At 35.1% G+C, this 61,302-nt stretch overlaps 3 protein-coding genes across 3 annotated transcripts in view; all 3 read right to left on the bottom strand.

Moving 5' to 3' along the window:
- Positions 1-17, bottom strand: part of egf (epidermal growth factor) — a 44,472-nt gene extending 44,455 nt beyond the window's left edge. Inside the window, 1 exon segment of the mRNA XM_056472176.1 lies at positions 1-17. This exon segment is cut by the window's left edge and continues 465 nt beyond it. The gene's annotated coding sequence lies outside the window, so the exon portion shown is untranslated.
- Positions 18-2,886: 2,869 nt separating this feature from the next.
- On the bottom strand, positions 2,887-19,683 carry lrit3a (info leucine-rich repeat, immunoglobulin-like and transmembrane domains 3a). Its single transcript, XM_056472308.1, has 4 exons — positions 19,227-19,683; positions 15,243-15,709; positions 7,218-7,523; positions 2,887-4,212 (listed from the first exon to the last, which is right to left on the bottom strand). The coding sequence occupies exons 1-4, from the start codon at positions 19,340-19,342 to the stop codon at positions 3,194-3,196; spliced, it is 1,908 nt and encodes a 635-aa protein (XP_056328283.1). The 5' UTR covers positions 19,343-19,683; the 3' UTR covers positions 2,887-3,193.
- A 1,641-nt stretch (positions 19,684-21,324) lies between these two features.
- On the bottom strand, positions 21,325-51,793 carry gpm6aa (glycoprotein M6Aa). The gene is made up of 7 exons (XM_056472070.1): positions 51,429-51,793; positions 38,771-38,963; positions 36,911-37,067; positions 33,652-33,805; positions 33,413-33,489; positions 31,063-31,128; positions 21,325-24,675 (listed from the first exon to the last, which is right to left on the bottom strand). The coding sequence occupies exons 1-7, from the start codon at positions 51,463-51,465 to the stop codon at positions 24,523-24,525; spliced, it is 837 nt and encodes a 278-aa protein (XP_056328045.1). The 5' UTR covers positions 51,466-51,793; the 3' UTR covers positions 21,325-24,522.
- Between the last annotated feature and the right edge of the window lie 9,509 nt (positions 51,794-61,302).

Genomic DNA, 61,302 nt, shown 5'->3' on the forward strand with positions numbered 1-61,302 from the left:
CCGGTGTAGGACTTTGAGGCTGAACAAAAACGAGACTTTTACAATTTAAAAAGTCACCCTGAGTTCAACCTCCTGGTCTTTCTCTGTCTCTTTAGGTTTTTTTGTCTGTGTGTGTGCACGCTGTTCATGAGTAATGGGACGTTCCCTCACATAGAAGCTATTAAACTAGCGTTGTTGTGTCTGCATAGTCTCTGTGAGTGAATGGGGTTGGCGACGAAGGTGGGGCTTGTAATGTTTGCTATTAACCCCGCAGAACGCCGAATCTTATTATGCCAATGACTGTCATATTGTGGCAAGAATTAGAGGTATTGGTCTGGGAAAAATGCAGCAGTACAGAGACAATTGATTCAGTGTTGGTGGAGGAAATGCAGCACAATGTCAACTCTGATACACACTCACAGGATACGAAGCCACGCTCCACTAAGTGAATGAGCTGATATTTAAAGTTGATATACATGTTGAAATATATAAGAAAGCTGTTCCTTTATGGGATGGCTTTTATAGCAACTTTTTTTGCTCTGAGTTTGGGGTTTGTATCTCAGAATTCTGAATTTGTTATCAGAGTTAGCATGTTGAAATGTTGACTTGTACATTAACAGTTTAGAATTAGTGAGTTTAGAAGTCATGATTGCATTTTTGCTCAGAATTGCAAGATATAAACTCTGACTTTTTCATTTCAGTTTAAAGTTTGCATTTCACAATTTTGATTTATAAACTCATAATTGTAAGTTTATATCTTGTAATTCTGAGAAAGAATGAACTGTATGATATAAACTTAAAGATTTTTTAAAGAAATTAAGTCAGACTTGTCAGGAAAATATATATAAATATAGAAAAAAATCAGAGGGGAAAATAAATGCAACATGTACACTCAGAATAGATATAAACTTTTTTTCTTTACAATTCCAAGTTGATATCACCCAATTAGTTTTTTAAAAAGAGTTTATATCTTACAATTCAAATTTATTTTTCATTATATATTATATCATTTTATTAATTCATTTATTTTTCCATCCTGAGACAGAAACGGCCTTCCACAGAATAAAAAAAAAGATGCTTTATTGCATTTCTGACCTTAAGATCTACATAATCTTCATAATAATTAATTTACACTAGGTTTAAATGTTTAGGGTCATGTTTGGTATTACAAATGGTATTAAAGTGAGAATGTCATCATTTCAGTTATAAGCAAGGCACAGACAAGAGTATAATACAGAAAACACACTGTCACACTAACAAGTGCACAGAAATATTACATTAAACATGTTAAGATAGAGAGCTAGAAAGATAGAAATATATACAATTTGAGAAGTGAAAAGAAAACACCTGTTGCATTTAATATATAGTCAATGAGGGCTTGTTGCAAAGATGTCATCAAATTGAACACAAACGACCCACAAATTCAAATTAACTACAATATTACCACACTGAACTGAACTAAACTGAAGTTAAACCCTGAAAACGGAACTGATACTGTTTCAATTCACTATAATCTTCTATGTGAAGCTGCCTTGACACAATCTACATTGTAAAAGCGCTATGGAAATAAGGACGGATTTAACTGAATTTCATTAATGCTGTCACAATTTTTACAGTCCTTCACCAGTGTTTTATATGCATTCCGTTAATCAACATTAAGATTAACATTAAAATATTAAGAGCAATGATGTCGTAAATTGCATCCCTGAAAACACTAAGGGCCCCATCATACACCCATAATGTGTATCATAAAATGCAAGTTGCTGTGATTTGTTGCTTTTATCAGACCAACGCAAACCTAACTTTTCATTTTGTTCCACGTTGTTTAAACAGTAAAACCATTTGCACCACTTTGTGGACCCATGGGTGTTCCAGTCTAGAAAGGAGGTGTGTTAAGGTCCATTGTTGGTGCAATGCTATTTTGAGAAACTGAAAAAGACTGCGCAATTGACCAGCTTGAAAGTAGGACTAAAGTCCAGCGAAGCACGTTAGTTGTGCACCTTAAATGTGTACACATTGCTTAATACACACATGATGTACAACAATACACAAATATCTTTACGTATGAAAAAGAATAAAAGATTACAAAAATTACTATTTTCTACATAAAATAAAAACCACTACCACCATGCCTCTTCTCGGGGGGCTTTTTTCAGTTTATTCACGACAATTTGCTTTTGTATATTATTATTATTATTATTATTAATATTATTAACAGTATTATTTATTATACAGGTATGTATATTCATATTTGTTTTAATTAAATCAAGTTTAGATTTGTCCACCTGACCGTTTTTTTATTACTGTTCATTTATTCGTTTGCTGGAAATTAGAACTGAATTTTGAAATGGTTTTGAAGCAAATATGTGTGATTAAACTAAATTAAATATGTAGGCTAATGGATGTCTTCAGTGGAGTGTACAACACCTTTTCCTTATCCACGAAAGTAAAGGAGTAAAGTAAAAAGTAAAAGTAAAGTAAAGACAAAGTAAAGAGGCTGAATGGAGGAGGCTCATTCTTTATCCTCCTGTTGTAGATGGTCTGTTTAACTGTTTTCTCGCTAGTGAAGCGTTCAGTTTTCATGTAAATAGCAAATGCACCATAGCGTGATGCAACTGACTCTTAAAGGGAATTGGAGATGAGACTCTAAATGGTTTAATGCATGTTATACTCAAAACACACCCATAACTCATTAAGAGAATAAGCACAACCCTGTTAGACCATGCGCCGTGTCACAAGCTGTATTTTTCCGTCCTTAATATGGCAAAGGGGGATTCGGAAACATCCTTAATGCTTTTGCACCCTGCGCTATAGACTTTGCGCCTAGATCGTTAAAATAGAGCCCTAAATGTTAGACCTTTTACTAATGAGAAAAAAAACCATTTTAGGTAATAAAAATGTTTAATAACATTTATCATAACTCTAACTAATACTATTTCATCATACATTGGCATACACAAAAACATTTCATTTTTGTACAGTGCATTTCACAAAAAAAAAAAAAAAAATAGAGAACTGTGTTAGATTGGGTGAAGAATATGGCTTTTAAAAAATAAATCAATAAAAAGATAATAGAATGTGGGCTCAAGATGAGTCTTTGTAAGGCAATGAGTTTGATTGCACACCAAGTGCTAATCTTTTATAACTGATTTTACCACAGCCTGACTAACACCAAGTGTGGAAAGGATAACACACAAAGCCGATGGTCAATACATTAGCACAGATACTCAGATCTAGAGCTGTCACTTTTGTACGTCATCTGCGAGTCGATGCTTGAACGCGAACACAGTAACATCCTCTCCGACTCTTGAGTCTGTCTTCGTGCCCACAGATCATTGGCCTGCCCATTTAGAGTCCTCTGCTTCATGGTGAGCGTCTCAAACTTCACGTACGTCTCTTTGGAAAGGTCTTCATCTGGTCCGTTATTCCTGCTACTGTTTCCTTTGCAATAGAGACACAAAATTTTGTAAAGCAACACCACAATGAGCGGCACCGCGATAGCGCATGCAATCCCGCTAGCGATCATCAAGACTTTATTCTGCCCTTCTTCTCCACCAACTTCCAAAGTACTAAAATCCACACACTGCTCTTTCCCTGAACTCTTAGTAACCAAACACACAGTGTAGACCTGGTTAGGCATCAAATACTCCAAAAGCAGCTTCCCTTGACCGACTTCTGTATCCACAGTCTCCTTATCGTCTTTGGCGTCATATGGGAAGTAAACCACTGTTAGTGGCGTGTCGCTTGGCAAACCTTCAGTGCTCCACAATAAGACCGCCGTTTCAGTGGTCTCCTCTACTACCTCGATGTCTCTGATGTCCGATTTCTTTATTGCGCCCTTCCCGTTCTTGCTTTGCTGGACTTTAGCAGGTTTGTCTCCGGCAGGTGGAGATCTCTGGACTCCTCCACCCGGGATCGGACTCTTTCTGGTTGTTAGCGGTGGCATTGTGGTCATGACGGGCCTGGTTGTTATTGTGGGGCTTAATGAGGTAAACAATGGCATCTTAGTGGGTGTGAAAGTGGTCGTGGGCTGGTCGTCGGGCTGCTTGGTGATGTTTATGGGTGGGGATGGTGTCGTGGGCTGAACCCCGTCCACAGACAGGGTGATGTAGGCCTCCGCGTTGCCTGCAACGTTCTTGGCTTTGCAACGGTAGTCGCCTGCATCTTTAAACACGATGCTGTGCAAGCTGAGGATGGACCAGCGAACGCCTTCGCCTGGAGATTCCTGTACAACTATACAGAGACATGAAATGGGGAGAAAATAAATAATAATAAAATCCTAAAAGTCAGTGTGATATCAAAATTTATAATGTTTATTTTGCTAGCGCACATTCTTATTCTTTCGGTGAGCAAGTTAATAAACACACACATACACAAAAAGATTGTTTTGGTAATAAAAACTGATCATTCCCTACTCCCTACTCTCACATGGTCACCCACTGAAGCTAAGCAGGGCTACGCCTGGTCAGTACCTGGATGGGAGACCACATGGAAAAGCTAGGTTCCTGACAGTAGTAGTGTTAGTGAGACCAGCAGGGGGCGCTCAACCTGCGGTCTGTGTGGGTCCAAACGCCCCACTATATTAATGGGGACTCTATACTGCTCAGTGAACGCTGTCTTTTGGATGAGACGTTAAACAGAGGTCCTGACTCTCTGTGGTCATTAAAAATCCAAGGATGAGCTTTAAAAAAAAAAAAAAAAAAGAGTAGGGGTTTAACTCCGGCATCCTGGACAAATTTTCCCACTGGCCTCTGTCCATTATGGCCTCCTAACCATGATCATATCATAATTGGCGTCATGACCTCTTCTCCACCAACCAGCTGGTGTGGTGTGGTGTGGTGTGTCACATCATGCAGGTGGATGCTGCACACTGGTGGTGGATGAGAAGTCCCCCCCCCCCAGTGTCCAGAAAAGTGTCCATTTATATGTGTGGAATTATTATTATAATTATTATCATTATCATTTGGTTCCATGTTTGGAGTGATGGTCCTTCTCTGGTGACATAAGCTTGAAAGCTTCAGCCACAGTATTTTTAACCATACCGCTCTCACCGTTTCTACTAGGCAATGATTTGCAAAAAGAAAGCCCCGCCCCCTACTCAATATTCTTTTTTAATTGGAAGTACTATAAGACTAGGGATGAACCAATATTACAGCCTGTGTGAACTGGAAGTTGCTGCACATTTTTATTCCAGTATGACGAAGTATTTACAACTGAAAGGAAAATTATTATGTACGGGGCAGGGTTTTATTTTTGCACTCCTGCTCCGATCTTTCAATCACAATACAGTAACGGTTTGAGGGGCGTGGCTAAGCATATCTAGCCCAAGCTGTCAAACTGACATCATCAGTGAAGGTCTACCATTCCAGAGCAGATGGAAAGCAAATAGTTAGATTTTGATTAAAGATTACCAAATCAAACATTTATGCTTGTTTGTTTGTATTTCTTCAGTGGATTAACTTGCATTGATTCATTGATCATTTTAAAAATAGTTCACCCAAACATAAAGAAAAGAAAAAAAGACAGAAAAGTCTGTCATCAATTACCCACTCTTGACATGTTACAAAACAGTTTTTTTGTTCTGTTGTAGGCTACACAAAAGTAGATAAGTTGGAGAATGTTGGAAACCAGTAACCATTGACTTCCTTAGAATTTGTTACTACGGTTGTCAGTGGTTACTAGTTTTCTAACATTCTTCAAAATATCTTCTTTGCGTTCAACAGAAGAAAGTAACACAAACTGGTTTGAAATAACTGAACGGTTAGTAAATGATGACAGAATCTTTGGATGAATTACCCCCTTAAGACTAAAAATGTGAGCTAGTAAAATAAATATCGCAAACAATTTGAATGCAGATTTTAAATACTAATTTCTGAATATTGCTGAATAGTCATGATATATACTGCAATATTTTACATGCAGCAGATTAACACTTTAGAAGAGTTTATTGTACCCGAACTGCAATTTGTAAATGATTTTGGTTAAAGAAAGATTCAAGTTTCTATCATTCAGGTTAGAAAAGAAAAGAAATTCCCAGCTGTATTTGTTTGTGTTTTGTTTTTGTCATCAGGATCCAAAAAATTCGAGATTTGTATTTATATCAACTTTTAAATATATTGAGATATCTGTAACAAATTTTGGGAGATGCACTTGAACAATTCAATATCAACTATGAATACCACAGTAAAAAAGACTTTTAAAATGTGTTGTATGCTTATAATTATTAACAGTAAAAAATTCACCAGTCTGAGTTTGCCAGCTTACTGGCCACTTTATTAGGTACACCTTACTAGTACTGGGTTGGACCCCCTTTGGCCTTCAGAACTGCCTTAATCCTTTGTGGCACAGATTCAACAAGGTACTGTTGGTACATACCACCACCACCAGCCTGAATCATTAATACAAGGCAGAATAGATCCATGCTTTTTATGTTGTTGATGCCAAATTCTGACCCTACCATCCGAAAGTCACTTAAATCACCTTTCTTCCCCATTCTGATGCTTGGTTAGAACTGCAGCAGATCGTCTTGGCCATGTCTGCATGCCTAAATGCATTGAGTTGCTGCCATGTGATCGGCGGATTAGAAATGTGCATTAACAAGCAGTTGAACGGGTGTACCTAATAAAGTGGCCAGTGAGTGTACGTGTTAAAGTTTATGCCAAAATAAAAATGTAATGTTCATTTTTTCACTCTCAGATAACTCAAGTTGTAAGTGACTTTTTCCTTCAGTGCTGTCAAAACAAAATACAGTTCAGTTTGTTGCACAGACTGATCAAGCTTATAAAACCTCAATGAATCATGAGGAGCCACAGATATTATTTTGTTTTACCTGTAAGTGCCTGTATCTGTTGACATGCTTTTACTGTATTACCAAGGACCACAGTTTCATCCTAAACATGCTCTACTTACAAAAAAAGCCCCCCACTGTGAATGTATGTCTTGAGGCGGAGTACCATTAACAGGAAATAACTGCCTCATTTTTATTTACTAAAATCAAAAACTGCCCCTTTAATTGGTCCCCAACAACCACAAACACAGATGTGAAAGAATATTTCAACATTTTAAATATCATATTAATTTTCCCTCAAACAACTGAAAGCTGTAACTCAAATTAAAAAAATATATACACGTTCTAAGTAAAATTTAATACATTAGGATACTTAATGAATGAATGTTGTTATATTGTGCTTTTACTGTTTTTTGACAAACACCCAAAGACCTCCACTAATGGCCCATACCTGTGTTGTTGACTGCAGATCCATCAGCTCTGGTCCACAGCAGGGTTGGCGTAGGGAAACCATTGACATCACAGCGCAGAAGCACATTACTTCCCAGTGGTGAAGTGATCTTTGTGGCTGAAGTCATGACTGTCGGCTTCACGCACTGATCCAGTTCGGCCCGCTGGAACAGAACTCCAGATAAATGCTCTGGACCGCTGCATGTCAAGACCTGATCCATCAGCACCACCGGTATGCTGGACATCTTCGACAGCTCGATCAGCTTGGAAATCCGGCAGTCACAGTACCAGGGATTGTCCTGCAGACCTGCAAATGTCAAGATATTTCATTAGAATTTGTTTTTCAAAGCAGTATGTTAAATACAGAATATAGAAAAATAGTTTATATACTAATTTTTTTGAGCAAAAATAATATCTATCATAAGTTTTGATCATGATTTACAGAGACTCCTACTAAAATGTCATTCATTTAACATCTTTATACTTTTCCACTATCGCTTATAACAGGCCTTTGCATTGTTTTAGATCAGGGGTGCACAAACTGGAGGTTTTGTTCCAACCCCAATTAGGCACACCTGAACTAGCTAGTCAAGCTCTTTCTAGGTATACTAGGTATACTTCCAAGCAGGTGTGTTGAAAGAAGTTGGAGCTAAACTATGCAGAACACTGGTCACTAAGTTTTGGGCACCCCTGTTTTAGATGCTAACCCAAAATATGATCATCCATGTGTAAAAGGCATCGGTTTCTGACGGTATGACAACCTTGGGTAAAATATGTTCTTTTTTAATGTCTGGGTAAAAAAAAACTTTTTTTCCCCATAGAACAGAATACATTTTATTCTAGGAAACATTTAATATTTGGAACAGTAAACATTCATTCAATGATTTTCTTTTCGGCTTAGTCTTTTTATTAATCTGGGGTCGTCACAGAGGAATGAACCGCCAACTTATCCAGCATATGTTTTATGCAGTGGATGCTTACCCAATTCACCTATACCGCATGTCTTTGGACTGTGGGGGAAACCGAAACACCCGGAGAAAACCTTACACATACCTTAGGAACGGTATAACAGAAAATTTCAGCAGTTTTAAAACCTTGACTTTTCCAAACCGCGATAAACCTTGAAAATGGTTATTGTCCCATGCCTAATGTGTAATCTATTTTATTTTTGCAAAAAGACCCAATTTATACTTTGAAAAAACTAAATCATCCAAAATATTCATTTGAATTATTTTTTAATAAAATAATTCAACCCCCCCCCCCAGACTCTATGGTGTGGTATGTATGTTTTATTTGTTTATTTGCTTAGTTAAACACAATTGTATTATTTGTTACATTTATTTTATTTGATAAAATTTGTATGTGTTTGCTTAAAGTTGAATTAACTTTAATCATCTATTTAATCAAATTGTCATTTATTTTAATCAAATAATACAAATAATAATAGATTTTTTGTAGATACAAATAATACAATTTTGAATCAATCTTGTATAATTATTACAATTATATTATCTTAATTCAAAATTTATTTATTTGTCTGCTTCTTCAAAACTGTTTTAATAAAATGTGGTTATTTATTTTTATGTTATTTTTAATAATAATAATAATAATAATAATAATAATAATAATAATAATAATAATAATAATAATAATAATATTTTAAGTTTTTTTTTTCAAAAATTAAAATAGACCCCAATTTATGTGTCCCAATTTATCAGTAAAAATGCTTTAATCATTTAAAATATATAAGAATTTTGTATGATCATTCATTCTTTTCTATATTTTAAGAATTATTTTAGTTTTTACAGAAATACATACAGATGAAGTGAGAATTATTAGACATCCCCCACCCCCCACATAATTAGCCCACCTGTTTACTTTTTCACCCAATTTCTGTTTCATTGACAGAAGATTTTTTTCAACACATTTTTAATCATAATAGTTTTAAAAACTAATTTTTAATAACTGATTTATTTTATCTTTGTCATGATGACAGTAAATAATATTTTACTAGATATTTTTAAGACACTTCTATACAGCTTAGAGTGACATTTAATGGCTTAACTATGTTAATTGGGTTAACTAGGCAAGTTAGGGTAATTAGGCAAGTTATTGTATAAAGATTGTTTGTTCTGTAGACTATCAAAAAATATATAGCTTAAAGGGGCTAATAGTTCTGACCTTACAATGTTTTAAAAAAAATAATTACTGCTTTTATTCTAGCCGAAATAAAACAAATGAGACTTTCTCCAGAAGAAAAAATATCATCACATACTGTGAAAATTCCCTTGCTCTGTTAAACAGTATTTGGGAAATATTTTAAAAAGAAAAAATAATTCAAAGGGGGCTAATAATCCGACTTCAACTGTATGTTGCACTAAATGATGATTAGTATGCTTTTGTGTATACTGTATGAAATCAATTTTGTTCATTTAATTCAATGTGGACACCAAAACTGAATGCCTCGTCTTTGACCCATTCATTTATCCACTGTAAGGCCTACAAACATTTAAATCCATGCCTTTAACCCTTTCCCACCAAACTTTCAACCAAGGCTATAAAGTAAACACAATCACATGTTTGATTCCTCAGAAAAGCATAATAACCTGCAAACCTTCAATGTAATACAAGTCACTTTAAATAAAAACATCTGCCAAATTCATTAATGTACATGCACTTCACTCAATGAACGCCTCAAACTGAAATAAAGACACCAGGATTTCATATTCAGCTCTATCCTGTAAACCAGTTTACTCCCATCAAATCAGTAAGTTGTAAATCTTGACATAAATCCTAAAGCCAGGATGTCAAGACTGTATTGCATGCAACGGTGTTGGACATTAACACCACAGTCCAGCCATAATTCTGTCTACGGCAGGATGAAGATCAGTTGACTGTAAACTAGGAATTAAACGCTCTACTGATGCAACTCAACAGCTGGATGGAGGAAACTGTTAATATCCTGATGATACTGGCTCAGATTCTGCATTTGGGCTCATCTTTACACTTGTATAGCACCTGGTGAAAGTATATATCAAGCAGTTCAATTTCTGCAATATCATGAGCAGAAGCAGTTCATTCCACTGTAGCAACCCCAGACTAAGCCGAACAGAAAATGAATGAATGAATGAATGAATGAATCATGAACAGAAGCGCTGTTGCATTGAATGAAACTGAAAAACTATAGCAACAAATGAAAACGATTAATATACGCACATATGCACACACACTCAGTTACTCAGCTTGTCTGTAACCTTCTTTATAGTTGAAAGTAGAATTATCCAGCAAAATATTTGTGTATAATAAAAATTATATATATATATATATATATATATATATATATATATATATATATATATATATATATATATATATATATATATATTATATATAAATTCAGCTTCTCTGAATTTATTTACACAGAACTGTCGAATTTATACACAGTGTTTAAGGCAAGTATATTATTAGTAACTTTAATTAAATGACCTAAAAATTAAAAGTAATCCTTTAATTTAATTAATTAATTACACCCAACTATTTGTGTGTGTCCAAGGGCTGCACAATATATAATTTCGGCATCAATTTTGCAGTGTGATCATTTGCAGTAGTCACATCACAGGATATGCAATGTTGAAATGATACCATCTGTAACTTTAATAAAGATGAATTTTATTGAATTATTTTTACAACAAAGACTACGCAGCATTATTTCGCATTTGATTATTTAATTACTCTTCCTGAATACTGTTAAACTCCTCTGAAAACAACAAAACATTGTGTATTAAATGTGTATCTTTTTCTTTATTGTATTTATATATGCTTGTAGATCGTTAATTATCCGCTTGTTAAGTCGTGACATATCTGTGACGTATGGAACACTGTTTACGGGTCCAAGCCGCAACTCATTTGAACTGAGAAAACATTCGTTTTTGGCCACTTTTTAGTCCTATCACACATTAAAGTGAATTTTTTATAAAATCATAGTGTACACAACATAGTGTCTCTGGACTGCATCACAAATACCAAATTCTAAACAATTTATACAAAATGAATCACTTTCTGGCCTATGGATATTAGGCATAGATATACTGTATATATTGCGATCGTGATTTTCGAAAGTATTGCATCTATATACAGTTTGATATATCGCTTGGACCCGGAAGCTGCTTCATGTGAGGTCACACTTAAGAAATGGATAAATTATGCAATTTAAAATGATAAACTATTTCCAAATAGAGATATTCATTGTGCAGTGTGTACTGGTTTGGTACAGTTTTTTGTATAATGACATGGAAATGACCTAGTTGTACTCTATTACGGTGGTTTATGAGAACCTGTCTGATGTCTTATGCTTAAAAATCATACATAACGGTGTCTTTTGATGTTTTCTGTTACAGTTATGAAGAGTCCCTAAAAATACCAACATGCACGTCTGTATGTGTGTGTATATACAGTATACTGGATTAGCAGTTCATTCATTTTCCTTCGGCTTAGTCCCTTTATTTATCAGCAGAATGAACCGCCAACTTATCCAGCATATGTTTTACACAGCGGATGCCCTTCTGGCTGCAATCCAGTACTGGGAAACACCCATACACTCTCACATTCACACACATACACTATGTCCAAGTTAGTTGTATTCAATTCACCTAAGTGCATGTGTTTGGACCATGGGGGAAACTGGAGCACCTGCAGGAAACCCACGGCAACACTGGGAGGACATGCAAACTCTAGAATAGAAATGCCAACTGGCCCAGCCGGGACTTAAACCAGCAACCTTCTTGAAGTAAGGCGACAGTGCTAACCACTGAGCCACTGTGTCGCCCGACTGGACCAATATAATACATTCACCATGATCCTCAACGTGCATTATGGATATTCTCTAGCCACTGAGTGTATGTCGGTTTGACATTTGAAATTATGCTGCATTAAGGAATCGAAAGAGGAGTGAACTGGATAAAATACATTTTGATTTCAGACACCGTTACAATTGGCAGTCACCTTAAATAATGCCAGTTCAGTGTTTTTTGAACAAATCGATTCAATCAACAATTCAAACGACTCATTATTGAAGTTTCTTGTTACCATAATTTTGACCCGCAGAAAGAATCACTGTAAAATCCACTTTCACTTGATCAGTGCTGTTGTAAACTCAATTAATATGAATTTGAATGAGACGATTTTATGTTATACCAAATCACCCTTTAAAAATCACTTACATTCAACAGATGCCAAAAATGTATGACGTTATTAATTTTCTATTGAGCAGAGACCTGCTAGCAAACACATGAATCATCCTCTTCCCAGATGAGCACTTCAAAGAAACTTAAATCTCAGAGCCTCACTCACAGAAAGCCCCATTAGAAGATTAGCTCGTACTTAACTTGGGAGAGCCCGTGAAGACACAGGCTAGATTTAGATTTATTTAAAGATCACGCTTGGACTTACTATAAAAAGAACAGTGGGATATTCTTGACTATTTCACATGTTTGTATTCAGGCTCTTTGCATGTAAGACTTTTAAGAATATCCAATCCTTCTGAAAAACCAATTAAACTTTAGTCTAAAAAGAATACTTACTACAGAAATAAAATACTTTATAACTTTTTTACATAAACCGATGGATATTTATAGCTATAGTTCAATCAAAAAAACTTCAAAGATTTATGCATTTCATATGAAATTTAGGCAATATTCTGAAAAAATGGTGATGCTATGGAAATCAATGGCTACCATATCTTCTGTTGAGTTCAATTGAATAAATACAAATGTGTCAAATTTGATGATGTCAGAATCGATTTAACTGCATATTCCAGTTACTCAAAGGTACTTCTAAAATTGAGATTATGGACATTTAAAACTGATTAAACGTAGATGCAATACTGAATAATAGATTGAATTATAATCAAGTACTTAACATGTACTTTAGTATGTTAGTCAACTCATCAAAATAAGAATATTTTTAATTATTAGTACCCCCATCCCAAAAAAAGGTATTAATTACACACCTTCATGTTGTTCCAAACAACTGAGACCTTCATTCATCTTCTGAACACAAGTTAAGATATTTTAGATAAAATCTGAGAGCTCTCTTACCCTCTATAGATAACAAGGGTCATGTGATTAGAGGTCCAGAAAAAGAACCAAAAACAATGCATGTGACTTCAGTGGTTCAACTGTAATCAGACAAAGTTCTAAGAGCACTTTTGTTATAACAGTTTTGTTTGTAAATGTCTTTCACATTAGGTCTGGGTGTATGTTGACTACAGGCAATTTCATGCTTGCATGTTGCGCTGCTGACTCTAATGTAAAGGCGCAACCAAATGAGGAAGAAAAAACATTGGTTGTTTTAAAAGTTTTTTAGAGGACAAAAGTGTTCTTGGAGCTTTGTGTGGTTAGAGCTGAACCACTGATGACATATGCAATGTTTTGACAATGTTTTTGGTTTCTTTTCTGGACTTTTAATGACATGAATGTAGCTGTTTATGAAGAGTCAGAAAAATCACATGGAAAGTTTTGACAGTGTTTTGGTTCATTTTCTAGACTTTAAACATCTCGGGACCGTTGCTGTCTGTGGAGGGTCAAAGAGCTCTCAGGTTTCATTTAAAATATCTTATGTTCTGATGACGAACAAAGGTCTCAGGGTGCAGGAATGACTTAAGGGTGAGTAATTAATAACAGAATTATATTTGTGGTCACACTTTATTTTGATGGTCTGTTTGTTGAATTTAAGTTACATTGCATTTAATTCTCATTAGATTATAAGTAGACTGTTAGGTTGGGGTTAGGGTTAGTGTAAATTGACATGTACTTTCAAAGTTTCTTATAGTCAGTTAAATGTCTGTTGAAGGAGCAGTATCAGCAGATATTAAGCAGACAGTCTACTAATACTCAAATGGACCATCAAAATAAACTGTTACCTAATTTTTGGGTCAACTAATCTTTAAGATTAAAATATAGTGATTCAAAAATTTCATTATAAAGTAAACAAATCTTTTATAGTGACTCCTTAACTACTGAGTTTCTTTTTCTGGCACAGGTTTTGTCAACAAATTAAGTTAACGTAATTTAAAATATTAAAAGACCTCCCGCAATGTCACAATTCACCATTATAAACATATTTAAATGTATTGGGGGCAGTTGCGACCTAATGGTGAGGGAGTTGAACTTGTAATGTTGCAGGTTTGATTGCCCGTCCCAGCAGGAATTAAAGATGGGAGGAAGTGAATGAAACTGACAACATCCTCTCTCCATCTTTGTTACCCAGCAGAGGTGGCCTTGAGCAAGACAAAAATTAAGGCCTAAGCCAGGGGTGTCCAAACTCAGTCCTGGAGGGCCGGTGTCCTGCTGAGTTTAGCTCCAACTAGCTTCAACACAACTGCCAGGAAGTTTATAGTATATCTAGTAAGGGATTGATTAGCTGGTTCCGGTGTGTTTGATAAGGGTTGGAGCTAAACTTTCCAGGACACTGGTCCTTCAGAATTGAGTTTAGACAACCCTGGCCTAAGCCCTAATTGCTCCCTGGGCCCTAGAAGCAATGCTCCAGATGTATGCTCACTGTCTCTGTGTGTGTGTGTGCTCTTACTTCTCACTTGTGTGTGTACGTGGATGAGCAATTTTGAGTATGGGTAACCATACTTGACAATTCTCATTTAACTTCACTATAAATCCCCCTTGTCAATTTACTCACCCAATGGCCATCCAGTGTTACTTTTTTAGCTAAACATTGCAAAAGATTCAAGCTGAAACTGTTGTCCTAGATGACTCATTAAATGATATAAAACTACTACTACATTAACATTTAGTTATTTGGCAGGCACTTTTGTCCAAAGCGACTTACAATTGAGAAGACTAACCAATAACTACTACCACTTTAAGAGTAAAAAACATTTAAAAAGAAAATCAAAACTCATGGCTCTTGACAAGACTTCAGCCAAAATTCTTCTTTTACAGTAGACACTATTCTAATCCATAACCTTGGATGGCCTCAGTTAAAAAAAAATCTTCAACCATTATTGTTTACCCACCAAGAACAGTCTTCTGTGAAGCGTTGGCACTGGGCTGGATGCCTGAAAACGGAGGCCAGATGTCCACCAGGTCAGACGGGAGAGTAGTTAGTTTGTTGCTAGAAATGTCTAGGTAGGTGATGTTAAGCAGGTAGGGTGCTGCCTCCACAGGAACACTAGTCAAACGATTGTTATGCAGATCCAAAGTCTTCAGACTGGGCATCTCTTTCAGGGACTCCCAGGGGAAAGTAGCAATCATGTTCCCATCCAGCCGCAGCTCATGGAGAACTTTCAGATTGTAGAAACTGCCCGGATCCACAGAGGTGATTGAGTTGTAGGTTATCCACAGGTAGCGTAGCTCGGACAGGTAGTAGAAGGCCTCGGTGGGCACTCGACGCACTGCTGTCTTCTCCACCCGCAGCTTCACCGTGTCCACAGGAACGTTGACGGGGATGTCAGACATGTCAGGGTCATTGCATAAAACAGACCTGCAACAGATTTTCAGAGAACATGTTTATCATTTTAAATTATTATTATTATTATTATTATTATTATTATTATTATTATTATTATTATTATTATTATTATTTATATCTTATTGCATTTTAACTTTACACTCAAATAATTCACACTGTAAAAAATTAAGCCTTATTTCCTATCGCTTTTTCTTGTTCACTCAACTCAAACATCAGCTGCACTGACCTAAAATTATTTGTCAGTAATACAAAAAAACATTTAGTTGGGTTAACATAAGATTATTAGTTTTCTGGAGAGGTGAACTACTCTGTAACTAAAATGTTTAAGTTATGCCAACTGAACATTTTTGTCTGCAGCACTGGAATGCCTGAAGTTGAGTGAACAAAAACAAACCTTATTTCCTTTCGTTTTTTTCACGTGGACTCAACATTTGTTTTCACCTTCAATTGATAGTACAGTAGAGAGTATAGACAGGAAAGTGTGAGGAGAGGAGACACAAGGGACCTAGAGGCAGGAATTGAACTTGGGTCGCCGTGAACACTGAAGTGCTATGTGTCAACGCACTAACTACTACATCATTGGTGCCGATGTGAGCTCAACCTTTGAAAATATCAGTTGCACTGACCTAAAATGTCTGATGATGAGTGAACAAAAAACTATTGTGAAAATCGGTACTAAGAAATAATTCATTATCAGAACAAACAAACATAGTTCAATTGAAAAAACAAAACAAAACAGGAAGGCATGCTTCACATGTGAAGCATTACAAAGCATGTTTTGACCCCTGTCTTGTTTACCATTATTGTTGTTTTACCTCCTGTCCGGTTTCTAATTTTGTATCTAATAAATATTTTGTTAACGTTTGTCTCTGTTTTAGTTATTTTTTTCAATTGAACTATGTTTGTTTGTTCTGATTATGTATTATTTCTTAGTACCAATTTCCAAAATAGTTATTTGTTCACTCAACTTCAGACATTTTAGGTCAGTGCAACTGATATTATCAAAGGTTGAGCACACATTGGCGCCAATGGTGTAGAGGTTAGTGTGTTGACACATGGCACTTTGGTGTTCACAGTGATCCAAGTTCGATTCCGACACTTTCCTGTCTATACTCTCTACTGTCCTATCAAATAAAGGTGACAAAAATGTTGAGTACATAAAATGGAAATAAGGATAATGTTTTTTTTTTGTTAACTCAACTTCAGGCATTCCAGTTCTGCAGACAAAAAATGTTCAGTTGGCACAACTTAAAAAGTTTTGTTACAGAGTAGTTCACCTCTCCAGAAAACTAATAATCTTACTGTGTGTTAACCCATTAAATATTTTTGTATTACTGACAAATAATTTTAGGTCAGTGCAGCTGATGTTTTTAAAAATTGAGTGAACAAGAAAAAGCAAAAGGAAATAAGGATTATGTTTTTTTTATATACTGACTTAAAATTTTTACAGTGCAAAAGTAAAGACAATTCTCAGTATTTTACATCAATATTTATAACCTCTCTTCGTATTTTAAAGTGCCAGTCTGAGCGTACTAAAAAAATACAAATCATTAGTGTAAATCAATTTAATTACGACATACATTTCCACTCATTTGAATTGTGTTATTTCAAAAGGAACCCAAGTGTTACACTGTAAAACATTCTGGGCTCTACCCAATTCATTCACATTGTCCCAACACAAATCTATTAAGTTAACGTAAATATTTTTTTAACAAATTTAAGTGGATTGAACACAAAACAATTAAGTTGTCCCTCCAAAAACATAAGAATTGTGTTGTTTCAACTCATTTTAAATAAGCAGTTTGAACAAGCAGCAAACGTAATTTAAGTGTAAATTCATGAAACAAAATTGAAGATTAAACCCTAACAAGTCTTTATCTTAACTTAAACACTTTTAAATACTTTTATATCAACATTTTCCCCTTCTAATTGCAATATCATTCTAAGCTTTCTGGGAATGACACATTTAATACCCAGATAGTTACACAAACACAACTGTGTAATTTTTTTCTCAACAAAAAATGATTAAGTTAACTTATTTTATTAATATTATTATTATACACATTTAATTGGATTGAAAATAAAACAAACAAATTATTCTAAAAAGTTCAATAGAATTGTGTTGTTTCAGCTCTTTTAAACGAGTAGTTTGAACAAGCAGCAAGATGCAAGAATCAACTTTTCAGGGCGCAGGGAGTACTTTTAGTTGTCTATGTGAGGAATGTCAGCATCTGAAACAACACTGCGCAAAATGAAGGGATTTGTTTGTTTGTTTTTTACATGTACAATTTACGCTTGCACAATGATTCAATTACTAAATGATTAAAAATGGCTTCCTCTAGCGTGTGTGTTCACACTCTAGGGCTAAGCTCTAAAGATAAACACAAGCTAATACCCCACGTGATAGTTTTAAATCTATTTTTTATTACAGTGGATGACTTCTAAGCTAATTTATTTATTTAAAAGTATGTATTATTTAAAATGTTATTATTATGAAGAGAATTAAACTATCAATATAACATTTTATGTAAAGTAGTCTACAGGAAAAAAGGTAAATCTTCATAATACGTTTTCATTATTTAACTACATAAGTAACTAATAATGTTTCTACAAAAATATGACTAGAACTATTATCGTTCGTAGTAATAATACTGTGCACTTTTTGTACATTATTTAAAGGTCAAGCATCTGCCAGCATTAGTTAATGCATTGTGAACTAACATGAAATTTAGCATTTGTATTACCCGACATTACCAGACATTAACAAAATTAATAATGCATTAAAATGCTAAATGCTTTAAATACCTGTCATTTGATCATTTAATTTCATTTTAAAATGCCGCAACATTCTATTCATTGTAAGTGACTGAAAATGCAATAATTAACGTTAACAAATGAAACAATTGTAAAGAGTGAATGGAAATAAATCAATTTATCTGCAGAGGGTTATTAGGCAAGGACATGTTTATTTAAGCCTCTTGCTAAAAATTATATAACTTAAGTATCAACAAACATGCTTAATTAAAACCACCTACCTACATTATGAAATGTAGTCTCCCCATTCTTATCTTTGAACACTTTGTCTAATTATTTTATTTAATACTCATGGAGAAAATATTATTTTAAAGTACTGTATCTAAATAACCCCAGATTATTAAAGGGACTAAGCCGAAAATTAAATGAACGATGTATCTATATATAATCAATAAATGTAGCTATATAGTTTTTAAATATTGTTTAGCTCTTGTATTTCTTCTATATGACCATCTAATAGCTTTTCTACTCTTTTATTCATTCATTATACATTTACAATACACATTTTCTTTTCGGCTTAGTCCCTTTATTAATCAAGAGCCACAGCGGAATGAACCGCCAGGATTTAAACAATGAATCTAAATTAAAATAAGAGTTGTTTTATTCTCCTAAACTTTTTTATTGTATTATAATTATTAACATTCGAAGTTTTACTGCCCTTTTGTTCGTATTTATTTAATATTTATTACATGTTGTTGTGTAGTGTTTACTTTACCTGCTGCCAGTGCCGTCGCTGCGGCCGTGGTAGACACATGTGCACTGGGAAGGGCAGAAAGGTTGTGCCACACTCCAGCAGCTCAGCAGAACCTGCGCCACCAGCAGACGATACATCCTTCAGTCAGCCGAAGCACCGCCACGGATCCTCGCACTCACACACATCAGACCCCACTCGAACATCAGTAAACTAAAAACCCTTGGTCAGTCCTGGACGACAACGAAGAAACGCAATAAAAGCGCGTTCCAGCAGGCATCACCTTTAGCATGCTAACAGGTGAGAAGAGAGGGACGCGGGAAGCTGAGGAGCTCGGGAACGGGGAGGGGGAACCGAGATTAGAAAGAGGATTTCTCAAGGCTGAGTAGGTCACTAAAGTTGAACAGGGTGGGATGGGAAGTGTGTATGAGTTTATTTGTGTGTGTGTGCGCGAGAGAGTTGGAGGAGGATAAGCTCTGCAGGCACACGCTAATCGGCTAATGACAAGAAGAAGTTTCTCTCGGCATCATCACGTGACCGCTGCTGGACACTTTTCCATCCTGCGCGGAACTGATTGTTATGGTAGCTGTTTACGGAAATCCGAATCTGACTCAATTACAAATATGGGAATAAATGTTTAAATGTACAGTAAAGGTCAATAATAATAATAATAATAATAATAATAACAACAATAACTAAATAATAATAATAATAATAATAATTATTATTATTATTATTATTATTATATTATTATAGGGGTTGAACAATAAAACTAAAACGTCTGGTTTTAGACCACAATAAATCAGGAGTTGCAGCCAGTACAGCATCAATTCATCTTTGGAAAGAGGCCTGCACAGCGGCCAGAGGGATTTTGAGCCATTTATTCTTGCAGAATATTGGCCAGGTCCATGAAGAAAAACATTTCTCTGACTCGCTCCTTTAAAACACACCAAAGTGGCTCAAATATTTCCATCTGGTGACTGTGCAGGTCATGGGAGATGTTCAACATCACTTACATGTTCTTCAAACCACTCCGCCACCAGTCTTGCTGTGTGTATTGGTGCATTATCATCTTGATGCATGGCACCACCTTCCGGAGACAGTGTTTGAACCATTGGGTGCACATGATCCTCCAGAATAGTCTTTGGTAGTGACATGCCCATCTAGGACAAATATAGGGCATAGGAAATACGATGATATTGCAGCCCAAACCATGACTGATCCATGCTTTACTCTAGGCATGCAGCAGTCTTGGTGCTACACTTTTTTGGGGCTTCTCTACACTGTAACTCCTTCAGATGTGGGAAAGACAGTGAAGACTCATCAGAGAACAATATAAGTTTCACATTGCCCACAGCCCAAGATTTCCGCTGCTGGCACCATTGAAACTAACGTTCAGCCTTGGCACAAGTGACTAAAGGTTTGGCTGTAGCAGCCTGGCCATGTATATTGTTGAGGTGTACATTTAATTCTGCAGTAAGCTGGGCAAATAATTAAATAAATAAAAAACCCATATCTAAATATGTTGGCATCACACAATAACTCTATTAGTAAAACTTACAAATTTGAAAATATAGCTTAATCTCCATTACAAAAAAGAAACAAAAAAATTCATTAATACTAATGGGATTTACATAGTTCCATTCCAGAGATGTTCTTTAGGAGATTGCCTCCATGTGGTTCAAAAGAAAATAACCATCCAGTAGTTACATTCTAGTGCCAAAAGCTTGGGATCAGTAAAGTAAAAAAGCTTTAATTTTTTATTTTTTTATTGTTCCACAAGGATACATACAGTCAATCAGATTCCCTTTTAATTTTATTAGTTCTTCTATTCATCAAAAAATGACAGTTAAAAAATTAATGATAATAAAATTAATGAATTAAAATAATCAATAAAATGGCATGCTGAAATTATTTCCAAAGCATCATATGACACTGAAGATGATGGTTCTTTTGCCATATACAGAATAAATGACGCATAATATATATTAAAACCAAACAGCTCTTTTTTTTACTTGTTACTTGCGCAAACCCATTTTGTTCTATTAAAGTAACCTGCTGTATTTTAAGATTTTAGCGTGTATGAAGTGAAGTGAATAACACCAACAGGCTACACAGACCATTAAGAACAACAACCACCGTCGAGTATTTATTAACAAGTACACCAGTGTAGTTTATTTATGCAAGCAGTTTGTCCCTACAGATCAGAAAAGCCACTGTCAAGCGGTTGGCACATTTATGTACAAAACAAATTAATGGTACAGCTTGCTACTAAGCATTCTTTAGTGAGAGTACAAAAAAGACTAGTATACGAGGACAGAGAGAGTGAGCCAGAGTAAGAGATAGAGAGAGAGAGGTGAGGGTTCAGAGAAAGCATTAAAGTCGGGGGCTCAACAAGCAATAGTAATAGAAAGGTGAGAGGAGGAGTTAGAGAGATCACCACAAAGTAAACAGGCACAAATCAAACACTACCATCGAAGAGTAGGAGTTTCAGCGCAATGTTTTTTTCAGCGTAGGATTCAAATTACTGCACGTTATGAGGAAGGGGGTGACCCAGCAAGACAGTCGCATAGAACAAACTCATAAAAAGATGAAATGAAAACTGTTTATCTTGTTTTTTTTTCTTCTTTAGATTTTTTTTTCTCCATTATTATTATTATCATCATTATTATTTTTTTTTGATCCAGTAAAAACGATTACCATTGAATGCATGACCATGCCACAAATAACACTTAGGTTCACAGTCTTTACCTAACATTACAGGGGTCTGACTTGACAAAGCCGGCACCCCGATGCACTTACACCAAGAAAGAGCTCACAAAATGGTCAAATAAGTGCACAAAACTAGCTCTTAGAAACACTGACAGAACATGACTTGCCAGGCATTAAAAGAATGAGAAGACATCTCCATCGTCCGATATAATAATGACTTGTTAGCAAGACAACGAGTAACTGTCATCGAGATAATAGTAGTATAAGCTCTTTAAATATTCCTTTCCATCCTCACATTTCCCCCTTTGGAAAGAAAAAAGCCCAGTGATCCGTTCACGAAAGCCTCGCTTCTCCTCGATCTTTTTTAACATTATTTTTCTTAGGTTTTAAGAAGAACACCCTCCCTCCGCCCCCCACCCTATCCCATCATGGAATGTGTGTTTTACTCTTTTTAATCCATTACGAATTCACCTGAAGTTTTTAAGTGCTAACGTACAGTACATACATTTACAGAATGACTATGTACAAAAGCTGGAAATAAAACGCGTCAAATAAAAACAAACAAACCCTGTGTCTATATCTATTTGTGTAGGAAAATAAAAAAGAGGGGGTCATAACGCTGTAGGCTTGTGCTTGTGTCGCTTGCTTCCAGTAAAGGGAGAGTCGCATTGTTTGCCGAAGAGAGAGGGGGTCGTTGACACTATAGTAGGATTTAAATAAATAAACAGCGCGATTCTGCAGCATTTCGTAACTGTTTTACTTTACTGGCTAATTCTCACAATGCAAATTTGTATGTTTTAATACAATTTGGTCACGCCCCTAATGGGTTAATAGTTAGGAGTGAGCGCTATTTGGATAAAACCGTACCTTTAAACACTGGACATTGGACAAATTAGCCACTTTTTTTTGGCAGTACATAAAATAGTTACGTTTTCCGGTGAGATCAGGCTGGATTTAATGATTAAAGCCCAAAGTATACTTCAGCCATCTTCATTTCCAGTCCAAATGATGTCATTTTTATTATCAGATGACTTTCTGTCTATTTTATTTTTGTTTGACCACACAGATGGTGAATGCAGAGACAGAACGAGTTCACAAAACAGCGTTTCGTCTTAAGTGCTAAAACGTACATGCTATACCAAAGCATTAAGTCTAGTTAGGCTTTGATAATGCTGTCATAAAAATGCTTAATTCCAAGTCTGTGGATGTGTGAACAGCTAAGAATTGCATGTCAAAGTCTCAAAACTATGGTAATTTTGAGATGACGTCAATGCAGCTAATACTTCGAAAGCCGTGACGGAACAGAATGCAGAAAAGGGCTTAATTCCAAAGTATACTTCACTTTTTACATGTACACGAACGATTGTCTGAGTACAGCAAATGTGACAATGCACTCACATGTGCTTTCAATTGTTTTTGCACTACTTAGTTTGTCCACAAGGTGTCAGCATTGAACTGGGCCGTTGTTTCACGGTCAGAAAAAAACCCCAGCAAACTACTGAAGGCGGAATAAACAACTCACGCCAACATCGACAAGTGCTTGTGAGAACGGATATTCATAATAAACAACACTAGCAAACTACTAAGACTGCAAAAACAATAGACGTTGATGTTGACAAGTGTGTAATTTAAAGATACACACTAATTTAAGTGCGTTCAAATGCATTTCACTAGTGATAAAGCACCTGTGTTTGTGCGCACTGTCAAATGGAGTATACTTTGAAAGGCAGTAAGTTTGCATTCTAACAAATGTGTAAAAAACAAACAAACCTTGTATACTTTGGACTTTACCATCCACGTAAAAGTAGTAAGAAAGTTGCTCTCCCTCTCTGAGCAGTTACAATGCCACCTACTGGGACTATGCGTGTCTGAATTAGCACGGCAAGCAAATAATAACCATTCTGTCATCTTGTAATCATCTTGATAAGCTATGCAATGACATCTGTAGAAAAATAATAAATAAACACTTTATGGTACATCTGTTATATCTTAATTTTGTTTTTTGTCTTTTCTGCCTCAGTTTTTTGAGTTTTCTTTTACCAAAATAATGCAGAATGAGCAGGCCATCTGCTGGTATCAGGCTCTATACCTTTTGATGATTAAAAAAAGAATGATAGAAAGAGAGAGAGAGAGAGAGAGAGAGAGAGAAAGAAAGAGAAAGAGAAAATTATTCATTTCATTTTTACCAAAATTTCTTTTTCATGCTTTTAAGTCTTTAATAATGAGACAGACACACATGAAAAATGTGCTTTTTTTCACCCCAATAACCGACCCTCTACATAAGAATGATTGATGTATTGATGCTTAAAAAGAGTTTAAAAAGAGAAATATTTTGAAAAAATTGCAACATGTAGTGGAACCGAACCTGCACAGATTCTTAAAAAAATTTAAACACAACAATGTGAAAAAACTACAACACTACTTCTATCACTAATAATCATAATCATAATAATAATAATAATAATAATAATAATGTTTGTGCGAGAGGTAATGGGTTGGCCATGGGGTTGGTCATACGACACACCACCTGGACTTTACCAGTGCCAAAACTCCCTCAACAGGAAGTGACAGCACTGAGGGTCCTCTCGCCTCGCTGCTGCTTCCTGTCTTATGTGTAGGCATTGAGCCGTTCCTTGGAGCGTGTGGAGTGGATGTCATGCAGCTCCTGCTCCTCCTTGGACTTGCAGTCCTCGTATTTCTGCATTTTACATGCATCTTTCACATAGGCCCAGTTGGCAGACAAAACCATCAGGTAGTGGATCTGAACAAAAAAAACAGTATTATATTAATTAGTAATCATTTAGTAATCATTTGCATTCATGTTATTGCAATACAACTCTTCTTATAAAACACACCAATAAAATGTCTTTTGTATTATACTTATTCAAATATAGATAGGGTGCAAATTATACACTGGTGATCAACTTTTTTTGGTAATGTTAGTGTGTGTAATACATGCTTTAGTGAATCAAATTTATATATTTATTTCATATATTAATAAAATGTATTCAAGTTTTCAGTGTTTTGAGGGATATTTAGTATATTCTGACCAACCGATTAGCTATTTCAGAGTTAAACTATGCATCTAATTTGACAACTTTTAGGTTTTATGTAAATACAAACACTTATTTAATGATAAAAGTGTCTCATAAGCACTCACAATGTCTATCGGTGCTTTACATCTGCCGGTTTCAGACTAATGATTGAATATTTTCCTGCATAGACTAATTAGTACAGTTATGCATTAAGAATGGTATGAACCATTGGGTGGTCAAATGTAGATTTATATTATCCATTATTTTAATTAATAATATTATTACTTAAGATGCAGATCAGAGGAAATTATTTCTGACAATTAAAAGGCTAAACCCCCCATATATCTTTTACTGACGTCCTTCAGGGGGGATCAAGCATTAATAAGGGGGGTCAATCACCCTTGTAATTCTTCCTGCATATAGAGCCGCATTATGCTAAGAAAATAAATTATAAGTTAGTTAACCTAAACATAAGCCATTGAGTGCCTGTCCATTTTCAAAGCAGTTCTGGTTCTGTAAGTGTTTCTTACTTTTTTTCCTAAATAGGGATTTCGAATACCATTTTTGAATGAATGCAAATTAGTATATGAAAATCAGACAGAGGAACAGAGGTAAAACAACAACACTGTGTGCTTAGCAGCTTTAAAAAGGGAAAGAACTACAATCCCATAACGCACTGCAAATTGCAATCAAATTATAAATGACAGTAAAAGGAAACTATTTATTATATATACAGACAGACAGACAGACAGGCAGGCAGACAGACAGACAGACAGACAGACAGACAGACAGACAGACAGACAGACAGACAGACAGACAGACAGACAGACAGACAGATAGATAGATAGATAGATAGATAGATAGATAGATAGATAGATAGATAGATAGATAGATAGATAGATAGTGTTCTCAGGTGTATTTGGAGTAAGAGAGACAGATCTCGATGTGTTCACAGCAGACTGTGATGACGCATGTTTGTCACTCTATTATTAGCAGTGACACCAGCAGGAGGCAGCAGTGTGAAGCAGCCAGACTCCTCAGACAAGCCTCTGCTGCCCACTGCAAAAAATACATAAAAATACCTCCATCAACGCCTATTCTATGTTTCATTGTGTAACTCAGCTTGCGTGTGTGTGTGTAAGGGGGATCTAACACTGCATGAAATCAAAGGAAATTATTGAGAGATAACAGGCTTGATGATAATCATCTTTTGCTAGATGCTATACATCAATAAAAAATAGGTCGTGACCGAACTCTTGTTCTCTGTGAGAAAGCACACACTATGTGTTTTTTACTTCAGTTTATTCCATGGTCTTTTGAAATTCTTGAATATGATTGGCTGGAGGGAGTGCAATTAAAGTAGTTTGAAATATATATACGCCACTGTAAAACATTAGTAGCTATTAGGACTGTATAATATTCAAACTGAACCAGAAAAAATGTGATACGGTATGAATTATAGTGCACCGAACTACCTCTAGGGTAAGTGTTACTGTATTTAAAAACCCTTTGTGTATTTGAAGAAGAATTAAAACTTAATTAAACATTACGAATGCATTATGGTGAAGTGTTTACATCTGACTAGTCTGCTGTTAAGGTTTTTCATTTTAGTTTACCCAGATCAACTGACTGCACAAAAAAATTACAGCCGATTCGAATGTTATCCCTCGATTGAATTATCAATCGGTTATCAGCTGATAGATATGGGCCAGTAGGGGCCTTCTGCGCATACTAGTGGCTCAGAAAGCTGATATCATCCATCCACATGGTTATTCAGCAATAGATCACAGTATAGATATGCTGCATCCAGAAGTTAACACAAATTATTTATATTATTTAACACATTTCCTATTAATTGTACTTTACTAATGTCTACCCAACCCTAAACTCAACCATCACAGTAATGTAAAAACAGAAATGGATCTGGAGACTTCTCTATTAGTATAGCTGATTAACCACGAGAATTATTTTCGTTATTGATTAAATTTCCCATTCATTGTATTTTATTAATGTCTACACCTACCTCAACCCTAAACTCAGCCGTCACAGTAATGTAAAAACAGATCTGGAGTCTTCTCTATTAGTAGAGCTGATTAACCATGTTGATAGATGATAACAGTCTTCTGAGCCTACCAGTAGGCAATGAAGCCACCTACTGGGCCATATCTATCAGCTAATAACCACTGATAACACCTATTCAATTGAGTTATAACATCCGAAGCGGGTGCAAAATTAAAAACAGTAATATAATCATTTAAAGCCAGTGTATAAAGTTAATAAAATGATCAGTTGAATTACTGTTGATTATTGCTGTTATTATTATTAAGGTAAAAGTGAATCTAGTGTTTCTTAAATTCTGTGTGAAATCAAAATTTACACTGCTCATTTTGCTAGCGCACATTATTCTTTAGGTGAGCAATTTACCTAAGCAAGTTAATACACTGAAAAAAGAGGTTGTTTAGGTAATCTTCAACGAAACTCTGACCATTTGCTTCCGTGTTTGGAGTGGCGGTGCTCCTCTATTGACGTCAGCTTGACGGCTTCAGCCATAATATTCTTAACCACACCGATCTTACCGTTAGTTTGCTATTAGGTAATGATGTGCAAAAGGAAAGTCCCGCCCCTACTCAATATTACGTCTCAGTACATCAACATACTGCAATAAATAAATGCTAATAGCGAGAATTGCACCTTAAAATGAAGTGACCGAAAAGACTATAAGAGGTTTCATAACCATAAATGACAAATGCTCTCTCTGTATCAAACTCAGATTTGATTATGTATTTGTGAATAAAATCTAAAATCAGCAGAAGTTTAAAATGCGGTTGTGGTATTTCAACAATTAATCATGCAGCTCTACTTCAATGCCCCATTATGCAAATGAGATCTACATTATGCATGATCATTTGAATAGGGCCACACCCTAATTTTTTTTCTCCTGACAAAAAGAAAGGCTGGAGTCTGAGGACACATTGTGTTTAACATGGAGTTAAATTGGCTCTTTCCACAGCAGGGGATGGAAAAGCTCTTTCTATAATTTGCCACATCATCCCAGACTAACATCCACATTCTCTTTTTCAGAAAATGGTTCCTCGCAAATTACTGAGCGCTGCTTGTACAAGCTCTAGGGCCTTTCTTCTTCCAGTTTCCATGACTACAAAACGACATGCCCAGCGTCTCTCGGTGTGGTGTGTGTGTGTGTGTGTGTGTGAGCGAGATGAGAGAGAGAGAGAAGAGAAGGGAGGGAGGAAAACGAAAACAAGCTCAAAGATAAAAGGATGATGTTAAATAACAACAGAAGGAAAGCCAATGAGAAAGAGTCGACAACGCCCCTAATGCTCAATTTTTCTCCCCCCAGAATGCCCTGAGAGAGCAGTGACAGTGATTCACGACTTTAACCCTGATCCACATGAAGGAGCTGAAGCAGGTGATGTCATTAATTCAGCTCACATCTTCATCTTTGTCACACAAATAAACACACTGCTGTGTTGCTAGCCTCAAAAGTGGAAAATTCAATGGGTTATTTTTTTTGGCTTAAATTATTTTGAAGATTTTTTAAATGAATTGCATTAATTTTTAAAATGTGTTAATTTTTGTGAATTTTTCACAAATAAGCAAGCAACTTAATCATTTGATGAATCAAATTTATCACTTAAAAAAAGACAACTATCAAAAATATTAATATTAAAATATTAAATTCATTCATTTTCTTTTCGGCTTAGTCCCTTTATTAATCAGGGGTCGCCACAGCGGAATGAACCGCCAACTTATCCAGCATATTTTTTATGCAGCGGATGCCCTTCCAGCCACAACCCATCACTGGGAAACATCCATACACACATTCACACACACTCATACACTATGGTCAATTTTAGCATATCTAATTCACCTGTACCGCATGTCTTTGGATTGTGGGGGAAAGCGGAGCACCTGGAGGAAACCCACGTGAACACGAGAATTCCGCACAGAATTGCCAACTGACCCAGCCGAGGCTCGATCCAGCGACCTTTTTGTTGTGAGGCGAACATGCTACCCACTCCGCCACCGCGTCATATTAAATTAAAAAATATTCAAAATTTGTCTAGATTTACAGTTTATACACTACCTGACAAAAGTCTTGTCACCTATCCAAGTTTTAGGCACATCAAATAAAAACTTGACTTCTAGTTGATCATTTGGTATCAGAAGTGGCTTATATGAAAGGCAAAGGCCTCTAGATTACGCCTTTTTTACCAAAATAAAATATGATCATGTCTTGATTTTTTATTATTTAATTAGGACAGTAAGGTCTGACTTTGCTTAGACAAAAGTCTTGTCACCTAACAGAAATAATGTACAGTATAGATTATAAAGTCATGGTGCAGTAAAAAAAGAATTAATATTGTGTATGACTCCTATGAGCTTGGACGACTGAATCCATACATCTCCGCAATGACTCAAATCACTTATTAATAATGTTATCTGGAATGGCAAAGAAAGCGTTCTTGCAGGACTCCCAGAGTTCATCAAGATTCTTTGGATTCATCTTCAATGCCTCCTCCATCTTACCCCAGACATGCTCAATAATGTTCATGTCTGGTGACTGGGCTGGCCAATCCTGAAGCACCTTGACCTTCTTTGCTTTAGGAACTTTGATGTGGAGGCTGAATTATGAGAAGGAGCACTATCCTGCTGAAGAATTTGCCCTCTCCTGTGGTTTGTAATGTAATGGGCAGCTCAAATGTCTTGATACCTCAGGCTGTTGATGTTGCCATTCACTCTGGAGATCTCTCACACACCCCATACTGAATGTAACCCCAAACCATGATTCTTCCTTCACCAAACTTGACTGATTTCTCTGAGAATTTTGGGTCCATGCGGGTTCCAATAGGACTTCTGCAGTATTTGTGATGATTGGGATGCAGTTCAACAGATGATTCATCAGAAAAATCTACCTTCTGCCACTTTTCTAAATGATCAACTGCAAAGCAAGTTATTATTTGTTGCTCTTATAACTGGGATTGACGACAATACTTTTGTCAGGTAGTGTACTTGTGTTTGAGTCTTGTTATTTTTTTATTTATTCTGTAAGCTACTGATGATTTCTTCCAAATGTAAAATAATGTTGTTGTTTTTACCATACAATTACAAAAAAGTCTGAAAGCAATGTGTTCAATTATTTTTAGACAAAACAATTCACAGTTTAGGAGAGTTAATGAAACTGATTTACAATCACAACCCATTCAAAATATTTGTTATGACAAAAACAAACTCTAAATCATAATTTTTCATTTAAATTTTGGGAGAATGTTAGATCTTTATAGAATAAAACATAAAATAACTTTTTTTTCTCACTCAAAAACATGATTTATAAATCCAGAGATTTTACGAGTACTGTATTTTCATTCTTCATTTGTATATCCGCTTAATATTGTACCATATTATATAGTACATATACTTCATTTTCTTTAGCATTTATTTGTCATTAAAATCAATGTTACATAATGTACATAATTATTTATAAATCTAAATTTACCTAATTATTAAGTTGTTGGTGCCTGTAGCTTCCTTAATGTGAACTTCTGGAGCATAAAGACTGGGTACACTTCAAACAGAATTCTACTATTGCATTACTCAGGTTAATTTCAGAAGTTCAAAACAGCTTGCCAAAGTCAAGCTTCTGGAAAGTAAACATGAGACTTTTAAATCATCTTCAGTTCATTTCTCCTATTCAGTCTGCCAAAGACAGACACCTGAGAGTAAAAACAGAAGCACTTCTGTTTTATAGCAGAAACTACAGTGTAATTCTAAGTGAGAGCAACAATGGCACTGTTTTTCGTGTTTAAAATTGCAAGGCTGCTTCCTTTAAAGAAATACAGCAGATTAAGTGAACATGATGTGACTTGACCAGTGGCAAATTTCCGAAACATCCACAACGCTATTATCAGATACCACCGAGGTCTTTTTAGTTTATGTTTTTTATTATTTTACTGAGAGGAAAAAAATGCAATGTGCCACAGCTCAGGCATTTCAATTCAAACTGCTTTTTACCCCTAAATAAAAGAAAATGAACTAAAACTAACTTCGCTCCTAATATACTGGGTCCATAAATGTAGGGAGTAGTCAAAACTCACCATGGCAATGACTGCTGCTCCGGCTCCAGCCAACGCACACACAAACAGATGGAAGGTCATGTCCAGCTTTCAGAAAAAAAAAAAAGTAAAATTAATCTTGTGCTGCTTGATCTTTTGTGAATCTAGTTTTCTTCTCTACATGTATGTGCTGATATTCAGTTATACACTACAATTTTTTTTCTGCCATAAACGTTTTAGTTTAATCAATTTAACTTTTCTAGTCATCTCAACTTGCATCAATCAAACTGACTAAAATTATTAAGTTAAACTGATTAACAAAAAAAAAATAGTTGAAAACGTATTACGTATTAAAGTAATATAAAAATATTTGTTGTCAAGACTTTTTGTTGTATCATTTTTTTTTACAGTGTAGGGTATATTGTGATAAGCAACATGCATGATATTATCTTGAGCACTTCATAATATTAGTGAATGAGTATTTCTTATTTAGATTTTAGAGTGCCTGAAGACTTTCCAGCAAACAATTTTGTGTTTAATAAACATCTTATAGACATCATTTAATGTAGACAGCTTGGCTAAAACAAGGCTAAACTTGAGGCAGTGAAAATCTAATAGATATCTAAGAATTGGCCAAAACTAGGCTAGTCGTTAAATAGACAGATTAGACAGACTTAATATGTGTAGTCGTTCATTTCTGTTTAATTGATGGCTAGTGTAGTATTGGCCTATTCTTAGACGTCTATTAGATTTTCACTGACAGCCCAAATGTAGCCATGTTTTAGCCAAGACGACTACGTTTAGACATCTATTAGACATCTTTTAAAAACAAAACAAAAAAAATGCTTGCTGGGTAATTTGGATATTCTTTTAAACACAAACATATTCGCATTTTCATTTGGTCATAGATATTAAAGTTCCATTTGTAAACATCAGTTATTTACAGTTATCAGTTTTTAATAACAGGAACTAAGAATAAACAATACTTGTATGGTATTTATTATTTATAGTTCAACATTTACAAATGCATTATTAAAATCATTACATGATTTTCAAAACATTAATAAAAAAAGTTAATGCCACATGAGTTCCATTACATAATGTTAACAATAAATACTGTAATAATTCAGTTTGTTCATATTAGTAAATACAAAAGTGTTTTTAAATTGATTTTAGCAATATTATTGATCAAATGAAAATGTTCATATGATTTATTTAAAATACAGTTTGTAAAGTAATATTTTATGTATTTTAGTAGATTTATTAAACGAAACACTTACATTGATGACCAACTGAATAGATCTAATTGGATTTGCATTGTAAACATTAAATAATTAAGATATTCATTCAATTAAATAATTAAATAAGTTAAAAACATATTTTTTTATTTCATATATTACATGAATCTGCAGATTTTTTTTTTTTTACAAAATTCTGCGCAGAAATAGCAAAAGATATCCGCAGATTCTGTTTGGCCCTGCTAATAAGTGTTACCAATTAAACTAAACTGATGCTGAAAATGACTACATTATGTGACACTAATCTCTTAGTTAATGTTTAATAACTCATTAAAATCAAAATGTGCATGTGTTTTATTTAATGGAGCTAATAATAATAATATATTTAAAGGTAACATTGACATAACTTTTGTTTTTGCTATTTTGTACTGTTGACGCTGAACAATTATGGCCAATAAAGCAAAACAAACAAAAAACATACTATGTTTTGATATTATACATAAAAATGTGTCTAATATTTTGTTAGTTCTGTTTGAAAGTGGTGTTAGTGAGGCCAGCAGGGGCGCTTAACCTGCAGTCTGTGCAAGTCCTAATGCCCCAGTATACTGAATGGGACACTATACTGTCAGTGAGCGCCGTCTTTTGGATGAAGCAATAAACCGAGGTCCTGACTCTCTGTGGTCATTAAAAATCTTATGAAAGAGTAAGGGTGTAACCCTGGTGTCCTGGCCAAATTCCCTCCATCTGCCTTTACCCATCATGGCCTCCCAATTATCCCCATACACCGAATTGGCTCTATCACTGTCTCTCCATTCCACCTATAGCTGTTGTGTGGTGAGCACACTGGTGCCATTGTCCTGTGGCTGCTGTTGCATAATCCAAGTGGATGCTGCACACTGGTGATGGTGTGGAGAGACTCCCCCTCATAATTGTGAAGTGTAGGGCCATACATGATAAATGCACTATATTAACACACATTTCATTACATTACAAATATTAGTGCTAAATATTGTAAGAATATACTTTCAAATATATATTTCAAATATCCAATTTGTGATAATACTATATATTGTGATAAAAGCTTCAGCAAGCATTTCAACAACAAAAAAGAGATGTAAATGTAATACCTTCATATGATTATATTGTTTGCTCACCTCATTTGATTCACACATTTTGAAGAAGTTTTCTGATCCTACGCATAAAGTCTTCTCCTCTCCGATGGGCACAACACCTAAAAGAAACAGTCTCTGTCAGTCCTCAGGAGCATTTATAGTATATGAGGTTATAGGAATACAAGACTACCCGTAAGACTGAATCGCTGGAAATTCTTTCCACGCACAGCTGAACACAAACAAACATCTGGCAGTGAAAACTCTCTGATTATGTAACATACCAAACTGGCGCGGGTCAAGACATAAACTCGCTCCCTGCAGAACAGTGGTGTTTTGGCAAATGGTCCAGATGTTGAAATATATGAAGACAGGCAAAGAGGTGAATGCTGTCACACCGAGCCAAGCCAACATGAAGATGTACGTCAGCATGATGAACTGCAAAAATCAAAAGAATTACATGAGAATATCAAATGAGAATATCATTTAAAATATAGTTAAATTTTATATAAAGCACAATTATAGGAATAAAGAAATACATTTATTTGCTTCATATATATGATGACTTAAATGTAATGCATACAGTGCTCAGCATATATAAGTACACTCCTCACAAATCTATATTTGTATATTTTTAATAGGAAGCTATACAATATCATATTTGTGCATGTACATTAGATTAATCATTACTAAAGCCAAATCTGGAGCTTATCTAACAAAATAACTTATGATAATGGTTCAAAAACTAGTACACCCAAAATTATATGTTATAGAAAAATATTAAATACAAATTTTTAAAAAGAGGAAAACTCAAGAGAACCAAAAAAGCATTTAAACATTTTCGTTGAAATTTTTTAGGTTGTAATTTATTTTTGCAATATTTTGCTTGAATTTTATTGTATTATCTTTCAATTTCTAAATATGTTCGGTGACTAAAATATTATTTTAATAAATATATCTGTTTAATAAATCTGTTTAGTTTAAATGCACCAAAATACATTGCCTATAATCACTGAGAAATGGATAAAAATATTCATTTTCAAAATGGCGTGTACTCGTACATGCTGAGCACTGTAAATATTTTTAATACACTTCATGTTATTATGTATAATGTTATTATGTATCTTTTGCAAAGTCATTAACATAACAGATTTATAGTAGAAGTAGGTAGTTAGTAGAAGTTTGTAATTTAGTTTATTCGTCATGAAACATTCAAGTCCATTTTGATCTAGATGAATAAAACATGTTTTGTTTATTTATTTATGTTTTTTTGTGTGTGTTTTCAGCTTTATTGATAGGACAGTGGAGATTTACAGACAGGATAGTGTGGGGAGCAGAGAGAGGGGAAGGATCAGCAAAGGACCTCGAGCTGGGAATCAAACTCAGGTCACTGCAAGCACCTCGGTGCTTTGCTTCGACACACTAATAGGCTATTGGTGCATTTATGCTTAATTTAAGGTACACTGAAAAAAATTCAAGCAGTACTTCATTCAATTAAAAATTTATCTCAGACTCAACTGTATTATTACATTTAGGGAAACTAAAATTGTAGCAAGGTGCTGTAACACAGGTGAAGTTCCATGTACACATTAACAAAATATTACCACACAACATACAATACATCATTTTGTAGGTGCATCTCCCTCCCCCCTGGACTCATTTAATGACCTAATGGTCTTGCAAATAGGAACTCTAAAACGACATCCTGATAGCAGCAGTTGAAACACAGAGTACAATTGGTGATCCAGGGTGCATAGGATACCCTGAGCTCTTTTTAAAACATAATTATGGTAAATTACCATTGGACCAGTTTGGCTGAAACTGATAATCTTGCCTGCCACCTTCACAAGGCTACTCAACCTGTTCTTATTTGACAAACTCAGATTACCGTACCAAGCTACAATGCAGAAAGATAACACAGATTCAATAAATTGTTTATAAAACAGTCTCATCATAGAAGTACAAACCTTTAACGATCTAAGTTTCCTCAGAAAAAAGTCTTTGTTGAACTATTTTTTTTTTATTAAAAATGTATCTTTCGTTTCAGTTAAATATTATTTGTTTTATTTTTCAGTTAATATATTTTAAGTTCTAAACATAGTTAAATATAAGAATTTAAATTAATGGACCTTCTTTAACAAGACAAATATGCTTTGTACCAGGTTATATATATTGTTCTCATGAAGATAGAAAATATAGATTAAGGCATTTTTTTGGGGGTCCAGTGATGAAGTTTAGACTTGAACCATTACCTTATTTTGTTTTAACTGGATGAATGAAAGCTTTTTTCCAGTGTAATAAAAAGCTTCATTTTAGGAAGGAAGTAAACAGTTTTTTTGTTTAGGGATTATTTATGTTCTATTTGGTATACATTCATGTAACCACTTAAGAAAAACAAGTGTTTTGGTCATTTTGGAGATACATATATTGACAAGGCATTGACAAGCCAACAGATGATTTTTTTATGTAAAATTAAATGTTTGTGCAAGTAAAATAATAAATGTATTATGTTTAAAACATTTTAGGGTCATTTTGTTTTTTTTATTTTGTCAAAAAGTTTCATAAATTTGGACAGATAATGGGTAATTCTGGTTAATAGTAGAGAGGTTAATTTTAGTAATTCTCAGATTAAATGTTCTCAATAACTTGATGCAATGATATACGTATTTACATACTCCCAGGGCCATTTATATCAAAGTTGGTATTTAGCTGCACCATGTTGGTCTTTCATTCATTCATTCATTCATTCATTTTCTTTTCGCTTAGTCTCCTTATTAATCTGGGGTCGCCACAGCGGAATGAACCACCAACTTATCCAGCATCTGTTTTATGCAGTGGAAGCCCTACCAACTGCAACCCATCGCTGGGAAACACCCATACACTCTCATTCACACACGTACACTACGGACAATTTAGCTTACCCAATTCAACTATAGCGCATGTCTTTGGACATGCAAATTCCACACAGAATTGCCAACTGACCCAGCCGGGGGCTAGAACTAGCGATCTTCGTGCTGTGAGGTGACAGCGCTACCCACTGCACCCCCGTGCCACCTATAGTGCATTGATATAATATTTAAAAATAAAATATCAATATTGTAAAAAGTGGTATCATGAACATAGAAACATTCAAATCCGTTTAGTTCCATATTAATCCATTAATGAGAAGTAATAGAGCGCATACAATAGTAAATTATATAATCGTAAAGGTTTTGAAAACATTATAGGGTTTAACACAATTTTTCCACCCATAAAAGTTCATTGAAGGCAAAGAATGATTGTCAGATCCCCTTTTCTCTAACAAAACTTCACTGTGCAGAGTTTAGCCATCAGTGCCATGAATTAATTACAATAGCTGCAACCACACAATATCTTTCATGTTTCCCTTGGGACAAACGAATGGAGAATAACTCCCAGAGTTCACTCTGTAATCTTTTATAGCCCATAAAGCGATGCCATCTTTATGTGCGGCAGTTACTCTTAGTGGCTTTGCAGTTGCCCTTTTCTAAATTACAATGCATGAAGCTGCCAGTGATTTCTCACCCATGCACTGACGCAGCGTCCGCAGGTGGTGATCTTGAAGTCTCCATACAGGTCCTTAATGGCTCCACTGGTGAAGAAGCCTTCCACCATCAGAAGAATACCATAGACGAAGAACGCTGAGGCAATGCCGTAGATCACATACTTGATGATGTCAATGCTGTGGGAGAAAAATTAAGTCCAACAATTAGGGGTATGCATGGGGCATTTATACACTTGCACTGTCAACATGTGTACTGTCAATAACATTTAATTATTGCACTTAATTATTTTATAGTGTGCAAATGAGTTTATTTTAAACAATAACCTCAGTCATGTATTGTGTATTTATGGTTTCATTGGCTGTTGTGCTTGTTGATGCATTGCCAATTTCTTTAGACTTTTGCCCCTAAATTCCCTTTGTAGTGTAGCTTCAAATGTAAAATACACTGTAAAAAATGGTGGGTTCCACACAATTGTTGTTCCAACACAATTGTTGTTCCCCCCCAAAATATAAGAATTGTGTTGTTTTACCTCATTTTAAATAAGTAGTTTGAACAAGCAGCAAAAGTTATTTTTTGAGTGTTTGTGGACTCTCACGAAGACATAAAAACTGAAGAATGCTTAGAGATGAAGTCACAAATGCACATCAACTTGAAATAATTGTGGAACTTAGTCGTAATGGAAATTAGTGCAGATTTAGTTCATTTATTTAATTAAGTGCTTAATTAGTGACTGATGGTAAGTTTAAGCTGCATATGAACATGCTGTAATTATACACTCACGTACTTAAACACTATTTCTGTGCCAAATTCAAAGATAGAATGTACTTTCATCAACCAGTTAAATCTTTACTAAGAAAATAAATCTGAAAGTAGAGTTTTTCCTTTAGTGCCACAAAAAGTCAGTAATAACACATAACTGAGTATTCAATTAAATTCGTTTCATCTTAATTTCTATAGCGCTTTTACAATGTAGATTGTGTCAAAGCAGCTTAGCATAGAAGTTAAAACTGTAAACTGTTGAGAAATGCATGCTGATGCTTTATTTGTAGTTAGATTGGCCACTGTGACCTTAGGATTGTGTTTATTACTACTGTAAGTACTAATTACTTTGTGAGTAGTAAATGACTAAGCAGTAAGTAACACTCAGTACTAACAAATAATTGACTATTAAGACAATTGTGAATAATAGATAAGTGAGTACTAAGTAGCCAATAACTGGCTTCTAAATTACAGATACCTCAATACTAACAGTTAACCTACTACTCAGAAAGCATTATTTAACCAGATCACTGAGTACTTAATAATAGATGCCTTATTTTTATGTGCAGCGATGCATGCAAAGAATGAAGTAGTATTTTCTTACACTGTAAAAAATGCAGCATTCTACACAATTCATTCATGTTGTCCCAAAACAAATCGATTGAGTTAACTTAATACATTTTAGTGGATTGAACAAAAAACAATCAAGTTGTCTCGAAAAAATCTCAAGAATTGTGTTGTTTCAGTTCATTTTGAATAAGTAGTTAAAATAACAGTAATTTTTTGTATAGTATTTAAATTACATCAATACCGTTTATTTATAACTAATCTTTTACATATACAAGCATATTTATTTCATTTACAGAGAGTATTTAGGCACTGATAAAAAAGATTCTGCTTGTTTGAATTGTTTGAAACAATTTATATGTGTTGAATTTAAACAATCAAATTAAATTTAGTTATGCTACCTAATTTGTTTGTTTAAAGTCAGCCCAAATAAATTGTTGACAATCACTTAATCCAAGAAATCATGTTTGAATAATTTTTTTCAGTGTGTATATGAAATGTATATCTCAAGATCTATGCAAATTGGCTATTTAAATGTGCTGCTGTCACTTACATAGTAAACACATCCAGACCATCTCCAGGTCCCCGGATCACTTCAAAGTAGTTCTGGAGGATGGTGACCGTTCCAGAGAGAGCTTCGTGTCCACATCCACAGAAGAGAGCCACTCCAGCATACAGCAGTATGGTGGCAATCAGTGACGGATAAGGGATTCCTCCTAGACATTTCAGACAGCACTCCATACATCCTGAGAGAAGAGAAAAAAACATATACGTCACTCATCTGAAAGATACACTCGAGGAGAACAAGATGCTTTTAATCAAGATCTCTTGTGGGTTTGTGTTTGATTCTATTGATCATAAATGAGTACTGAGTATCAGAAAAGAATGTAGTAACAGATGACAAAATACAAAAAAGTACCAAGTAACAGAAAGGAGAGCACCAAGTAGCAGCTACTAAAATACTTTGTAAGTAACAGATGACTGTATACTAAGCAACAGATAGTTGAGTGATAAGAAAGTACTTCGTGAGTAACTGATAACAAAGAAGTACTAAGATAGTACTTCATACATCCTGATAAATGTCAATGACAACTCAGGCTCATTCTGAAAACGTACCGCTATATACATTTCTGGAGAGCGGCAAATACATCCCAGGAGCTACATTTTCCTTGTTTTCCACCAGAGGCTGCTGTGTATGCTTTTTAAGATCTCGACGACTAACTGACTGAGTGACCGATCAACTGACTGACCAACCGACTGACCCATCCTCCTCCTCCCTAAACCCAAGCAATAGTGTTTTCAAAAGCACCAATTGGCCCGGTTTGGGTTTGTGTTTGATTCTGTTGATCATATTGAGTACTCATTATTGAATCCTTAGTATCAGATATGCGATTTCTAAGAATATAGTGAGTAACAGATAACAGAGTACACTGAAAAAAAGAGTATTTGGATTTACTCAAATTTAAGGTAAGTGGTTGCAAACAATTTATATGGGCTGAATTTGAAGAAACACATTAAGTTGATCATTACAACAATTCAATTTGCTTGTTTGAATTTATCCTATATGAACTATATGAAATCCAATGAAACATTTTTTTTCAGTGTACTAAAAAGTACAGAGTAAAAGATAACCGAGTATTAAGTAAAATATAGCTATGGAAGGCATTCCATAAAGGCATTGACATACAGTAGTCAACATGTAAAGTGGATCAAAACCTTTCACCAAATTTGTCCTAAAACTATTAAACAAGATTCATTCTTGTCTTAGGACAATTTTGAAAAATATCTTTGATCCACCTCAAATGTTGACCACTGTCCTTCAAACAAAAACAAATAATGAACTGAAATGACGTAATTTGGAACTAAAACAAAGTTCATTTTGTTTGGCAATTGTAAAATAAGCTCAATCAAGCAAACTTTCTTTTGGATTAGTTTGATTTGCCTCCTAAACACCTTTGAGCTACCATTACTCCGAGACTATTACACAATCGGTGAGCCAGTTCTGGAGCTCCGCCTTCTTTGTATCTTCTTCTTCATATCTACTGATCTCAGACTGGAGAATAATATCCAAAACACCAAGATCGCAACATGAAGCTTGCAGAAGGAGGTCACACACTGAACGAGAAACACCACCACGTCACGTCACATCTTTAAAAGTTCTAAACATTGTTTTCTATTACTGTACACACAGCAGTGATGCCATTCAGTGTCTATTGGTGGCGAAAAGAAATCAACGTAAAGATGTGGTGGGCCAAGATGGGGCTTCTTGTCTGGGGCAGGTTGAAGAAGATATTTTTACCAGATATTTATGAACTGTTCTCTTCGTACAGCCACTATCATTGTTGTGTTTAGGGGTACACATGAGAAGCATGACCACCGATCTAAATATAATGATCAGTGTGAGTGAAACACTGAAATCACAGCCATTAAAAAACAGTATGCCACCACTCTGCCTTTTCAAACTTATTTTTGCCCTCAAACAAAGAATGAAAAAGAACTTTGTTTGGAGTATCAGGGCCTTAACAAATAACTGAGGACTAAGCTGCAGATAACTAAGCACCGAGTAACAGATAATGGAGTACTAAGCAAAAGATAACTGAGATAATACATCCTGAGAGTAGAGAGAGAATACAGGTCAATGTTATTAATCTGAAAGATGCAGTTGGAGAGATCAAGCTGCTTTTTAATAAGGATCTTTTGTAGGTTTATATTTTATTTTATTGATCATATTTAATTATGTGGTTTGGCTCTATTTCAGCGGTTTAGTTTTAAAGTTTTACCACAGCAGAATTTCTACACAGAAAGCAAAGCTAGTGTAAGTGGTCTTCTGTGCTCTTCTTGGTGTGTAGCCTCTGCCTGACAAGACTAACAAGTACCCAGACGGTTGGAAGTAAATCCTCAGTCCATTCACTGTGAGCGCAGTGAGGTCCAGTTCATTCTGTATGTGTGTGTGTGTGTGTGTGTGTGTCCATGTATTTGTTACTCTCCAATGGTTTGCAAAATTGTCCCCATGGCAGACTATTTAAAATTCGGCCCTTGGCAACATATATCAGAGTGAATCATAACACTGTGATTCATGAATAACAAAATGGATGGGAGGATGCGAGAATGGACTTTGACACTTAGTCATTCTGATTGAGTTTTTCCAAATGATTGCCTTCGTGTGTTTCATTTCAAAGCTTCATTACTTTAGATTTCACAAATCAGCAAGCGTGGTGACCAGTGTGTGTTATTCAGAACAAACAAACTTCTGGTTCACTTGAAGTTGATCATGTTTTAAGTGTTTTTAAGTGCATTTTTAAATAGAATTGACTTAGTATCTGTTATTCACTTGATACTCAGTTATCTGTTAAAATAATGCACTGTATGATTATTACTGATTTATTAGGTGGGAATATTGGCAGCTGTTTTATGATTAAAAATAAATCCATTAAAAGATGACATGGTAATTGTCATTTGGGGCTGGAAGGGCAAACGCTGCGTAAAACATACGCTGGAAAAGTTGGCGGTTCATCACGCTGTGGTAACCACTAATAAATAAGGGACTAATCCGAAGGAAAATGAATAAATGAATGGTAATTGTCATCTATTTAAATATTGTTAGTTAGTACTCGGTTATCTATTACTTGGTACTCAGTTATCTGTAATCGGTTATTTGTTACTCAGATATTTCTAAATACTCAATTTTCTGTTAAAACAACTGGAAATCTGGCAGCTATTTGCATAATTTGTTGTGTTTTAGGACATAACACTGTATTGAACACTGTTTTACTGTACATAAAATGCTTATTGCAAAATCAAATATAAATATGACCTTTTTAAGGTAATTCATTTGTTACACATAATCACTTCACTGCTGTATAGTAGGGAGGTCCAGATCCAATCACGTGATCGGAAATCGGGCCCGATCACGCAATTTCAGACTCGTTTGAAATCGGACGTTACCTCCTGATCAGAACTCGAATATATATATATACACAGTTGAAGTCAGAATTATTAGCCCCCCTTTGAATTTTTTTTTCTTTTCTAAATATTTCCCAAATTATGTTTAACAGAGCAAGTAAATTTCCACAGTATACACAGATAATGTTTTTTATTCTGAGAAAGTCTTATTTGTTTTATTTCGGCTAAAATAAAAGCAGTTTTTAATTTTTTTAAGGTCAAAATTATTCACCCCTTTAAGCTATTTTTTTTTGATAGTCTACAGAAAAACCATCACTATACAATAGCTTGCCAAATTGCCCTAACTTGCCTGGTTAACCAAATTAACCTAGTTACGCCTTAAATGTCACTTTAAGCTGTATAGAAGTGTCTTGAAAAATATCTAGTAAAATATTATGTACTGTCATCATGGCAAAGATAACATAAATCACTTATTAGAAATGAGTTATTAAAACTATTATGTTTAGAAATGTGTTGAAAAAATCTTCTCTCCGTTAAACAGAAATTGGGGAAAAAAATAAACAGGGGGGCTAATAATTCAAGAGGGCTAATAATTCTGACTTCAACTGTATATTCTCATTATTTTTTTAACACATATATAGTTATGCGGTCTCACAGAGTTAGAACTCTTTCTTGACTTCACACAGAAACAGCAATGCATGCGGCATGACATCACTTTGTTACAGAGACGCTATTGGTTAAATGCCTGCAAAGTAGAACACAGAAGCAGCTTGAAGCAGAAAGCGTGAGTATGTCTGCAATTTGGAGGTATTATAAAGTTAATGACGACAACATTGCCATAGCAAACTATGAGATTTGTAAACTTGGAATTGCATGCCGGATATTTTAATTTGAGGTGCTGTTTGTTTTTATATCAGATTTTTTTAATGTTTACTGTTTGCACTAAAGTCCAAAAGTGAAGAATTGATGTTATTTATTACTTGATTGTTCAAGCTACCTCACAGTGCTGTATTTGTTAATAGAGTTGTTGAATGTTAAAATAAGGTGAATTAAATAAACAATAAGGAACATCTTCGCTCTACTTTATTCTTTTTTATGTATTATAGAAGTATCAGATCGGGTTTCGGTATTGGTAGATAATCAAAAACAAATGACTCGGATTCGAGGGCAAAAAAACCTGATCGGAACATCCCTATTGTATAGTAAATGTATATGCATCATCTTTCACATTTAAATGCATTGCCTTCTCTATTACTTACAGTTAATTAATTAACTGTTTGTTACTGTGTTCTATGGAATCTTTCCAAACTGTGTTTTCTGCAGTGTGGGAAGTTTGGCATTTGTGCTTCCTGAGGAAGAACAAACTTTGATTGAGCTTGCATATGTTCCCACTCAGTGTTTGTTTGCCAGTCCTTATAAAACGAGTGCGGTAACTTACATGATTTACTCTGTGAGAGAGTTATGACCACGGTTTGGTTGAGGCCAATGCTCCGGTTTCAAGCTTTTGAATGTGAATTATTGAATACTGTCAAACACGGCTATGGTAATGATGCTGTAATGAACCTCAGACCTGGCCTTACAGCGGCATTGGCAAGGGATCAACCTGTTGCCATCGCAACTGCTGTGCTTTTCAATGAGTGCAAATATAGACTGTTCTTTGTGGTGTTTGATTGATCAACTGGTTTATTTTGGATTTAAAATAGTGATTTTGCATTAAATATTTTAGGAAAGGGGGGTTGATTAGAATTATGCAATGTCAAGTTAACTGAACAAAATGTCTAATATCCTTTCAAACTGTGCAACGTGCTTTCACGACTTAACCTATAAGCTAAAAATTAGCAAATCAGCTTGAAATAGTCAAACCTGTTACTGTCACCCCTGTTTCTTTTACATTTTGTTGACATGTGAGTAATAGGATTGGCTGACTTAATTTACAGGATTTATCATCCATGTTGTAACTAGTATATATTAAGGTTCTATTGCTTTGACTTGTAATTATGATACATAGATTATACCTCAGATGGCTCTCCAGATTTAACTGTATTGGATTTATGGTAAAGTCCTTGTTTAAATTACTCTATTGTAAAAACTGTCTTTTTTTCTTAACTAAAATGTAATCTGCGGCCACAATTAGGGAATCTGAATGACAAATATGAGACTGTTTCAAATTTTAGATTCAGGAACTAAAATACTGCTAATATACAGCATGTGAAAACTTTTGCTAAGTTCTGATTAAAACCATAGTGTATAGTAATAATAATAATAATAATAATATAGTAATAATTCCTGTAACAAGGATGACATTTACTGTGACCTTTTATGTGAAGCTGCTTTGACACAATCTACATTGTATAAGCGCTATACAAATAAAGGTGAATTGAATTGAATTGAATTGAACATAAACAGCTAAACATGAAATAGAAAATTAAAATAAGATATTAAATAACCTTATGGTGTTTTACAATTTCATATATTTATTAAGAAAATATATATAAATTTTTTTTTAAAAGATTAAAAGGCACTGATTTCATGGAATGATCCTTAAGTTCTTGTTTTAATGACCAATAAATGTTCGAATGCCTGCAATTTTACTGAGCTGCATAATGGTATTAGCATTTACACAATACAACTTGCCCTTCTGATCCTGTTATGAGATTCTTTGAGGTGTTGAAACAACTGCATGCCTGCTGGTTGGCTGAGAGTAATCACATTTTCTGAAGCCACCCCGAATTGCATTACATTACAATGCAGCCTTACATTCATGACTCAAAGGGTGTTAGACCATGATGGTAATAGAAACGTATGCAAATTGCACACTTAGTTAATACAGGATGTTGAATCTTATTTACAGCACACATTATCACTCGCTGGCAAGATTCACAACACATCACATTTGTTTGAAGGCACATGTTGTAATATTAGGGTATGACTGACATGGTTTACTAAACCAGAGGTCCAGAGCAACTCAATATGAAAAAACTATATTGATTCTATTTTTGGATATTTGCATATGCATTTAGATTTTATATTATGCAAATAAAAAAAACATTTCTTTATATTTCTTGTTTCTTTTATGATTGCATAAACACAGGGGTTAGTACTGTATATTAAAACCCTTAATCATTGCATTTGCAGTTTAACAATAACAGAAGTCAATCTTTTTCTGATGAACTTCAGTTTAATGTAGGGGTTCTCAACCTTTTACACTTAGGGGCCCACTTCTTTCTCTGACCAACTTTCAAAGGCCCACCAATTTTATTTAAATTTAATTATATATAAATTAAAACTATACAATATAATTGCATAATTTTTAAAGTTAAAGTTTTAATAACTCATCTCTAATAACTAATTTCTAATAACTGATTTCTTTTATCTATGCCATGATGACAGTAAAAAATATTTTATTATATATTTTTCAAGACACTTCTATACAGCTTAAAGTGACATTTAAAGGCTTAACTAGGTTTATTAGGTTAACTAGGCAGGATATGGTAATTAGGCAAGTTATTGTATAACGATGGTTTGTTCTGTAGACTATCGAAAAACAAAATATCTTAAAGGGGCGAATAATTTTGACTTTAAAATGGCTTTTAAAAATTTTTAAACTGCTTTTAATCTTGCCGAAATAAAACAAATAAGACTTTCTCCAGAAGAAAAAAATATTATCAGACATACTGTGAAAATTTCTTTGATCAGTTAAACATAATTTAGGATATATTTCAAAAAGAAAATAAAAATCAAAGGGGTGCTAATAATTCTGACTTAAACTATATATATATATATATATATTTTTTTTTTTTTTTTTTAAATTTATTTATTTAACATACACAGATTCAAAGAGAACCACAGGTCAACAGGGAGACCGCAAATGCCAGCTTCTGCTTTAAACTGGACTGACTTAATATCTACTTTTAAATATCTACTATTCAAAAATATACAAACAAATGTAAAATACAGTAAAACACCCTAAAGCTGTTGATATGCACCAATCTGATGGCGATTGACCCGGATATTATTGGGAGATCGCTGACAGGAACAGTGAACAGATCTGAAGCTCATATGCAAGTTTATTTTTACATTCTATGGCTGAAACACCATTGAGCCTCGCTAGATCCTCCTGTATGAGCGTGCGTTTGTTATAAAACACTCACAGGACATTAATTTGGACAATTATGCAGATAAATTAAATAGTTCACACAGAAATACGCAAAGAGAGACTTTCAACTTCACTTCACGCATAGTTTGTGAATGAACAGACTTATGTGTACTTGTTGCAGAAGCGATCATGAGGCTGTTTTTGCGTAGAGTTTGAAGTAATCAATCAGAAAACAGGAGAAAGTCCATTACTTCAATCATTTTAATATAGCAATTAATGAAATCCAAAAATTATAATATAACATTGAGAGTAAATTTTATTTTCACAGCCCACCTGCAGGATGAACTTAAATAAAATCTTAAATATAAAAATCAGAATTAATAATGAACACTAAAGTAATATGCATTTTTAAAAATATAAACTATTAATAACCTGTCTTCAAACTTTCAAATCATTTAGATCATATATTGGCAGAAAATGACAATATAAATTTAATATAAAATATAATATATCTAAATATGTAAAAACAATAAGTTTTCAGACTGTAAATAAATCAAATGCATTAGTGTTTGGTAGTCGATTCAAATGTTAAACCAAAAATGATGCATACAAAAGACAGAAAACCCCCAAATCATAAACAAAAGCACTATCCTGAAGGCTTCTCTAATAATAAAGCAATAGCCACTCCCACCATGTCGCCCCCATATACCTCCCCCAATGTCGCTCGATCACCCACCCAACCCAACCCCAACGCCCATCTGTCAGTCTGACAACCACAGTGCCACTCCTGCCTCGCCTCGCCCCGCTCACCCCACCCCCAACCTCCAATTAATCCCTGCCACTGAGGGGTCACTGTGAACCACTGGTCACCCAGACGCATTTCGGAAGGGAAACGTTCTCACAGGGCTCTCAAAGACTGCAACAAAAGGCTGTAGTTGCTAACGCTAATCCGCACCACAGAGGAGAGAGAGAGAAAGGAAGAGTAAAGGGATAAGAGATTGCGACAAATGAAAGAAATAGACAGTAGGACTCAAAGAAAGAGAGAGATAACATAGATACTGTTTTGGGTATTGTGATACCAATAAAAGGTTTAGATGGTTATAAATGGAATTATATGGGTCTTTTGGGTCTAATGCAGTATTCTCTAAAATTAATAAAATTAAATAAATAATTTTTTTAAAATTAACTGGTTTTAATGGTTAAAATTGGATGGTTTGTAATGTTTTAATGGTATTCGTAGTGGAATCCATTAGATCGTCTATGATGGTTTCCGTTGTTTTTTCAGCAGGTTTTTTTAAGCCACTATAGTCATTTATAACCAGCTCAATTTGGCCTTTGTTTTAATAATATCTAAGCGAATTTGAATAATTTGTCGATTTAACACGATTAGCATTTCATTAGCCCCAAACGCGGTTTTCTCCTCAGATGAAAAGAATTCAAATTCAATTGAACTCCATCGCATCAAGTGGCTACATGAGAGGCGATGTGTCTCAATCGCTGACCCCTCCCTTGTAGGCGAGCGGCTTTTTATCACCGGCTTCTCTGCGCATGTTTAATCAACCAGCAGGGTTGCCATGGCGACGGTGGTGGAGGTGCAGGCCCTAAGAATGGGCCGGGCCTGTGCGCTCCATGACCCACTTACAGCGCCGTGTGTCAACACATTCAGCGGCAAACAGGCTGAATGGGAGACACATTTACAAGGATTACAGGGGGGGAAAACACAGTCCAGCGCTGAACACAGTAGGAAAAGTGAAAACTACATGACTTCATCCAACCTCGCTGCTAGAAGATTTGCTCGAGCATCTTCACTCAGCTATTTAGACTGAACTGTAAATTGCAATTCAGGAAAATAAAAATATTCTCAAAGTTGGACAATACAAAAACTGTGCAGTCTTTGTTGTTCTTCAAAATTCAGTTTCAGAGTGAAAATTACTTCTACTTCAGTTTTTTTGACTGTAAATCCTTTGTTTGTATGTACTTTTCAAACGCACCAATTGTGGAAAAAATGGCATTCTCGTTAAATATTCCACCAGCTGAAGAACCTGCATGTTCTCAAGCTTGTCTGGCCTGTTTGAAACAATGGGGAGAACAATGGTGCACTCTGTTCACTTTCTATTAAAAGCCATGACTCAGTTTGGAGAACAATTAATGAAACTTCAGTGTCCCTGAGAGGTTTGACCAGAATGTAAGAACAATAGGAGTGTCCATATTCTAGGGACTTACACAAGGTTGTGTATTTAACAAAATAGGAAGGAAATGGGATTGCCAGATTGCTTGCATCTCGCAGAGGTATATAATTCAATTACACTTGTTTTCATTTTACCATCCTAGTCTAAGACAATGTGTTGCTTTTTGGAGAACAAGACACCTACAGTATGTTTACACCACACAATCTTCGAATCAAAGATTTAAATAAATAAAAAAAGAAAGAAAAAACATCTCGAGTTCTTCGCACAACCTTTTAAGTGAATACTAACAGAATATTTTATTAATTGAACGATGAATAAAGAATATTACACTATAAAGAACATTTTTTTGGAATGAAAAGTGAACATTAGTGCCAACAAAGAACTTTTATTTTGAAAACTGATCCAAAAACTCAAACCACTGCTACTAATCCTTATGTAGTGCAACTTGCATTGGGATATTAATAATAAAACAGGAGTTTGTTACATGCTGAGATGCTAAATATAGCACAAAAGGCATAACAACATACAGTGAGGTACAGGTATTCAGGTCGCTCTCAAAATTCAGCAAGAAAATATTAACATGGATTTTTAGAATTGCTCCTTTATGTCAGAACATGCGCATAAAACATGGGCGCTGAATTGGCAGGCAAAACATCCATGAGGTAATGGGCAAATAGTAACTGTCTGCCAAATCATCTGTCATGCCATCACACTCTATCATTTCATGAGATCCTATAAAAGTCTGATTCAGAACGCTCACTTTATGAACATCTCTTATCAGAATCTTATCAGTGGATGATGTTACACAGTCAATAGGGCCTGATAGGAGCCCATCCAACAGACTTTACTCTGTCAACAGCAGTGATGACAGATATTTGCAGGAAAAAGCCATAAATAAAAGATGAGGAGTGGGACGGTATCTGTGTGTGTTAACGGCCTAATGTCCTCTAATCCAATAATCATGAGAGGTAATGAAATGTCCATTCTCCCATGAGGCCGCTTAGTTCTCCACTTTATCTATTGTGCAGCGGCTGGGTCAGCTCACTGGTCAATGCACGTCTGTGAATAAACTACATCTGATTATCGGACTCAAGAAATTTGGTTACTGTATAATTAGTAAGTGTTATGCATTAGGTCACTGAAATTGGGAATGATAACAATGTCTTTTTTTCTTCAAGAGTAAAGCAAGATTCTGGAATCAGCAAAGTCATGGGTTCACTTTCCAAGGGAATTTAGATTTCTAGAAAAAGTCAAAATTTTCCTTAAAAGCAAAATTGCTTTCGATAAAAGACTGCCAAATGGATAAACAATGATCACCTCAAATGTTATTATTTTTATTATTACAATTATTATTTTGTTATTACAAAACATAAAAAGTATAATAGTTTAGTAGTAATACTTTACTAATTTATTTTATTTAATAATATCATTTAATACATTCATTAAATAATATTATTAAATAAAATAAATAAAGTATTACTACTAAAAATAAATTAAGTTAAATAGTTTAATACTTTATTTGATTTAATATTATTTAATGAATGTATTAAATAATATTAATAAATAAAATAAACTAATAAAGAATAATAGTTATTTAATAATATTATTTAATACATTTATAAAATAAATGTATTTATTATTATTATTATTATTATAATTTATAGAAAGAACACTTTTGAATTTAATAACCAAAATAAACGATATTCATGAGCACTCAAAGTTATTGTGAAGTCTCAGATTCCAAAATATCTATTTGTAATTCTTACCTAAATCAAAATATAAAATAAAAACAATTAAAAAAGCACAACAAAAACATGCTAAATTAAATGTATACAAGATCATTGTCAAAAAAAAAATCATCCATATGTATTTGTTATATAGAAAACACCAAAAAGCAATATAATAGGTATACAGTTTTATCAAGAAGTGCATCAGGTGCACTTTAGGGAACATTTAAATGCAAAACAGCTTAAAAATATAGAACAAAATTGCTATGTGTCGATATGCATTTGTGATTCTCAGACTGAATGAATAAATCCCACCAATCATGTCATCCATTGCTTCAAGAAATCAAATAAACATAAAAAAAGGATGATAAAACAGCAACCCCCCCAGCAGGTTGAGCATAAACCAGTGATCCTCTCATACATTTCATGTGCTAAATATCACACAAACCCACTGACAGTCTAAGCACAGCAGACCTGACATGGCTGCTATCATCACACTGCTTCAGAAGGGAGGAGGAGGAGGAGGAGGAGGAGGGAAAAAAAAAATCACTGAAATATAGAGAGTCGTCATAGATGGAGCGAAAGGAGGATGAAAGAGTTCCGAAGGCTGATATTTCGATTATTCCTTTAATTCAAGCTACACAGTCAAATGCAAATATTTTCTATATACACCACAAAAGAAAGGAAAATATATACAATGATTGAGAATCATCAGCCCCTGCAAATGGTGGTGTTATAAATGGCTTTTGTGTCAAAGCAAACAAAAACCAGGAAAATAGAGTTGGGCGAACAATGGACGCATATTTAAATGCCCAATGCATGCAAAAGACGGATCTCCTATCTAGCTCAGACAGACTGACAGAAATGCGTGGCAAACAAAGACAGACCCATCAGATTGTTCACACACACACACACACACACACACGCTCATGCAGGATCCATCCCCTGCACACACCCCTCTTCAAAATCATTGTGCGATCTAAAATCCATCAGTTTTTTATTGTTTGTTTGTGGGTTTTTTTTGTGGCATCACATTTGCTCATCTGCTATTTTCGACTACCAGAGAGATAAAAAATTTGGCAGTGCATCCCTGGATTTACACTAAATTGTACAAAAATAGGGGGAAAAATAATCCAGCATTCCAACCCATATTCAGGTTCTTTTCCTAACCTCGTTTTATAATCCACAAGATCAGACGCAATGAAAAGCAGCGAGGGATTAAGCACAAAGGTAAACAACACGGAAAGATGGATGGGAGGAAACAATGAAGGATGAAAGAAAAAATGATTTCTTTACCCTTCTGGGTCTGTCCCTCGTCCATGTCCTCCTCCATGTTGCCTTGTCCTGTGATTTCGGGGGTCTCGACGGCGGTGACCAGTGTTGCGCCTGTGGGTTTAAAGTCCGCTCCTTGAACGCCTTTCTCTTGCCTGCTTTCCACAATAGAAGCTGAGGCTGGTCTCTCTCCCTTTCTCTCTCGCTCTCTCTTTCTCTCACTCCCTCCTCCCTCTCTCGCTCCTGCTACTACCCTGTTCCTCACAGAGAAGAGCTGCTGTCAACACACATTTTTTTCAGTTCACTTGCCTTGTGTGAGGAGGTTCAGTGTGGCATCTCAGTGCAGGCTTGTGCAAACCATTGAGTGTTAAGACATTTACAGATATTGTGTTTATAGAATGTAACCAAGCTCAAATGTGGGATGCAAAAAAAACAAAACAACAACCACCCAAAACATGGGTCGGCACACTGGGTGGAAAGAAAGAGGTGGGTTTTTGGGGGAGTCGAGCAGAAATATGGTATAAGCCTCCACTTTACACCCCTGCTCTGAAAGAATGGGGAAGGCTGGTTGCATCTCTGCTGCATTAAGGTTGCGATGAAAACAAGAGATATTCGATTATTCTGATTATTACAGTGTGTGTATGTTGTAAATCTGAGGAGGTGGAATGTAATGATGGCATCTAGAGTGGGTTTTTTCAGCTTGACTGCTTCAGTGCGCAACATGGATGAAATATAAATGCATGTGATGAATATAACATCATATGGTGGGTTCACGTGATTCTGTGTGTGTGTGTGTGTGTGATGAAACATATTCACTGTGTCATTCCAGGGAGTGACAACAACATAAAAGGCATACAAAGGAGTCATTTTTGTAGTCAAGCTTTGCTCTCTTAATCAGACACACGTTATTTGTTAAAACCTGCAATTTAGTATAGAAGTGCCATTCAAGCTTTCAAATCTTAATGACTATTGTGATCAGTTTTGGTAAATTAACAGACAAATAAAACTATTGGTTCTGTGAGAAGTTATCATTATTAGCTGTTATTTTATAATAGCTTTTACCAAATTTTGTGGAAGAATTCCCCCCAGTTTCAGCAGCATCCGCATCATTAATTGTACAGACACTATAATTGTAAAATTTTAAAATAATTATATTTTGATTGCTCCTTGGTAGATTGTATGATATAACCCATGATATAAGCAGAAATCCATATTCACTTCAGAATACACAATTCGTGATATACCAAGTATGCAACCAGGAATGTATGGAATAATTAACGATCCGTAATCTAAGACTGCCAATTAGTCTATAATGAAAGAAGTTCTTCATTCATGTATTTTTCTTAAGACTTGGTCCCTTATTTATCAGGGGTCGCCAGAGCAGATTGAACCGCCAACTATTCCAGCACATGTTTTATGCAGCGGACGCTCTTCCATCCACAACCCAGTACTGGGAAACACCCATACACTCTAGCATTCACACACACTCATACACTACGGCCAGTTTAGTTAATCCAATTCACCTATACCACATGTCTTTGGACTATGGGGGAAACCAGAGCACCTGGAGAAAACCCACACGAACAAGGGGCGAACATGCACACACTATAGACATGCCAACTGGCCCAGCTGGGACTTGAACCAGCGACCTTCTTGCTGTGAGGCAACAGTGCTAATCACTGAGCCACTGTGCAAGCCAAAAGATCTTGTCAACTCAAAATTTTCTTTGAATAGTTTTTTCATTCATTCATTCATTCATTCTCTTTTCAGCTTAGTACCTTTATTATTTTGGGGTCGCCACAGTGGAATGAACCACCAAATTATCCAGCATATGTTTTACTGTACGCAATAACACAGGGAGAACATGCAAACTCCACACAGAAATGCCAACTGACCCAGCCGGGGCTTGAACCAGCAACCTTTTTGCTGTGAAGCGATTGTGCTACCAACTGCGCCACCGTGACACCCTTGATTAGTTTTTTATGCTAAAATGTGCTAAATTACAATAAGTTTATAAACTAAATGCAAGTAACACTGATATTCAATATGTAATTGATCATTTGTGAATTGTTAATCTTTAGAAAACGTAAACATTTTTTTAAACCATTGCAGCAATGCCAGGTAAAGACAGTTATTCTGTAAGAAATACATTTATTTCTGTTACTTTAAGAATTAAAAAGCATATTTGTCAATCACGTGTACAATGTTAGTCAAAGGAAAAAACATGGAACAGGAGTGACAAATGCAAAAGCTATTTTATTTTTAAAGAAGCTGCTGAATCAGTGCACGAAGAAAACAGAAAATTAAGTCTCAAACCAATCTGCAATCCAAACCAATCTTAAAATATGACAGAGACTGGATTAACGGGATATTTTTCCCAAAAATCTAAATTTCCTAATCATCTACTCACACTCAAGTGGTTCTAAACTTTTGATTTATAGTTCTATATATCATAGTTATTTCTTCTGTTGAACACAAAAACATAAAGGATATTGGGAGAAGTCAGCCATTGACATCCATAGAAGGAAAAAAAATACTATGGAAGTTGATGGTTATTTTTTCCACATTATAAATTTTTTTTGATCAATTAGTTATGACAGTATATGTTTTTAGTTCAATGTAACTTATTAAACTAAGTTAATCATGTTCTAACTTAATCTTATAAGTTATGCAAGCTGTTTTAAGTCAGTTTAACATAATATAAGTTCAATGGACTCAAAGTTATTTTGATTCAGCTTAAAAATTAAGGCAACCAGGACTTTTTTTTTTTACAGTGCAGCATTCCTTTTTGTTCAAAAGAGGAAAGTAGCTAAAAAATGGAATAAGTGTAGCAATACTAATAATAACACTAACACTGAATTTTTATTTTTGGGTGAACTATATCTTTAAGATTTCAGCCAGAGAAGCACTTGTGTTTTCTTGTGAGACATTATAATGGTTTGTCACATACAGTACTAGTGCTGCCAAAATAACACCGGCAATGCTTACATTGTAAGACAACCAAGTCAGTGATGGATTTATGCTTAGCCTGTGCATAGACAGATATATATCAGCCAGTAAACCACTCAGCACAGAGGCTCTGTTACTAAAATACATTTACAAATAAACTTCACACACATGCCAAATGTTCAGTTTTGAATATATGCTAGTTACTGTGGATAGATTCACAAAGCAGCCAGAAGCTGTGTTCCCATGTTTAGAAGATCAAATTAAAACTGCAGTTATACTTTAGAACAAAAAAATAAAATCAATAAACAATAAAAATAAAATCATACCCAGATTTTGGAGACAGTCCATAATCGAAGGTTATAATAGAACACCTTTTGAATTAAAAGTGACACAGCTATTGGATGAAACTTGACAATTTTTAACAATCCATAATCACTCTCAAGCAGCTTCTGTAAAGATTTAATAGTATGATTAAAGACTGATTTGCCAAAGCATGATTAGACACTAGGAAAAAATCTAACTGTATTGACAACTGTGACTGTATTGCTACCTGTTTTAGCTGAAATATGACAATACACAATACACTGGCTTCCTTTTGAAGCAAAGTTTGTGTTTCTTCCCTGGGTGAAGTCAGAGACTAGTTAAAACTTGTCACTTACATAGTTTTGAATGGGGAAAAAAATGTAACGGTCTAGTGTAGGAAGCCCTGCCGCCTTCCAGTGAAGGAGCCAATAATCGATTGCTATGGACTGACCATTCTCCAGAGAAGAGGGAGTCCAGACTTGTGTGGTTTTTATGGCAGTTTTTGTCATTTAAAAAAATTAATAAAGAAACACTCCACTTTAAAAAAAAAAGACCTCCTACAGTTAATATTAAGCCCCCTAGAGTTAACTGTGTGTTGATCATTTTAAAGCTTAACTTTGCTGTTGTTATATTGTGTACTAAGGCTACATCCAAAATCGCATACTTCCATGCAATATAGTACCTTAACAGTATGTGAGCAGAGTAGTCTGAATTAATAGTGTTCGAAAAACAATATGTCAAAAGTACCTAGATGACCTACTACTTTTGGCGAGATTCTGGAGTGTGCATCCAATGTATGCTATGCTATCCCGTGATGCCATGCAAGAGAATTCATGAATGGGAGTGAAGCAACGCAACTGACGCAGATCACATGATAATGACAAATGGTGGATGTAGTTTGTCTGAATTCTATTCATACATAGGAATTATACTCTCATTCTGGCCTAATAATCAAGGAACGTTCCTGGCGTACCATGGCTGCAGCAGGTGCAATGATATTATGCAGCGTGACTGGCACACGCCCCAGTTGTAAGCCGGTTGTCCACTATTGGACGTTACCTGTAGCTATTTTCAGGTTCTGCATAATATTATTGTGCCTGCTACAGACATTCTAAGTTGGGCAAACAATTTTGGAGAAATTAATGTTTCTCCATTCACTTGCATGCCTGAAAAGCATTTCAAAGGTGATCCACGAGTTGCCTTAAAGGAACTTTGATCAAATGGATGTGATTATGACAGATTATTTCACATCCCTGCTTGGGAAACTGAACTCTAGCCATCCAACTGTGCCGAATCCACAGGTGCCACTGAAACTGTGAGCTTATATCTGGGTCTGACTAACATGACTCCAGTGATCAAGCCAGGAGTGTTGGCTGGCCTGCAAGCCATTAGACTGAAGCTTCATGCCAAAGTGGACATCTAAATTGACTAAAATGAGCAAACACATCCTTGGTGAATGAGAGCTCAAGATAAAGTAACAATAGGGAAACAGAAATTTAATGAAGCGAGACAGACTATAAAAACTTGTATAAGTTGATGAACACATTAAATGTAGTTCCTCTGATAGAAAGCAACACAAGGTTGCTAAAACTGAAGACCCCTTTTCTGTAGCTTTTTCCCGGAGTGAAGCGAAGGTTATAGGTTTAGGGGTTGCCACAAGTTATTACCTATTTTATGGAATACTATCATAAGTACATAGGTAATGTTGTGACTTCATTGACTCTAAATTGTTCCTCTATGAGTGCATATACTGTATATAGTAAATATAAGGACATGAAAGATGACACTGAGGTTTTTGTTTCAGATTCACTGCTTCAGTGCACGAGATGGATGAAATATAGATGCATATGATGAATGTAACACCATATATTGGGTTCAAGTGATACTTTATGTATGTGTGTGTGTGTGTGGTAAAAAATTCACAGTGTCAATTCAGGGTGTGCAAAAACATAAGGCATAAAAAGGCAGTCATTTTTGTTAGAAGTTAATCAGGCACATTTTTGTTAGAACCTGCAATTCAGTATAAAAGTGCCATTCAAACTTCTAAATCATAATGATTATTTTCCTTTTTTGCATACAGGCCTTCTGAAATTAAAATACTTACCTATTGAATTATGAACAGTTGTATTATTGTTATTATTTAATTTTAGAAATATTATGGATTCATTAATCGGTATAAAAGCATCAAATTATGTCAATAATGGGAGATCTTGTTTGTCAGCTTAACATTGGTTTGTTACAATGCGAAAAAGTGTGTATGACTAAAATGGGTGTTTAATTAACGTGTGATTTATTAAATCACTGGTAAATGCATTTTACTACAGCAATGCCAGGCAAACATTTTGAAAATTACCTTTAACCTAGACTAACTGTCTGTTCCAATGATTTCCAATGGTTTCTCAATCTTCTCACAAATGTACAATGGTTAATACTGGGAAAAACTGCAGACATTTTGAAAAATACATCACCTAGCTAAAATGCTGATTTACTTTCTACAGACAGTGTTAAGTTCTAAAATGATTGTGAAAGCTGACCTGCTTTTTTATTTAGAATCCAAGCATAGCATTAATATGTCATTAAGGCACAGTTGCTCCTGAAAGTGTCTTAGGGGCCGCTTCCATGGAACACATTCAGTTTTAACAACCCCTAACTCTACCCCTCAAATAAATGTGCTCTGACAATAACAATTTGCCTTGTGTGTTGATACTGCAGGCCCATGTTTAACATTCCTGCCCTGAGTACTCATATATATAGGGTTCTATTTCAGGAACAGCATCCCTGCACAGGCACAACACACCAAATGCAGGATTACAATTGACATCAATTATAATAAGATTCAATGTGTTGTGTTCTATTATCACAGACATTGTTTCTCAAGAGTTTCTCACATACACTTTCTTATTTTGACTCATCTGTTTGATGCTTGACTCTAAAGCAAGTGTGGACCATATAAGACGGGCATCCAAAATTTGTACAAGATTGGGAAAGCCTGGTTTACGTGTATGTCAATGGTCCATAACTGCCCCAACTTGGTAGTAAAATTAAATAAAAGTAATAAATAAATAACTAAGTCTGAGTCAATGGATCAAACATATAAATAAATTACAGCTCATTTTTAGTAGTCCTTTTAAGTATATTTCAAGAGTTCACTATTGCTTGATACTAATTGTAGGTTTGGCATGCTGTCCCGGGAGAGAACCCTAAACTCGCAGATACTTGAGCCCAAGGCGCTCGCCTGGTCAAATAGCATAAAAGGGGGTCTGAGATCAGGTCTTGAGAGCTCTCCCTGGTAAAGGAGGAATGGGAGTCTTCAAAAATGAAGATAATGGAAGTAAGACAAAATGGCTTAGATTCATCTGACTGGTTTAACAATGATTGTTGATGCGGGACCAGCCGCGATCAATCATATGATCTTCTTGAACTTCAAAACTTCACTTAATGTGTCATTAATAAAGAATGCTGGGTTGTTTCAGATAAAATTTTAACAGACACCCCATTTTTAATATCTATAAAATTATCGTCATGATCATGTTTTTATTATTTATACTTTAAATACTAATTAATGGGGTTATTTTGATTTTATTTATTTATTAATTTTATTTTATTTGGGGGGTTGGGGCAAAGGTATTCATATTGCATATTTCAGACATATTCTCTTAAAAACCTATGGACAAATTAAGTGAAAAAATAATTCAAAATGTTCCTATTTTAACAAGTCTTGAAAGTCAAAAGTCAGTTGAAAAATGGATAATCTAATATGTAAATCAAAGAATACATTTTCTTTCCAGAGGAATCTGTTTCCTGTGTGTGCGCACTGGTTTTGGTGGTTTACAAGAACATAAATATGTATAATGAATGGGTCGTAATTCAAAATGCTTAGAAATCACCCTTAAAGGTCTTCTGAAATTCTAAATTTGCCACCGGTTTCCATGGTTGGGATTTAGGATAAGGGTGGTGTAGGGCCATATATATAGAGCAGTTTTACTGTATAAAATACAGTAAGCCTATAGAAAGTCCTCATAAACCTTATAATACCAACGAGTGTACGTAAGTGTGTGTATTTTTAGTATTGTTATTTGAAATTCTTATCAGACACGTATAAAAAAAGAGAAACATTAATATTTAACTCAATATTCATATATCTAAAGGTCTTCATACAAATGTTTATATTCAATTACATTTTTTCAGGCATTTACTGAAGGAAAATAATTTCCAATGTGATTGCCACATGTCATGGAGTCTGTGCAAAAACAAACAGCCACACCCTGATCCCTCATGATGATGATGCTTTTCTGGGAAGGTGGTGGGAGAGAGAATGAGAGAGAGAAAAAGAGAGAGAGAAAGAGAGAGACAGACCACTGCCAAGTGTGAGTATGTGTGTGTTCATATGTTCATATGTGTTAATGTGTGATGCATAGGCAATGAGCTTGGGTTTTTGGAGGGGAAATCCAAAGTTAATGAGCGATACTTTAACACCCAATCCCCCTTCTGGCTAATCATGTTCCTGTCTGGATTAAATGCATGAATCCAAACAGCCCTCCAATACATGCATCCTCCCTGTTTTTGCGCTGCAGGCCCAGATGAAAAAACACACAACAGATGGCATAGCGGCCTCTACAAGGGCATCTAGCCGTCTACATGCAGTTAGTTGGCACTGGAAAGCATTGCACAAAATGTGTTTCGGTGCATTGTGAATCTGAGGCGCTGCCATCTCCTGCTCGATTGTAGCTCCGGCTGACTTGTTGCCATGGAAACTCGCTTTAGATGTTGCCCGTCGAGGCGGCAGCGCAAGCACACATACATGTACTGTATGCACAGAGCACACAATGAGCAGAGAGCAGCGAACGCCATGTTTTATATGCAAGTTCAGGCAAAATCAGCCTCCACAGGGATATAGTGTGCTTCACAGCAGGGTCTTGTATCACTCTAAAGGAGTTTGATGTATGATAACGCCAAAATTACTCTACATTACAGCCAAATGTGAGAGAAAACATCTGTGGTATACAATGCATAACTGTGCATAACAATGTCAAATTTCTAGCTGTAAATATAACAGATTTTTTTATATTAAATATAGTTGAACTGCACATTTCTGGTTTACTTCAACACATCCATCACTACACAACAAATAAAAATGGAGTAGTTTCAAGAGAATATCAGAGTGGTTGAAAGACATCTAATTCTATAATCTATTAAATCTATAAATAATTCAAGTCAGGATACTGTATACACACAGATAGTTGAAGGCAAACTTATTTTTTTTATTGTTTTATTCAGCTTTTGTTAAGCCTTTAAATCACACTTTAAGCTAGTATCTTGCAAAATAACTAGTAAAATAAAGTGTAAAAAATGCTGGGTTCCATACAATCAATTTGTTTTGGAACAACATGAAGGAATTAAGTTAACTTAATTGTTTTATGTTCAATCTACTTAAATTCTTAAAAACTAATGAGTGGGTGCCCTCCATAAACTCAAGAATTATGTTGTTTCAGCTCATTTTAAATAAGTAGTTTGAACAAACAGGAATGTCATTTTTGAGTGTATTATGTGCTGACATCATGGCAAAGAAAAAAAAACTTTTTCGAAATTAGTTATTAAATATTTGAAAAATAATTAATATTTTTCTTAAGGGCTGATAATTGTGCCTTCAACTGGATACTGTACACTCACTGATCACTTTATTAGGTACACCTGTCCAACTGCTCATTAACGCAAATTTCTAATCAGCCAATCACATGGCAGCAACTCAATGCAATTAGGCATGTAGACATGGTCAAGACAATCTGCTGCAGTCCAATCTGAGCATCAGAAAGGGGAAGAAAGGTGATTTAAGTGACTTTGAAAGTGGCATGGTCATTGGTGCCAGACAGGCTGGTCTGAGTATTTCAGAAACTGCTGATCTACAGGGATTTTCACGCACAACCATCTCTAGGGTTTGGTGAAAATTATCAGAAAATGAGAAAATATCCAGTGAGCGGCAGTTCTGTGGGCGCAAATGCCTTGTTGATGTCAGAGGTCAGAGGAGAATGGCCAGACTGGTTCCAGCTGATAGAAAAGCAACAGTCCCTCAAATAACCCCTCGTTACAATTGAAGTCTGCAGAAGAGCATCTCTGAACACACATGTCCAACCTTGAGGCAGATGAGCTACAGCAGCAGAAGACCACACTGAGTGCCACTCCTGTCAGCTAAGAACAGGAAACTGGGGCTACAATTCTGTGTCAACGCCACAGAGTATTGTTGCTGACCATGTCCATCCCATGACCACATCTTCTGATGGCTACTTCCACCAAGGTAACACCCCATGTCATAAAGCACAAATCATCTCAGACTGGTTTCTTGAACATGACATGAGTTCACTGTTCTCAAATGGCCTCCACAGTCACCAGAACTCAATCCAAAAGAGCACCTTTAGGATGTGTTGGAACGGGAGATTCGCATCATGATGCTAACATGTCAATTTGGACCAAAATTGCTGAAAAATATTGTAAGTGCCTTGTTGAATCTATGCCACAAAGGATTAAGGCAGTTCTGAAGACAAAAAGGGGTCCAACCTGGTACTAGTAAGGTGTACCCAATAAAATGAGTGTAAATTTATATATTTATTTATATACGACAAGTGTGTTTTATTTCTGCATGAATTCCACT

Source organism: Danio aesculapii, chromosome 14 (assembly GCF_903798145.1).
Source record: "Danio aesculapii chromosome 14, fDanAes4.1, whole genome shotgun sequence".
Taxonomy (NCBI): Eukaryota; Metazoa; Chordata; class Actinopteri; order Cypriniformes; family Danionidae; genus Danio; species Danio aesculapii.

Bases quoted from the DNA above. Each gene is read 5' to 3' on its own strand.
- gpm6aa (XM_056472070.1), bottom strand. From the start codon at position 51,465: ATGGAGGAGGACATGGACGAGGGACAGACCCAGAAGG. The intron at 33,490-33,651 runs GTATGTTACATA...TGTTTCTTTTAG, and splicing joins TCTTGACCCGCGCCAGTTTG to GTGTTGTGCCCATCGGAGAG. The intron at 31,129-33,412 runs GTGAGCAAACAA...TTTTTCTGAAAG, and splicing joins AAATGTGTGAATCAAATGAG to CTGGACATGACCTTCCATCT.
- lrit3a (XM_056472308.1), bottom strand. From the start codon at position 19,342: ATGTATCGTCTGCTGGTGGCGCAGGTTCTGCTGAGCTGCTGGAGTGTG. The intron at 15,710-19,226 runs GTAAAGTAAACA...AATCTGTTGCAG, and splicing joins AGCGACGGCACTGGCAGCAG to GTCTGTTTTATGCAATGACC. The intron at 7,524-15,242 runs GTGGGTAAACAA...TGACATTTGCAG, and splicing joins TTCACAGAAGACTGTTCTTG to GTCTGCAGGACAATCCCTGG.